The sequence below is a fragment of the Carassius gibelio genome, chromosome A25, assembly GCF_023724105.1.
Source record: "Carassius gibelio isolate Cgi1373 ecotype wild population from Czech Republic chromosome A25, carGib1.2-hapl.c, whole genome shotgun sequence".
Classification (NCBI taxonomy): Eukaryota; Metazoa; Chordata; class Actinopteri; order Cypriniformes; family Cyprinidae; genus Carassius; species Carassius gibelio.
The window spans coordinates 12646424-12697967 of record NC_068395.1 but is presented as its reverse complement, the minus strand read 5'-3'; the positions used below and the strand labels follow the sequence as shown (position 1 = coordinate 12697967).

General features: G+C 37.1%; 3 protein-coding genes and 1 pseudogene across 3 annotated transcripts; 3 read left to right on the top strand and 1 right to left on the bottom strand.

Annotated features, from left to right (window-relative positions):
* Positions 1-8751: 8751 nt before the first annotated feature.
* On the top strand, positions 8752-13494 carry LOC127947356 (photoreceptor-specific nuclear receptor-like). Its single transcript, XM_052544441.1, has 8 exons — positions 8752-9117; positions 9287-9437; positions 9819-9922; positions 10005-10277; positions 11453-11631; positions 11924-12164; positions 12269-12374; positions 12480-13494. Exons 1-8 carry the CDS (start codon positions 9027-9029, stop codon positions 12610-12612), a joined length of 1278 nt encoding a protein of 425 aa, XP_052400401.1. The 5' UTR covers positions 8752-9026; the 3' UTR covers positions 12613-13494.
* Positions 13495-13605: 111 nt separating this feature from the next.
* stoml1 (stomatin (EPB72)-like 1) lies at positions 13606-18502 on the top strand. The gene is made up of 7 exons (XM_052544442.1): positions 13606-13901; positions 14307-14413; positions 14486-14635; positions 14730-14933; positions 15175-15385; positions 15619-15807; positions 17430-18502. The coding sequence occupies exons 1-7, from the start codon at positions 13742-13744 to the stop codon at positions 17639-17641; spliced, it is 1233 nt and encodes a 410-aa protein (XP_052400402.1). The 5' UTR covers positions 13606-13741; the 3' UTR covers positions 17642-18502.
* Positions 18503-20153: 1651 nt separating this feature from the next.
* LOC127947488 (cholesterol side-chain cleavage enzyme, mitochondrial-like) lies at positions 20154-24434 on the top strand. Its single transcript, XM_052544648.1, has 9 exons — positions 20154-20454; positions 20978-21133; positions 21208-21407; positions 21601-21804; positions 21888-22048; positions 22394-22560; positions 23326-23404; positions 23488-23679; positions 23747-24434. Exons 1-9 carry the CDS (start codon positions 20201-20203, stop codon positions 23867-23869), a joined length of 1536 nt encoding a protein of 511 aa, XP_052400608.1. The 5' UTR covers positions 20154-20200; the 3' UTR covers positions 23870-24434.
* A 1029-nt stretch (positions 24435-25463) lies between these two features.
* LOC127946904 (uncharacterized) lies at positions 25464-49639 on the bottom strand (annotated as a pseudogene).
* Positions 49640-51544: the final 1905 nt, after the last annotated feature.

Here is a 51544-nt window from a genome sequence, read left to right as displayed (position 1 = left end):
GTGTGCGTGTGTGTTTTGTAAGACCTGGACATGATTTTATAAGGTTCACTCATTAATTACAGTTTTTTATATATTTCGCAAATATAGAAGTGATGATAAAATATCATCCTAACATACTGTCAGTAAGAGGCTATTATGCTGACATGTAAAGTGCACAGTCGAAGAGATTTCCCGCCAAATCGTCCTCTCTTGGCAAGCGACTTGCAGTTTCTCTGTCGGTTACTGAATATTCGGAAATCTAGTTTATTAATCTTGTTAGTTAATCAGTGGTAAAACGAGGCGTGTTGTTTTGTGCTCCGTAGCCCACTCATAACAGCTGAACGTGAGCGCGGGCAGCATATGGCGCTTCTGTCCATCAATGTGTTTAATCCCAAACACAAAGATTAATCTCGATGAGTCATAGGTTTATAAATCGCTGGCTTCCGTCCACCGTGACACACATTAGAGCCTCTTCTGAATATGGTAAATGGCCCTAATTAGATTTTGGAGCTTATTTGTTATTTATTTCATGATTAGAGCTTATTATTGGCAGCTGTATGCCATAAACTGTATTGTAAGAAGGACATATGCATTGCTTCACTCTCTAACTGTACCAAAACTTATAAGTATGATGCAAAAAAAGTGTGTTGGATTTATTTTTCTAAACTCAAATACAGTAAAAGACATTGCATTGCTGTAGGATCTGTAACTGTTCTCCCTTCACTGGTTGCACAGTTGGTTTTGTTGAAGACTCACATCCGTATCCTCCAGCGATAATCCCGTCTGTGTCTAATTTGCTTTGCTCGGTGATATGTGTGTAGTTTATCAAGGGAACGACTTCACCGGCGCTGAGCTCTGGTTTAAGACAGAAAGCTGTACTTTACTAAATTCATGTTTTCAGTAGAAAAGGTCATCGGAGGCAAAGCAGCTCCAGGTTCAACCAATAAGAAATGGGTTTTGATTGAAATTATATTTTAGTTTATTTTCCAGAAATTGTATTTAAGGAAATGGTTCCTATTTTTATAATGATTATGTTTTTGGTTTTTGTTTTTGCTTGCATTTCATAATTTTTTTTCAGTTATCTTAAGGGAGATTAAGCACATCCTTTGCCATTTTAATTACTGTAATGCTGTAAAGCTTTGCTATTAATATAATGTGACGTAATAATATAATACTGACATTTTTAATATTATAATATCAGTTTATTGCCTTTCATTTATTCTGCCTGTATTGCATTATAAATTACAGTAATTTTAATCATTGTAATACAGGAAAGAAAATACATGTACATATTAAAATCATCAGTGGGATTATTGATAATTACAAAAACAAACAAGCAAGTTATGCGAATTTTGGAGGAAATCAGCTTTGTTGGCATGAAAATAATATTGTAATGCAAATTAATAAATAAATACAAAAATAGGGTTTAATTTCTTTGTTAAATGTAGGTTTTGTTATTGCTGCTGTTTTTAAATGTGACCTTGTGTTTGTAAAGTACGCAGATCATCTGGAAACATGTTAAAAGTTAAAAAACAGTGCTTTGAATGTCAGTCGAGCACTGTGATCATAAACACTAAACTGTAGTGGAAGCATAATCAGACATTAATGATAGACTGAAATAAAACAGAGATGTTCGCTAAAGTGTCTCATGAAGTCTCTGCGGTGTATTTACTGAGGCACATGTTCATGCACACTGTAAAAGTTAGCCGCACTCTTTGACAAGAGCTGACATTCAGAGAGATTATAGGCAAAGCGCCTTATGTGATGCACGGAGATGTGAACTTCTGTCAATAAAGCTTCAAGGACATTGAGTTGAGCTGCAGAGAACACCAGGACTAGTTCTGCTGCACAGGTGCCGCTGACTCACCGCTGTATACCCTCCTTAAAATACAACAAATAACTAATCTATAAATAATCAACACTACAATGCCTAAAGAAAGGTTTTATTTATCCATTAATTGATTATATTGTTTATTATAATGAATAACTGTCAGCTGTCATGTGGTATATTAAAGGACTGTGGTATATGGTAGTGGATACTTTTACAGTTTTTATTTATCTTTATATGACACATCTTTATTGATTTTATGCTTCACCTTTGCAACTGTAACTATCAAAATACATTAATAGAATACATTAAAGAATAAAAAAATGCTAGCAATTTTTGTTTTTTTGAAAGGCAATATAATATTTATTATATTTTACAATAACAATTATTTTTAATATTTACACACACTCTCTCTCTCTCTCTCTCTCTCTCTCTCTCTATATATATATATATATACACATTAAAACGTGTATAAAGTTTTTTTATTTGCACAGTTATATTATGATTTTATATTTGTAATAATAACTTTTTTGGGGGGTTACAATATAAGTATTATTAAATTGCTTGAATACCATGTAAATAATATGGTCCATGAATATGGTTATCAATCAGTATGATCCTTTATTAAAGGACCGTATAGACAGTCTGCTATAGTAATAAGCTTTTCTTACTCAATTTCCCATGGTTCCAGCATAGGATTTATTTATTCATTCATTTTAAAGTCTTTATGACACGCCTTTAATGATTTTATGCTTCACAAACCAATAGTCAATTGTCATGTAGTTTTAGGTGTTTTCTACAATACTGGACAATATATATATATTTTTTACAATAATATTTAAATATATTTGCACATTAAAGCTATTATATTGCAAACTAATTTTTATTAATATATTTTTATTTAAATGTTAGTATTTTAAGTATTTTATTTGTTCTATATTGATACTATCTATCTATCTATCTATCTGAACTACGTCTTTATTGATTTTCTGCTTCGGCTCGTGTCGGGGTGAGTGACGCGTGCGTCTGTCGCGTCGCGTGGCATGGCGTCGCGTCGCAGCTCTGATGGCCGCAGCTCTTCCTCGGCCGGTAATCCGTCAGTGATCCGCCTCGCGCTGAGTTCCGCTGATGGCAGCAGCAGCTTCTGTTTACTGTCAGAGATCTAGGTCAGGAACACACTCTTCACTAAACACCGCTCCCTCCAGAACTCTCCAGAAGCTGCTGTTCTCATCCGAGAAACGCAGACAGAACGCCACGTCTAATGACGTGTACATCAGACATAGTCTACTGTAAACGTTTGTGTCATCGTTTTGTGAAACTTCTGAAAATACTTGGCAACTGCATTTACCAAACTTTCAAAATACATAAATAGAATACATTAAATCAAGAATTAAACAAACTTTATGATTTTTTATGCAGTTTTGAAAGGCAATATAATCTTATATTTGTCTAAATTAATTTTATAATATAAAATATATACAATTTGCATTATAATGCATAACATAAGAACGTTGGCTACGAATAATTTTATGATCATTCGTTATTGTTTCACGTGAGTTTCCCAATAATGCACGTAAAGCAATCGCACATAGGTGCGTTAAGTGCTACGTAGTAGTCGCTGTCCGTTTGTCAAGTGCTGAAATGTCACCTTATAGAATGGCTCGTAATTGTAGTAGCCTACACGATCGTTTATTGATGTTAACCTAATGCGGCGTTCATGACAGACAACCTGGATATAATAACTATAATTCAGTACAATATTATATTATATTATATTATATTATATTATAGTGTATATATATATATTCTACTTTACATAATAATATATAATCTACTTTATATACAGTATAGAGAGAGAGAGAGTTTGTGTGTGTGTGTGTGTGTGTGTGTGTGAGAGAGAGAGAGAGAGAGAGAGAGAGAGAGTCGTTATTTCCGGGTCCAATGCATAACTGGTTTTCGTCGACGTCAGCAAGCCATTGACAGTCACCCCGCATTTCCTACATTACTTATTTTATTTATTCATTTATTTATTTATTTTCAGTCATTTAGGATGTATATTAGATTTTTCTGCCCCTTTTTAATGGTTTAATTTATAAATTAATTAAAAAAAATAAATAAAGAAAACTAGTCATAAAGTGTACAATAAAGCACGATCAAATCCTTATATTATAATCACATTGCACTTGAATCAAGGTAAAGGTGTAATCTGCTGGTCGTCCTGCAGGTGAACGCATAAATCTGTCTTCTTACGATGCACTTCTGGCTTTACGATTACTCCAGAGCACTCGTAGATCTACGATGATTTTCAAGTGCTACTTAAGTTACGATGCTTTTGGGAAACAGAACGTAATATTAAGATCAGCCGTACGATCGTTTTTACAAACTTCTTAGGCTTAGGCAGCCCAGATATGTTATCATTTGCATAATATTTAAATTAAGTGATACGCAAATGTGCATATTTGATAAGATGATCACAACTTGCATTAGATTACAAACCTAATAAACATCAAAAAATCTACATAAAACACTCCACTGTACATAACTGATTAATATATATATATATATATATATATATATATATATATATATATATATATATATATATATATATATATATATGTATATATATATATATATATATATATATATGTATATATATATGTATATATATATATATGTATATATATATGTTGCTCTATAATGTGAAATGCATCATGCAAATATAATATAAGTTGATAATGAAATAACTATATTCTCAGTTTTCTACAACACTTTTTTTTCCCATAAAAGTAAGCATAATGTATTTTGAAATGCATCATAAATACAAAACCAAAACACTCACCTGTAGCCTAAATAACTGAAAAATAAATAAAAATCAGTTTTTACTATATTCTTCTATACAAATAAAACATGATGCCTTGTCAAGTATATATTTCAAATATCAGCCTTTTACAGCAAGATTACATGCATTTTTTACACTATATGGAAGGATAACTTATGTAGTTTACCATTTAAAAAAAAAATCTATATTCAAATATTTATATACTGTTTTAAAATGATTTGTTTCTAGAGTGTCTGTGTGCTCCAGCACATCAGCAGCTTTCGTGTGACGTGTGGGAGGCTAATCTGTGGCGTTCATGGTCTGGTCTCACAGCATACGGTTATGTAACAGCTGCTGAGTTACACTGTCAGCACTGCACAGATCAGACTCTAAACGCCTTAAATGTGCCCCATGACCGCTCCACTGTACTAAACCCCTGAAAATGAAACGCCATGTGATCGGTCTATGTCTTTGGTTACTTAAGGGATGTTAACAGCTAAATAAATAGACATTTATCTGAATATCAGTGTTTAAAGTCACCGAAAACAATTAGATGTCAGTAGTTGCGTATATTGCCTGATCTCATTTAAAGTTATAGCTTTAGTTATCCTTTTAAATAATTTCATTATTTTATTACTATTTTATAACTGAGTTATTTTTATTAGTAGTAATTATTGGTATATTTTGTTTATTTTATATTATTTATATATTTTTACTTTTAAAATAATTGTATATTTCTAAATTATGGCTAACTATACAACAAAAACAAATAAATAAATAAATGAACAAATAAATAAATAAATACAAATTAATTCATCATCATCATCATCATCATCATCATCATCATCTTGCCATAATATATTTAAAGTATATGCTGTCTTTTTAAATAATAATCAAATTAATTCAATTTAGTCAAAATAAGTTCACTTTAGTTATTTTACAATTTTATGTTTTTGTACTATTAGTAATAATTAGTATATTATTATTTATTTGTATTATTCATACTATTTTATTTTTTTTATTTTTTATAATGTTATATTTTGGGTTATGGCTAACTATAATGGTTTTCAATACAGAATAAATAAATAAACAAATAAACATAAAAATTACGCTAAACATATTTGAAAAAATCATCATCGTCATCATCTTTATCTGGACAAAATATATGCTGTCTATGCATTTTTTTATAATAATAATATATCTATTTTTAAATATATGTTCAAAATAGATAAAATAATATTATTTATTTATTTATTTTTAAATATAATCTCCATATGGGTTGTGTAGATACAGAACTGGAGCACTGAAGATGCTTAACTAGCATCCTAGTAAATAGCCTTGACCTGAAATGATCTGAAGTTGAACTTAAAGGGTTACTGATAAACCTTATCAGTCATAGTGTATAATATTCCTGCTATTTTTAGGCCAATCTAATCTCTTTGTTTTATGGTAATCTCTGCTCTGCTCATCTAAGCAAGTCTTGTCCTAAAAAGCCACTAGGAACATTATGCGTTATTGCCACCTGCTAGTTACATAAACGCAGCTTATGCCGGCTGTGAAGCGCACACTCGCTCAGGTGTGTCACTCACACATGACATCCGCAGGAATGTGTCATGAGCCCAGCTTTCCTTCTGGAAACTCGCTGTCACATGTGGTGACACTCCTGTTTTCAGCCCTCTTTCTCTCATGCAACACGCTGTCTGAAAACACACAATGGAGTGGATGCTTAGGTCAGGTAAACACCTAACTTATGCCAAATATGACAATATGCAAATCTCAAACTACATAGGCGTCCAAAAAAATCCTAGGATTCTTCCCACAGGTGTATGTTTCAAGGCCTTTGGTCGACAGAACTGAACTTAAGTCTCCAGTTCAGAGTTCAAACGGCTCCATCTGCTTCCCAAGAAGACCCCAACCTACTCAAGGGGCCGTAATCTTTTTACACACTCGTTTAGGTCAACAGAGAGGGCTCTGTCAGGGGGACTAAGTCACCAGTTTAATGCCAACCGAGTATTAAGGAGGATTCTTGGTTCACATAGATCATCTCCTCATCAGACGACATGCTGTCTGCTGGTCATTCATCGTTTCAGTTTAAACAAACCAATTAGAGAAGAGTTCGCATCAACCAACTCGAGGCTTGTTTTGTGTTCAGTCAAAACAAAGTTTTTGCAATCAAAAGGACACATGATTGTGGTTTATGAGCGATCGATGAAAGACCCTCCGCCGGTGGGGAGACCCGAGAAAGATGGGTTTAAGGTGGCATGTGTCGCTGTCTGGCATTTATGTGCGACCTTGCGCTGCTTAAGACTTTAATAAGATAGATACACAAATCAAAAGAAAAAAGCAAATCACTGACTTCAGCCCTCTAATTACCAGTAAATCACACAGGGGTCACTAATTAGGCAGAGCTGGATTCAGAGAGCAGCCACCATATGGCACCGGAGCCGAGTCATTGTCGGGCCCCGCACAGCTCCCACAGACTCACAAGCGGCTAATTGTTTTCTTTCCCTGCTCCCCCTCTTTTCATTCGAGGTCTTTGTTATCTTGAGAGGACACGTTTTATTGCAGGCTATAAGCCGCTTAGCTGATTTGAAATGGGTGCTGGTGGATGCTCGGGGGGTACAGCAGCGGACGGGACTCCTGGTGATGGGATGCATATTTGTTCTCTGAAAGTTACAGAGAGTTCACATTTGTAGACCAGGTGTTTGGTGTACACTGTAGTATGACTCCTCAAGAGTATCTATCTATCTATCTATCTATCTATAAGCTATAACGCTTTATAATATTACATTCATTTACTTAAAATATATTTATTGTTTAGGTAAATTATTCATGATTATATATCAGTTGAGTATATCATAAGTTTATTGAAATTAAAAGGAAAATAATGTTGTACATAAAAAGGTCAAGAGTGCACAAAAACTTTAAATAAATGTATGCATAATGAAATAACAAAAATATATTAACACAACAAACCTTAAAAAGTGAACAGGAAATAAGTTGACAAACATATATAATAATAATAATTGCATTGATATTAATATTAGGGGTAGTCGTGACCTAATGGTTAGAGAGTCCCGGGTTTGAGTCTCAGGTCCGGCAGGGATTGTAGTTGGGGGGAGTGAATGACCAGCGCTCTCTTCCACCCTCAGTACCACGACCGAGGTGCCCTTGAGCAAGGCACCAAACCCACAACTGCTCCCTGGGTGTGTGTTCACTACTGTGTGTGTGTGCACTTCGATGGGTTAAATGCAGAGCACAAATTCAGAGTATGGGACAACATACTTGGCTTCACATCATGTCACTTTTCACTATTATATTATTTTATCCTGCTTAATTATATATATATATATATATATATATATATTTATATATATATATATATATATATATATATATATATATATATATATACAATTGTTATTCACACCTTTTTTATCAACTTTTCCAAAGCTGTTAGCAGCAGATTTGGCTAACTGGAGCCAGTAGAGATTAGCATCGCCTCATTGTTAATAGTGGACAGTTGAGGATTAAACAATGATGAAATACCACAAAACTTTAGGGAAGGATCCCCTGGCAGATGTTCCCTACAGCCTATGTACTGTACAAAAGAAATATGATTCATTTTCATATGAAGAGACAAAGTTTAAGATACAGATATAGTAGATGTTAGCATTCCTTCATATTTTGTATAGTGTGTAGTGAAATGTCCTCATGGATCAATGATCATAATAAAGGTGTTGACCCATGAAATCAATATTGATTACTGACACTTAGAAGCCACTTGTAGCCAAGTCACTAAATAAAAATAAGTAAATAAAAAATCAATCAATAGTTAGCCACTGTAATTTTGGAAGTTGTGATGCTAGTCTTTCAATCATCAATTTGGAAAACTTCAAAAGAGAAAAGAGAGATAGATGGAAAGTTATGCCTTAACCCCAATCCTTTTGTTTGTTCGTTTCTCTCCACACTTGTTGTAGATAGAGCTAATACTGAGTGTGACTGATTGATCCACCCCTAGATGGACAGTAAAGATTAAGAGAGATGACAAACAGGCACTTGCTTACACAGCGCTTGCTGTTAATCCCTTTGTCTTCCTTTAGGGAGCCCACGGTACTCTCAGAGTCACTCACTGTCCGGCACCAGGAGGAGGTGACAGACCTCACTGCACTTTACAAAAGCAACGGACAAGAAGTTCTACAGGACAGAGATACCCAGAGTCAAGAGTGGACCATCAGGATAGGGACTGAGGGACTTTGAAGAACCATCTAACATTGGTACAGTTCTCAGGGCTGGGCCAATCTCTTTGAGGACTCTCTAGGATTCCAGTCAACCTACCTGGGACAGATATTTTGGCCTTAAAAAGCCTAATCCTTCTTCACTTTTACACTACATTAAATGGAGGATCCAATGTCAGAAATGTCCATGATGCCATTTGCATCACCAACAGAGTCTTCCAGGAGCAACTCTACTGATGACAGCCAAGAAGGTGAGTAAATGCTTCTTCAGTTTGGCTTGTGGTGGACGTGCAACAAAGAGTAAAGGCAGTTGGCATGCCAAGTAAATGCTGTCTTGTGATTATCAACTCCTAATGACTGGATTAGGAATAAGCAATTGTGACTCGGAATAACAAATAGTTGTTTCCTATGCTTTCCCAGGTAAAAGCCCTGCCCCTGGCAAGGTCCTGAACTCGGTACTTCTCTGTAAAGTGTGTTCTGACACCAGCAGCGGGAAACACTATGGGATATATGCTTGCAATGGTTGCAGTGGCTTTTTCAAGCGCAGTGTGAGGCGCAGACTCATCTACAGGTGAGAAAACACCTCGCATATTCACTATCAGAATAAAAGGTACAAAAGCTCAATAGGACAGTACCCATTTAAAAGGTACACTATTGTACCTTCTTAACCCCAGCAGGGATCCTCAAATCTGGCCCATGAGATCCACTTTCCTGCAGAGTTTAGCTCTAACCCTAATCAAACACACCTGAGCTAGCCAATCAGTGTCAGGTAGGTGAGTTTGATCAGGGTTGGTGCTAAAGACTGCAGCGCATTGGCCCTCCAGGGCAAGATTTGAGGAACCCTGCCCTAAAGGGTGCAATTTAGTACCTTAGCTTTTGCAATTTTTAAAAATTGGGAGAAGTGAAGCTTGAAGGTAGAACCTTCCATAACCTTCCTAAATGAAATTTGCAGATGTCAAGCGGGTACAGGCATGTGTCCAGTGGATAAAGCCCATCGGAATCAGTGCCAGGCCTGTCGTTTAAAGAAATGCCTTCAAGCTGGCATGAACAAGGATGGTGAGTCAACTTCTTAAAGGGATTCCTCCTTGTCTTACTCATAGTCTTCTCTTTCTAAACCTTTCTGTCCCTCTCCTCTCAGCTGTTCAGAATGAGCGTCAGCCCCGCAGCACTGCTCAAGTCAGGTTAGAAGCTCTGGATGTGGGCAAGGACAAGGAGCACCTCACCACAACCCTGGAGCCCACATCCTCGTCCACCTGCAGTGCGATCAACCGCCCACTGCTGGGCTCCAACATGAGCTCCAGCATCAGCTCCACAGATACTAGCCAGAGCTCCAACAGCCCCAAGAATGGACATCGATTCATGGCCAGCCTGATGACAGCCGAGACCTGCGCCAAGCTGGAACCAGAGGACGGTAAGGAATGAGACCACTTTGTTCAACCTAGAAAAGTTATGTTGGTGAACACCATCCCTATGTCTGAAACCAACGAGATCTGATGGCAACAAAGTACATCTAATGTTACCTACAGCTCCTTGTGAACTTTGAATTTGTTTTAGATCTTTTTATGATGTTATGGTGCCTTGGAAAGCAGCCTGAAACTACTTAAGACTTTCAGTAAAAAAAAATTAGCAAAAAATGGTACAACAACTTGATACTGTGATGGTACCTCTTCAAAAGGAACACATTTGTACATTATTTATCCATCAAGGGTGCATATTAGTACCTAAATGGTAAATTGTAGTACTTAAAAGCACCTTAGTAATGTCTTTAGTATCTTTTGAAAGCATACTGTCCCAGTAACAGCTTTTGTACCTGAAAGTGTACCCCTTAAAAGGGACAAATTTGTACCTTATTTGCCCCCAAAGGTGCATATTAGTACCTTAAAGATGGCTGTACACCGGACGAGAAGCGATGCGCCATATCGCATCACACCACGTCTTTAAAATTTGAACACAGTTTTCTATGAGTGGCGACGCCATTCGGCATCTGTCCGCAGCGCCCAGCTATGACTCAGGATGCTGTTCAAATTCATCATCTGCATAGTAAATAAGCGCGAAATTGAGCTTGTGCGTATAGAATGTGCGCATCCCGGTGTGCGACACCTCAAGATGTCCTAGACACAGCGCTTTTTGTCTGGTGTGCGACCGCCTTAAGGGTACATATCACTACTCTAAAGTACAATATTATGTACACTTTAGATACTAAAATGCACCCTTTAGAGGTAAAGAAAGTTCAAAGGTGTACCTATTGTAAGTTTTTTTTAGAGAGTGTACCTTTCAGGGGTATATAAGGTACAAAGATGTTCCTTTAAGTGTACTTGCCAAGTGAAAGTTGCTGTACTTCTAAATGTACAGTTATATTTTGACAGTGTATGAGGTGTTTATATAGACAAAATTCTACCTGTTAAGTCATTGACTGACTAGACTGTGAAGCAGTAGTGCTCTAGGGCTATGCTAGTCTGCCTACAAGACCAACACTAAAGTAGTATACACCAGAAGCAGGGAAGTTTGTGCTGGTCTACGCTGGCCTTTTTAACAGGCTAATACCTCTTAATCCATACTTTATCAGTTCGATATTGTTTGTAACAGTGGATGAGAACATTGATGTGACCAGTAATGAACCTGAAAGGAGTTCTCCGGAGTACGGTGGTCTCTACCCCTCACGTGGACCCGAGAGTGTATATGAGACCTCAGCCCGCCTACTCTTCATGTCTGTTAAATGGGCCAAGAACCTGCCGGTGTTTTCCCATCTACCATTCAGAGACCAGGTGAGAGTCTATTATATCTCACTCTACTACCACCAGATGAGTATTTTCTGTGGGGATAAAAAAATTACAGCAAATTTTGTTACATTAGCACTATAGCTGTTGATTGTTAATCCAGAAACAGAGAGATTTAAAGCCAAAGAAACCACAGTTATGTTGTTTTGCCCATAAACTGTACTATTTTCAGACATACTGTATAATCTGTAATCAGTGCTGCTCAGAATAGCAAATATTTTTGATTAATCTGCCTAACCTCAGCTGACATATCCATACATTTTACTCTGTGTGATTTTAGGTGATTCTACTTGAGGAAGCATGGAGTGAGCTGTTTCTTCTGTGTGCAATTCAGTGGTCGCTACCTCTGGACAACTGCCCCCTTCTGTCTCTGCCAGAGCTCTCATCCCCAGGACAGGGGAAGGGAAGCCCCTCTGCCTCAGACGTGAGGGTCTTGCAAGAAGTGTTTAGCCGCTTCAAGCCCCTGCAAGTGGATCCAACTGAGTTTGCATGCTTGAAAGCCATTGTTTTGTTTAAACCAGGTAGGTTTTTCTCTCTTCTTGCCACAAGGGGTCATAAATGTTTGTCCATAATATCACATAAACTGAATTGGTGTTCTGGGTGATTAATCTTTGCATTGTTACAGAAACACGGGGACTTAAAGACCCAGAACAGGTGGAGAACCTACAAGATCAGTCCCAAGTGCTGCTAGCGCAACATATTCACACTCTTTACCCAAGTCAGGTCGCCAGGTGAGCAAATATACAAGCATGCATTTGCATAAAGAAGTTAAAAAGACTTTTTGAGAGAGGACACAACTAATACAAATGATTCTGATGAATCTCTTTCTTTGGCAGGTTTGGCAGACTATTGCTTCTCCTTCCATCACTTCACTTCGTGAGCTCAGAAAGAATCGAGCAACTTTTCTTCCAGAGAACAATCGGGAACACACCCATGGAGAAACTCTTGTGTGACATGTTCAAAAACTGAGGAGCATTTTTCTGAAAGACTCCTGAAAAACTCTTTGCTTTGCTGCCATGCTAGTTATGATGCCAATGGATCTGAAGAATGCTAAAAAGTGCAAATGTATATAGGTCGCATTATTGTTTAGCATAGGTTGCTTATTTTGCCTCATTATGCCATACTTTGTCTCTCTTTTTTGTGTCACTGTAGTTTTTATACCCATAACCAAGGTTTAAATTGGGCCGGGGTCATCCGGGTCTGAGCCCCGGCACATAGACTCCAGGGCTCGACATTAACGCTTAATTTACGACAGACAGGTTACATGATTAAAACATCAGTAACCAAAAATAACAAGTATTAATCAGATTTAATTGCATTTAGAGTAATTGGCAAACAGTGGATATAGCTCCTGTATATATGCATCTATTGACAGTATAAGGTTGTGAGTGAGTCAAAGTTTCATTAGCACATGCAAAAACATCTGATTAATCTGCCATTTGAAGGAATGGTTTGAATGAATGAGTCACTCATTAAACACTCACTGCTGGCACCTACTGGCGTTTTAATTTCATTGAAAAGTATAATTTCCACCATCATTTCTTGTTTGTAGATTTAAAAATATTTAAAAGAATCTCATAGTATTATTCCATGCAGTTGTATTTTTAAGTGTAAATGATTTAATTTGATAACACATAGATAATCACATTATTATAACTCAATTTATAGATCAAATGAAAGCTTTTCAAATGAAAGTATTAATGAGATTAGTGGGAAAATGCCCTCTATAGGCCATTATAATTCTAGAGTAGATTATTTACAATATTTTTTTTAATTGTTAACAAATGCCCTTTTTGAAGGGGACACTTTTGTAAAAGTTGTTGGATGTATAAATAAAATATATTATTCATCTTTCTGAATTTTATTTTATTTATTTACCGAAACATAGGTTTGCATGTCACTTCCGTCACTCCAGAGGGCGCCGTTGCTAGGTTGCATTTGCCCTCAGCGCATGACGTCACGTGAAACCTCAAAACGCGGAAGTGTTTCTTGTTTTGACTCTCTCGCCATGGATTGAGCTCAAAATAGCCTTTCGCGCAATAATACACGGTCATATTCATCCCGGAGAGAGCGCGATCTCTTTCGACACGGCTCGACAATGCTGGGGAAGTCTTCAGGTTATGAGTATCAGTGTCTGTCGCAGAGAGATGGCACTCCTGGACTGTTTTCATCTCATTCTGTATTCACGCACAGTAATTATGATCAGAGAGGACTTTCCTTCGATTATGTGCCTAAAGTCTCTCAGAACGACTTCAGAGGTATTCACTCCACGGTGCACATATTAAATATAGAAGTGTGATTATAGCATAGAACAGTATTATATATTTTATATATATATATATATATATATATATATAGAATTTAAAGAATTGTTGCATATATGTGCACAGTCTTTTATAATATCTGTATGTCTATCTATATTTATTATATTCTATTCAGTAGTTTATATAGACAGATAGATAGATAGATTGATAGATATTTAATAGTTTTATATATATATATATATCTCGATGTGTATTATAGTATAATATTTAATTATATACATATAGTCATTTTTAATTTACTTGAAGTAATAATAGCAATTGTACTAATATGTAATTTTTTGTATATACATATTATTCATAATTCTTTGATAATGAATAATTATGCTCTTTTCATAACAGATAAATCTCAAGGATTGTTGTCCTGGATTTGCAACTTGATCGTAACATTCCTGGTTTTCCTATTTACCTTCATAACTTTTCCTGTATCTGGATGGTTTGTCCTAAAGGTCAGCTTATTTTTAGGAGAGTTTTAGCCTTTTTTCTTTAAGTGCTTATTAAATATACAGTATTATTTTCAGGTTGTACCAAACTATGAGAGGATTGTTGTTTTTCGTCTGGGCCGGATCCGTCCTCCTAAAGGTCCAGGAGTGGTTCTGGTTCTGCCCTTGATTGATCAGTGGCAAAAAGTTGACCTGCGGACCAGAGCCTTCAGCGTCCCACCATGCAAGGTACAGTGAAATACAGTGCTTGTCAGATGTTTAAAAACTCATCTTTCTGTATACCAAGTATTTTGAGATTCCACACAATCTTCCCTGGCAAAAGGTCACCACCAAAGACGGTGGTCTGGTGTCGGTTGGAGCGGATATCCAGTTCCGGATCTGGAGTCCGGTGATGTCCGTGGTGGCGGTGCAGGATCTGAACGCCTCCACCCGTCTCACCGCACAGAACGCCATGATGCAGACCCTGAGCAAAAAGACCCTGAGAGAGATACAGACCGAGAGAATCAAACTAGGGGAACATCTTGGGGTGAGAGACAAATAAGAAATGTTAAACGAAAAAATTGTTTTTTAGCTGGATTGCCTGGATTACAGTAAATACACAGATTTTTGTGCTTCAGAAGACCTCAATATATCATCAGGAGCCACTGGTCTTAATGCTTGTGTAGCTTTTTTGACTCTCGAAGAGCTGGTAGCCATTGACGTGAATTGTATGCATGATCTGTATTCCATTTCTGAGATCGAGTTTTTGAAGTGCTTGTGTGCCGCAGATGGACATGAATGAGATGACGAAGCCGTGGGGGCTGGAGGTGGACCGTGTGGAGCTGATCCTGGAGGGGGTGCTCCGGGAACCGGACGGGGGTCATGCGGGACCTGTCATTATGCCCCCCTCTGTCCCTGGGCTGGAAGGACTCGCCGGACCCATACAGCAGCTCGCAATGCACTTCCTGAGCCAGACGGCTGCGTCTCAATCCAGTCAAGGTGATGTTAGACGCCTCCACACTTTCACGAGCAGACAGGATGAAGGACGGTTCCTAAAAGACATGAAACAATTGTTGTCTTGATTTGATTATGAAAAGTTGCTAGGTGGCTGCTAAGGTGTTTCTAGGGTATTCTGAGTGGTTGCAACGATATTTGCATGGCTGCTGTTCTAACCTGTTGCTTTTTTATCAAGTCAGCATAATAAACAGAGTCTCATATTGTGGTTTGTGCAGATTCGGTGAGTTTCGCCGATGAGCTGCGTTCAGCTCCAGCTGTGAGTGTCAGTCGTGTTGACGGACTGATGGATGCGGTTCGATCGGTGCTGTCAGAGCAGCTGGTTCATCAGGTGCAAGCATCGTACTGCTTCCAGATCACCACTGACTCCGGACACACCAACAGCTACTATGTGGACCTGACACAAGGTAAGACTGAGAGAAACAAAGAACACTGTTTACCAATGAGATGTCACTGTCTGCAACAGCTCTGTTGCAGGGTTATTATACTGTAGTTATACTAAAGCTACAACCATAATGTTTACATTGGTTGATATAAAAAAAAAAACCATAACTGAAATAAAATGTAGTATACAAATTTTTCAGAGCAACATTTCTTACTTTTATTTAGTTTAATTTGATGTACTAAACTAACTAAAACTGAATAAAAAAATTAAATTGACCAAGTAAAAATGACATGAAAACATGAAACAAAAACACTACAACTTTAGCTAAAATTAAAATAAAAAACGGAAAATATAAAAAATTCAAAGTTTGAATAAGAAACTATAATAGTAATTACACTGAAATTGCTGTAGTATGCATTAATTCTGCACACTTTTTCAGTGGTGCTGGTTCCGGAAGTGTTTTTTCCTTAAATTTTTCCTGTAGAGATTTAAAGGGGACATAACACACAATTCGGTGAGTTGGGGGGGGGAGTCGTGGCCTAATGGTTAGAGGGTTGGACTCCCAATCGAAGGGTTGTGAGTTCTAGTCTCGGGCCGGATGGAATTGTGGGTGGGGGGAGTGCATGAACAGCTCTCTCTCCACCTTCAATACCACGACTTAGGTGCCCTTGAGCAAGGCATCGAACCCCCAACTGCTCCCCGGGCGCCGCAGCCCACTGCCCACTGCTCCGGGTGTGTGCTCACAGTGTGTGTGTGTGTGTTCACTGCTCTGTGTGTGTGCATTTCGGATGGGTTAAATGCAGAGCACAAATTCTGAGTATGGGTCACCATACTTGGCTGAATGTCACTTCACTTTCTTTCACTTTCTTTGAATGTTTCTTTAAATCTCATAACGACCAAGCAACCAGCGACTGATAGTGAGTTTACTATGTTTGATCATCTCAGACTGCTCAAATCAACACTTTTTTTTGCTTACAATAAATTTTCTCACTGCCGCTCTCTAATTGGTGGAATTTGCTGTGCAGCATCATGGGTAATGTAGTTTTTAACCAGTGATTCTGCTGTTAAAAACGATGATTTAAAACATAAGTTGAAATACTGTGAACTGATGACTTCAAATAAATTACTTATCATCAGTTAACAACATCTGAGCTCACAGTAGATGGGTCTTTAAAAAAGATTTATCAGTTATTGTTAAAAAGAAAATTTCCTGCAAAAATAATGTAATTTTTACTTCCGGAACCAACTGTTGCATGTTATTCTGAACCTACATAGGAACAATATCACATCGGCGTTGTGGTTTAGTGATTGGACTGATTTGGGTTTGAGTTAGGCTTGGAATATCTATGAAATCCTTTCTATTATAATTTTTATTTTTTTTTATTTACTATTAGTCATAAATAAGTCAAAGGCAGATAGATGTGTTACTAAATGAAAAAGAGGGTAAGATTAATGAACACAGTTCATGGTGCATAGAAAAGAAAAGAAATAATCTACAGTATAAAAAAATATATCTAAACCAATTTAATCCATAATCCCTATGATAACATGCCAAGAAAATGAATGGCCACATGTAAAGATTTGGGTTGATTGGATTGAAATCCCCTGACTGCTGTCTCAGTGCTGTGCTGTGTCTGTGTTGAGGTGCTGGAGCGTGTGGAGTGGGCGTCCCGCCACGGGAGCCGGATGTTTCTCTGTGCATGAGCGAGCAGGATCTCTTGGACATGTTTGAGGGCCGCCTGCGCCCGTTCGCCGCCTACAGCAGCAGCAGACTGAGAGTTCAGGGAGATCTGAACACTGCTATGAAGCTAGAGACACTCATCAAGCTCCTCAAAGCCACATCATGTCCTTTATAATGCTTTAGTTTGCAGTGGTTTCATTTCAATTTAATCAAAGGCCTTTTGTCAGATATTCAAGGTTTACACAATGAATGTTTAATATAGGATTTATTGTACGTTTACTTCATTTGATTGTGAATGCATAGAGTTTCATTTGCTGGTGTGTCGTTTATTTATAAAAGTTTGGAGTGTCATGTGACCCAAGCGTTTAAAATCATGCATGTACACAATAGATTGTTTATTCAAAATCTAATAATTACTGACCTGTCTTGACATTACAGAAATATATTTTCTAATAGATTTATATAAAGTGAGTCTTGAATTATTGCACACACACTTAGCAACATCCTTGAGGTTTGCGTTTGTAGGCCGATTCGTTCCCTTGCTCAAGGCTGACTGTCTCTTGACTTTTGACCTCCTTATATTTGCTGCCCTTGGACTTACTGCATGACTGTTTATACAGAAAACAACACAAGGTTATTCCACTTTCAGCATCCCAGTTGATTTTTTTTTTTTTTTTCACTTGAATGAGTAGTCAGTACTTTTGCTGCATATTTGTATGAAAAACAGTTAAAAAATATAAATATTGTAAAATATTATTTATCATTTTTAATATGCAATTCCTGTGATCAAAGCTGAATTTTGTGAATTTTCAAGTGAAACTGCAGTCTTCAGTGTCACATGATCCTTGTTAATATATTTATGGACTTATTGCTTAATATTTTTTGGGATTTTTTTTATGTAACTAGGTTACATTTTATTCAGGATTGTTTGATTAATAGAAAGTCCGGCATTTATTTGATATTACAATATTCTGTAACATGTCTACTGTTATTTTCAATAAATTTGCATCCTTGCTGAATAAAAATATTAATTTAATGTTCCTTTTATTTCTTCTTTTTTTTTCAAATCTTACCCCAAACTTTTAATATTTTTGATGATTTGAAATAGAAAAGGTATTTTACATGGTAACATTTCACACTATTACTGTTTTTATTGTATTTTGCAGCTTTGGTGAACAATAAGATACTTCTTTCAAAAACATTCAAATACATTCACCAGAGATGGGACCAAGTCACAAATGTTCAAGTCTCAAGTCTTAACCTTCAAGTCTCAAGTAAGTCCCAAGTATTTTTTTCTTGGGCAAGTCAAGTCAAGTCAAGTCACAAGCTATGTCAAGTCAAGTCCAAGTCAAGTCACCTTAATATTGTTATTTTCCCTGCAGAATCTGATATTAATAAAGTTAAAAGACAAGATATAAGTAACTGTCACTAAATTAAAATAATTTGGATTTGCATTGTAAATACTCATGTTCAGTAAAATACATCATGAAATTAAACAAAATTTTAACTTCCTAAAATTATTTATTTTTCACTTCTGCCAACAGTGTTTGAAATGTTTTACATTTTCAACATTGAGTCCATAAAACAAATAACAGCTAAACATCCAAAAGGCTGTTTATACATATATATATATATATATATATATATATATATATATATATATATATATATATATATATATACAGGTGCTGGTCATATAATTATAATATCATCAAAAAGTTGATTTATTTCACTAATTCCATTCAAAAAGTTAAACTTGTATATTATATTAATTCATTACACACAGACTGATATTTTTCAAATATTTATTTCTTTTAATTTTGATGATTATAACTGACAACTAAGGAAATCCCAAATTCAGTATCTCAGAAAATTAAAATATTGTGAAAAGGTTCAATACTGAAGACACCTGGTGCCACACTCTAATCAGCTAATTAACTCAAAACACCTGCAAAGCCTTTAAATGGTCTCTCAGTCTAGTTCTGTAGGTTACACAATCATGGGGAAGACTGCTGAATTGACAGTTGTCCAAAAGACGACCATTGACACTCTTGAACAACAGACAGCGTCAGAAGCATCTCACCTGGGCCAAAGACAAAAAGGCCTGGACTGCTACTGAGTGGTCCAAAGTTATGTTCTCTGATGAAAGTCAATTTTGCATTTCCTTTGGACATCAGGGTCCCAGAGTCCCCAGAGCTCCCAAGCTCCCTCCCCACACAGTGCCAAAGCTTCCAGTACCTGGTTTAGGGACCATGGTATCCCTGTTCTTAATTGGCCAGCAAACTCGCCTGACCTTAACCCCATAGAAAATCTATGGGGTATTGTGAAGAGGAAGATGCGATATGCCAGACCCAAGAATGCAGAAGAGCTGAAGGCCAATATCAGAGCAACCTGGGCTCTCATAACACCTGAGCAGTGCCACAGACTGATCGACTCCATGCCACACCGCATTGCTGCAGTAATTCAGACAAAAGGAGCCCCAACTAAGTATAGAGTGCTGTATACTTTTCATGTTCATACTTTTCAGTTGCCCAAGATATAAAAAAATTCTTTCTTTGTATTAGTTTTAAGTTTCAAGTTTGAGTAAGGAAGTCTAAATAAGTTTGGGGTGGTTTTTTTGCAATGTCCTCGGGACACTTGTGCATTGATGACGTCGAGTGAGAATCATATAAAAACACAAGGCTGCTGATCATGAGTCTGCTGGAGAGGAGCAGCAGAGCGGGACAGTGAGTGTATGAGAGAGGTGATGTCCCGCTGCAGTCTGAGGGCCCGTCTGGGTCAGAGTCTGTCCAGACAGGTCAGAACCACTCACACAGGACGGGTAGCTGCCGTCAGAAAGGACAGCTCTGCCGTACAGCCCTTCAGTGAGATTCCTGGACAATGGAAGAACAGCGTGGCCAATCTCTACAAGCTCTGGAGAATGGACGGCCTCAGGAATATCCACCGGATTATGGTGCACAATTTCAATATGTATGGTCCTATTTACAGGTAAAAAGACTTATGACAGTCTGTGCCACATGCACTATTATGCTGCTCACTTTTTCATAATACTTTTAGTTCAGCTCTCAAATTCAAACAAAACAAAATGCTTGCAGAAAGAAGCTATTTTTTTATTATACAAATACAATATTATTACAATACAATAATAATATATAATTATACAATAATATATAACGTAGTATTATATCATTATTTTAACATACACACACACACACACATTTGTGCGCATGGGATTTCCAGGCCTAAAAATTTATAGAAATTAATAAAATTAATAGAAATAAAAAAGATGTTTTTATCTAACATTTTATTTAAAACATTTTTGGAAAATGTTTATTTTGTAAAAATGGGTTTAATAACATGAAAAGTACTTTTTTACTAGACTAAGTTTATTTTTTATTTATATTTACATTTAATTTTCTGTTTATACTACTACTAATAATAATAATATCAAGAGTGTGAGGCCACTGATCCTTATACAGAAAAACACCTCTCTAATGGTTGTACTGTACAGGGAAAAGATTGGGTACTACGAGAGTGTGAACATCATCGAGCCTGAGGACGCTGCTGTCCTGTTCAAAGCTGAGGGTTGTTTTCCCAAGAGACTCCGGGTGGAAGCGTGGACCTCTTACAGGGACTACAGGAACCGCAAATATGGCGTCGTGCTCAAGTAGGCACCGTCTAACCATACCTGATAAAAGCACACTTACTGGAACAGTAAAACATGTTGATTTGTTCCTGCAGAGACGGAGAGGACTGGAAATTCAACAGAAACGTTCTGAACAAGGAAATTATTTCCCCAAAGGTGCAGGGGAACTTTGTGCCTCTGCTGGATGAGGTCATTCAGGACTTTGTGGCCCGTGTCTATAAGAAGATTGAGAGGACTGGACAGAATGAATGGACCACAGATCTGTCCCATGAGCTCTTCAAGTACACACTAGAATGTAAGCTTTCAGACTCCAAACTTTCTTTTTTGATTAGAATCTTCTGTACTCTAAAATGCGAAATGGGATGTCCCCACTTTTCTCACAAACAAACGTGTGTATGTGTGTTTATGTTGGCCTTTGAGCTTTTTATAAACATTGATCGTTTGACCCGTGTTGTGTGTTGAATGTCTGGTGTGTGTGTTTCTGTCAGCGGTGAGTCATGTGCTGTACGGCAAGCGTTTGGGTGTGCTGTCGGACTACATCGATCCAGACGCCCAGCACTTCATCGACTGCATCACCCTGATGTTTAAGACCACCTCGCCCATGCTGTACCTCCCGCCGGCCCTGCTCCGCCACACAGGGGCTCGAATCTGGAAAGACCACGTGGAGGCCTGGGACGGCATCTTTAATCATGGTAAGTAGCACCACACTCTTAATAAAACTCATGCGGGTCTTTTCGAGTCCCGAGTCTTCATGCTTCACTGTGGTTTTCCAAAGCTGACCGATGCATCCAGAGTATCTACAGACAGCTGAGGAAAACTCCAGACGCCGATGAGAAGTACCCTGGTGTGCTGGCCAGCCTCCTAATGCTGGACAAACTGTCCATCGAGGACATAAAGGCCAGCATCACGGAGCTGATGGCCGGCGGTGTGGACACGGTGCAAAAAATAATCAGCGCTAGAGAACCAAAGAAAAAATTCCATCATTTACACACATCATTCCAAACCTGTATGAGTTTCTTCTTAAAATATATATATATTTTTTTAAAGAATGTTGGGAATCAAACAGTTGGTGGCAGCCATTGACTTCTATAGGAAAAAATACTATGGAAGTCAATGGCTACCGTCAACTCTATGGTTCCCAACAATCTTCAAAACATCTTCTTTTGTGGTGAGCAGAAGAAACTCGTGCAGGTTTGGTATGACGTGCGGGTGAGTCAATGATGACAGAATTTGTATTTTTGTGTGAACTATCCCTTTAATTGAAATATTTTTGTGCGTCAGACCTCTATCACACTGTTGTGGACGCTCTATGAATTGGCGAGATATCCGGACCTGCAGGAGGAGATCCGGGCCGAAATCTCAGCCGCTCGTGACTCCTCTAAAGGAGACATGATGCAGATGCTCAAGATGGTTCCTCTGCTTAAAGGAGCCTTGAGGGAAACTCTGAGGTACACTTTCAGATGGACAATGATTATTATTATTATCAAAACACATGTAAACTTTGATCATTTTCTTCAAAGTTAAAGTAAAAACAGGATCAAAACAAAAACACAAACATCACTGGGAAAAATCTCCAACAGGGCGCTCGACAATAAATCAGATGAAAACAGAAAAAAAGTTGGCACACCTCAAATAGAAAGATTTAATAACAGACGTGCTCGAAACATCATCATCAGCATAATTTCTGATTAAAAGCTTTTCAAATGTCTTTTACACATAGATTTTATTGATTGACATTTGGCATAGACCTAGACTTTCCATCTTAAACTACAAAGATCCATCATAAAAAAATATTATGTTTTCAAAAAAGACTTTTAAAGTGACAACGAAAAACCATTTCAATATTTAATATTTTCAAATCATGTCAATTTTAAGACAAATTACAATGTTGTCAATTTCAATTTTGAAACTAATTAAACTTTCTAAAAAAGTTAGCTAGTTTACTAATGATACAAACGGTGTCAGACTGGTGAGCATGCTTTAGATTATTCAAAAAGTCTGATATGTTATTTAACGGCATGTATTTAGGATATATAAAACACTCATTTAAATGACAAACTAGTTTATTTAAACAGATTAAATAGTGTATAAAAATGATAATGCAAGAGAGTTCATAACAAGTTTACAAGGCTAAATGTACCCATAGAAATCAAATAAAAATGTGCCTGGCAGCTGGCTTTATCGTGTCTAAAATCATGAGCTTTCTTTTGAAGGTTACATCCGGTAGCAGTGAGTCTACAAAGATACATCACTGAGGACATCGTCCTTCAGAATTACCATATTCCAGCTGGGGTGAGGGTGTATTGAAGGAAATCACTGACAGAATGCAATTGTTTGTGGGTCTGTTCATGGGTTCATCTGTCTGTGTGCATCAGACCTTAGTTCAGCTTGGTCTCTATGCTATGGGTCGTGATCACCGGATCTTCCCGCACCCGGAGCAGTACCGTCCCTCTCGCTGGGTCCGGTCCCATAGCCACTACTTCAGGGGCTTGAGCTTCGGCTTCGGACCGCGCCAGTGTCTGGGCCGCAGGATCGCCGAGAACGAGATGCAGCTCTTCCTTATTCACGTGAGTGGATTTTCGAAATAATATCAGAGGATTTTCTTTATTATTTGTCGTTTTGTCATCTTTATAGATGCTGGAGAACTTCAGGTTTGAGAAGCAGAGGCAGGTGGAGGTCAGGAGCACGTTTGAGCTCATCTTGGTGCCCGAGAAGCCCATCATGCTCACCATCAAACCGCTGAACGCCAGCAGATAGCGGAGCTGCAAACAGGAAATGATGTCAAAGGCAGAACTGGATTGAACACTGAGCTTTGAAGAGTCCAAACTTTTGACAGGCATTTCATCTCAGTTTATGATTCTTGTGATCATTTACTCACCATTGTCTCATTTCAAACCTGTATGAGTTTCTTTCTTCTGTGGAATACAGAAGATATTTTAAAGAGTGCTGGGAACATGGAGTCATTTTTTAAAGCATCTTCTTTTGTGTTCCATAGAAGAAAGAAAAGGTTTGTAATGGCATAAAGGTGAGGAAATGATGGAAGAGCTAAAATATTTAGTGCATTTACAATCTATTTGTCTATGTGTTATTTCGATTATTTTAAAATATTAATAATAAAAAGTGAGTATAACAGGTGTGCCAAAAGTATTGACTGGTACTAAATGTTAGGCTTTTGTCTTATGTTATATTTAGTTCAGAAATGCAAATAATCATAAAAAATAATCCAAGTATTCTAAAGTATAAATATATTTTAATATTACATCATAAAATGACTTGAAACTATTCTGTAATGCTTTGAATGAATAAAAGAAATTAAATTGCATTACTATAAATGTTATACTTTTTCTCATGTAAATAAATACACAGATTCTTTTCCACCGTAACTGTTTAAATACTGACACTGATGAGATGTGGTCACTGATTGCCTGTGTCGAGCATGTCCCAGATCAGAATCAGTCAAACTTTTTTCTTAGGAAATAAAAAAGCATGATTTCTTCAGTAGATGATAACATTATAGTATAGTTCAATTATGACAACTCTTATTATAGTTAAGCATGTTAATTGATGTGACAATTTGAATTGATTTGGTCTTACCTGACTAGACATGCTACACATGCAAGTATGGACTTGCTACTGTTTATAGATAAACAGACATGCTGCTGTGAGCAAGTGAGAGATCCTGCTGTGAATAGGCATGAATAAATCCACTAGACAGGTGGTGCTGGTGGAGGTGGAGGGTTTCAGATAAACTCTGATACCGTTGCAGGACCAGCTTACAGCGAAAAACTGAATATTTAAATGTTAACAAAGCAAGGTCTTTGGCTGCAGAATTAGCCAATCAGACCAATCAGCTTGTGCCATGTATTAAAAAAATTGATTGCTAGCAGATTGCATGTAAAGAGCATATGTTGAGACAAATTTGGAATTACAATAAAAAAAATCACAAATCTACCGGATAAAATGTATTTAGCCCTGAGATCAAAAGAATTAAATGTATTGAGTTCATCAACTTTATGAGACGCTACTGGTAGAATAAAGATTCATTATAGACCATTGCATAAGAACATTGTTTGTCATCACTAGAAGTTTTAGCATTCATATGCTAATTAGCCATGTGCACTAAGCAAATTTTGATTCAATATTGTTATTGATCTGCTAAGTGAAAAATACTCCGCTCTGTAAACTGTGAGTATTGTAGCAATGTTGTTTGTAGTTTAAATGAGTTCAGATATCCTCAGATATATTTATTGATCTAAAAAACGGTGTGTGCTAACACATACAGGCCTAATGACATTTTTGCATGATTTGTGTTTTTCTGCAATGGTTAACTTATTAAGCTAAACCTCTGAATTTAGCACTGAATTTAAGCAAATGAATTAAGAATGAGTTATTCCACGTGCCTTTTAAAGTTTGGGCAGACATTGAGGCTGGAAATCCATGTATAACTAGAAAGCCTCAACCAGCTAGAGTTCCATAACTGAAGTAGATATACATTTCCTCGGTCAAACTAGGTTTAAATACATAGAGAAATCATACATACCACAGGGAGATCATGAAGAATCATGGTTGATGTGCGAGCAAATCCATGTTCATATTCACAGAGTATGGTCAACATCTCTTGTTTTTCTTTCCCCCACATTCTGGAGTCTTCTTTCAGCTGTGCACAAAAACATTATTTATTACAACTTCTGGTTAAGTGGAATGTTTTATTCCAATATTTGTGTGAACAAACATTCTGTGGCTGGATTCAACCCTCGGCTCTCGCCAGCTGTGTCAGTAACTCCAGCTTCTCGCAGTCTGAGAAAGGCTGATGAGATGAGATCAGAAGCATTAATAAAAGAGCGAGTGTTGTTCATGCAGTATGTTTAGGGTGTAACGAGCGGTGGTCTCTGGTTTTCCTGCACATGTTGTTGAATGATGACAGGTGGTGGTAGATTACGCTGTCTTGTCCAGCTCTTCTCTGAGTCGAGAGTTTTCTGCCGCCAACACAGACTCGATCTCTCTCCTCTTGAGCTCTTCTTCATCTATATACAAACACAACATGTTTACCTGTCAGTTGTTTTTTTTGTGGGCTTTTGGCACTCTGTATCAATAAAGATAGTAGAAAGAGGACATGAAATTCTGGAAAGAGAGTGCAAATGTCATTTTGGCATGACGCAGGTCTGAATAAAACCCAAATTTCCAAGATGAGCACTACAACGGCTAATGACTTTGCCTAATTAATTAAAACTGAAATTTATTTAATATGCTTTGTGTGTGTAGTTTCACACACCATTATGTTTCACTGCTGTTCTCTTATTTACTTATCTTATTTCCTTAGGGTTAGGGTTCACTGACCTGCTGAGTGAATTTAAACAAATACAACACATTATATATTAGATACTTGTTAGAAATGCAAAGAAATAGTTCAAACAACCATTTTTTTTAAAGCAACCAAGTAAAGGCAAGATTTTTTCATGAACCACATAAGTGAGCAAAGTAGAAGATAAATATATTTAATGAATAATAATTAAGTTTAATTAAATGCATTTTTTTTCACTCAAAGCTTTCATATAGCTTCAGAGGGCATGGATTCATTTAATGCAGTCTGTATGGGTTTTTTTAAGAGTTCGAAAGTTTAGGACCCCGTTGACTGTCGATCTATGAAGAAAAGCAGCTGAGACTTTCTTTAAAATATCTACTTTGTATTCTTTTGTCCCAGACTTGTGAAAGTGGTTGCCTTGTGTATTTTTTAGATTTGTATCAAATGTTACAAACAATATGCCATGCAGTCTGGAGACAAATTCAATGAGCTGATCCAATCAATGATCTTGGGAGGAAACCATTAATGCATTTGATACAGCATTTCCTTACTGCCAGCAAATATCAGAATGGTATGCCAGTCAATGGACCCCATGAGCTTCAAAGAGGAAACAGATGGTCTCAGAGCACTGCTGCTGCTTTTATTAAAAACTTGAACTGATCTGAGGGAAAGTGGTCTTGATTGACCCACCCTGATGAGCTCATTCTGAAGCTGTTGCATTCTGTCCTACTGGGCGGCTGCTTTGCTACTTTCACTGGACAACTTGAACTTCATAGAGGCTGAAAAAATAAAACTAAAAATGTATAAATAAATAAAACAGAGACAATTAATGAGTTCATATTGAACCAGAAAACACACACACACAGACACACATACATACACACAGATCAAAACTAAAAGCTAAAACTGAATAAATACAGGTCCTTCTCAAAAAATTAGAATATTGTGATAAAGTTCATTATTTTCCATAATGTAATGATAAAAATTAAACTTTCATTTATTTTAGATTCATTGCACACCAACTGAAATATTTCAGGTCTTTTATTGTTTTAATACTAATGATTTTGGCATACAGCTCATGAAAACCCAAAATTCCTATCTCAAAAAATTTGCATATCATGAAAAGGTTCTTTAAACGAGCTATTAACCTAATCTGAATCAACTAATTAACTCTAAACAGCTGCAAAAGATTCCTGAGGCTTTTAAAAACTCCCAGCCTGGTTCATTACTCACAACCTCAATCATGGGTAAGACTGCCGACCTGACTGCTGTCCAGAAGGCCATCATTGACACCCTCAAGTTAGAGGGTAAGACACAGAAAGACATTTCTGAACGAATAGGCTGTTCCCAGAGTGTTGTATCAAGGAAGTCTGTGGGATGGAAAAAGTGTGGCAAAAAACGCTGCACAACGAGAAGAGGTGACCGGACCCTGAGGAAGATTGTGGAGAAGGACCGATTCCAGACCTTGGGGGACCTGCAGAAGCAGTGGACTGAGTCTGGAGTAGAAACATCCAGAGCCACCGTGCACATACGTGTGCAGGAAATGGAGGCTCAGTGGTCCAAAGTACTTTTTTCGGATGAAAGCAAATTTTGCATGTCATTCGGAAATCAAGGTGCCAGAGTCTGGAGGAAGATTGGGGAGAAGGAAATGCCAAAATGCCTGAAGTCCAGTGTCAAGTACCCACAGTCAGTGATGGTCTGGGGTGCCATGTCAGCTGCTGGTGTTGGTCCACTGTGTTTTATCAAGGGCAGGGTCAATGCAGCTAGCTATCGGGAGATTTTGGAGCACTTCATGCTTCCATCTGCTGAAAAGCTTTATGGAGATGAAGATTTCGTTTTTCAGCACGACCTGGCACCTGCTCACAGTGCCAAAACCACTGGTAAATGGTTTACTGACCATGGTATTACTGTGCTCAATTGGCCTGCCAACTCTCCTGACCTGAACCCCATAGAGAATCTGTGGGATATTGTGAAGAGAAAGTTGAGACGCAAGACCTAACACTCTGTATGAGCTTAAGGCCGCTATCGAAGCATCATGGGCCTCCATAACACCTCAGCAGTGCCACAGGCTGATTGCCTCCATGCCACGCCGCATTGAAGCAGTCATTTCTGCAAAAGGATTCCCGACCAAGTATTGAGTGCATAACTGACTTTTTTGTATTAAAAACACTTTTCTTTTATTGGTCGGATGAAATATGCTACATTTTTGAGACAGGAATTTGGGGTTTTCATGAGCTGTATGCCAAAATCATTAGTATTAAAGAAATAAAAGATTTGAAATATTTCAGTTGGTGTGCAATTAATATAAAATATATGAAAGTTTAATTTTTATCATTACATTATGGAAAATAATGAACTTTATCACAATATGCAAATTTTTTGAGAAGGACCTGTACTACCTATACACATTTTATAAATAAATAGATTAAATAAAAATAACAAATGCATACAACAACATTTCAAAACTTAACATTTAAGTTAAAAACTAAAATTAAAGCTAAAAACTATTCAAAATATTAAAGAACAAAAGGTAAGAGTATGATAAAGATTCTAACATGCTCAAATATATATAACATATATATATATATAACATTACATTTCTGGTTTTCATTAGTTAAATATACAAAATACATATGTTATTAACATTTTTATTATATTATTTGTATTTTAAATAAATTTCACCCTTTTATATATTATATGTCTGATTTTCTTTAGTTAAATTAAGTTCTTTATTCTATATTTTATGGGATATTATATGTTCTTAATGTAAACCACTATATATTTAGTTTTCTTTAGTGGAGTATGTATAAAATACATTTTTATGTATATAAAGTATACTGACGTTATTACAGTTAGGGATAATGCACGGTTGTGCATCAAACAATTATAAAATTGTTTGATGCAAAACCGTGCATTATCCCTAATTTAAAATCGAACTATTGAAATATATCAATAAGTATAATAATAAAATATATTAATATATAAAGATGAATGATGGAAATCTTTTTTAAAAGGCTTTCCGAGGACTGCAAAAACGTCAACATATGGTTAGACCATGACACTGTGGAGATATTTTTGGAGAAAACATTCACCGACATAGAGAGGAAATTAAGGTCTGCAATTTGCTTTGAAGGCCTCAAAGGTATTTGACGTGTCCTTTAAGCGGAGCCTTGTGTTTGTGTGTGTATGAGTGTGTGAGGGACACATACTGTCCTTCAGCAGATAAGGCAGTAAGTGCTTATCAGATTCCCTTCGCTAAATGAGAAATGTTATCAGTCCTCAGCACGGCTGTGTGAGGACATGACACCTGTGCAAATCACTTCACGCTCTGAAATGTGAATTTCCAATAGTCACTTCCTAAAGTGAGCAAAACTTTTGTCTGATGGCCTTTAATTCTTCCTGCATGTACAAATCTACGCCATCTATCCATAATATCAATGAGAAACAGTAGTGTTAGCCAAGCAAGCTAACTGTTGCTAATATTTACCATTGAATAATGTTTAGAGTGTAATTTGTTTTGGTTATCCTAAGGCCATGATAGCTAAAATTAAGCATCAGTAAAAAACAATCTAAACATGTTAGTGCTGATTACAAAGTATGCTAGCTATTGCTAATGCTACAGTTGAGTACTGATCAGAGCCTACACCAACCCACTCACACCTTCAAGCTGAATTTGTGAGTACATTTTTGATAATACTTTTGCTAATTTATACATGAAGTTTGGATGTGAATGGTTCCTAAAATCGTGTGCTAAAAACCAGAACATGCTTGCAGAGTTTGCTAAGTAAGCTAACTATCGCTAATATTTACGGTTAAGTATTAATCTTCAGTGAGTAGTTTGTATGTTCATGCTACAGACATAAATACCTCAACTAACGCACTAAAACCCATTAACACCTTAGCTAAGTTGCTAAGTAAGCTAACTATTGTTAATATTCAACATTAGCAGTAAAATTAGCTGTAATTAGCAGTGTAACTTGTTTGTTTGTGCTCAGGGCTGGATTGGTAATCGGGCATACTAGGCATTTTCCTGGTGGGCTGAGATTGTTTTTTGCATCACGCAGGGACAGCGAGAAGCCAGTGGCCCATTGGTTTGTCTCCTGTATCGACAGTGTACACATCCAATCACAATGCGCTTTAGATAGAGCGATGAAGTATTTTGCTCCACCTATATAAAGATTGCATCACCCCAACTTCTTTCTTGTTGGCTTTTCCCACATTTTCACAGCAGCTTTATCAAGAACAGGCTTGGTCTGCGGTGATTGATGCAAGTTAAAGAGCCAGATAAGAGGAGAAGAAGAGAGTAGTTGAATCGGTAAAGTGCTTAATGGGACTTTAAAATTCAGCTTTGAAATCGCAGGCATAAATTACATTTTAAAATATATTCAAATGGAAAACAGTTATTTTAAATAGTACAAATATTTCACAATATTACTGATTTTGCTGTATTTTGGATCAAATTAATGCAGGCTTGGTGAACAGAAGAGACTTCTGTAAAAAACATATAAAATCTTACTGTTCAAAAACTTTTGACTGGTATTCTTATATATATAAAACCCACTAAAAACAACTTTTGCAAAGCAATAACTATTAATAATAATTACCTTTAGACCTATGTACTAACCTTCAGAGCATAATTAGTTTTGTTACAGCCATGAATAATATGTCATATTATTTGCTAAAAATAAGTTAAAACTTATTATTTTCTTCTTTTTTTGTCCCATTTACTACAATTGTGGCGTCAAGTTCACAAAATTAAAACTTGGATGATTATAGCAAATATTTTGACTGGTTACCAGCTAGTTAAGAGGCTGGGTAACAGTTTACTAAAAGGGCTGAAGAAATGGCAGTGTCATCAGTGTCACACGGTAGTTTTCCAGCTCCTGCAGGAGAAATAAAAATGGATTTGACCTGCAAATACCTGCAAATGACCTGCAAATACGGATTTCTATTATTTTTCATTAAGCAGATTCCAATAAATATATTACAACCTTAATTACAAGAACAGCACAAACATAGCCCTAGAAAATACGATGGTATCAGATGGAGATAACATGGTGTATTGGGTATATACCAGAGTTTTTTCTCAGTTTTGTATTCCAAGATGGCTCAAAGAATGCTTTTTTTTTTCATGTAATTTGCTGTTTATCCTAACATTGACTTTATTGAGATTAGAGCAATAGATTTTTTAAATCATCAATTATTAATTCATATTGACAATGTTTGAAAGCTTTAATACTTAAGATTCATTAATGAAAGGCCACAAGTCTCCAAAAAAAAAAAAAAAATACGTTGAAACAATAATGCAATCCTCTGAACGCCTTGTACTTCAGTCCCTCACAGCCTCGTTTTCATTCCTTTCAAATGAATAAATAAATAATTATTAAATATGGCACTACCATGCAGTTTGCCGCCACTAGGTGGAAACAAAGTCACATGATCAGTCAAGATGCTGAGGGCTTCACCAGCCAAAGCAGGATTAACATCAGTCTGTTTGTATGTGACGTTTGTCTGAACTCGACTATCTGCCTAATAACATTCATTTGAATACTTTGGTTAAACCATTTAATCATTTTAAAAGACAAGACAAATAGCCTAAACTGTCACTTTTAAAGAGTGGTTGTGTTAAAACAGCCACTGGCCTACTATCAGGCTTCACTATAGCACTGGTACAAAGTAATCAATCCTGGGTCTGTAGTTTCTGACAGATACCGAAACCCAAGTGGTACACAGAGAATATAGACGGGATTAGGATGAAATCCACTAAGTCAAAGGTATATTTTCCCCCAGAATCCCTTTTCTGAAACTGCTGGACATTGATCAAAATGTGCAGGCAGACACTATCACCTAAAATAAAGCCAGATAGAGCCAAAGAGTCTCAGTATCACAGAGTCTCAGTCATACACCCCTGTGAAAAATAAGTAACTGTATTGAATGTGTACTTGTAGTGTCCTTCAAATCTTAAAAGTATATTTTAAAAAGATCGTACTTGCGTATAATATAATACCAGTTCAATAAAAGGCAACTTAAGTGTACTTACAGAGACAATTTCAAGACACACTTAAGTATATTTCCTAACACACTTAAGTGAACTTTTAAAAAGTGCACCCCTGTAAATGTCTTTTAATTGTGGTTTACTTAATTTTATTGGTTTACTGGCATACTAAAGCACATTGATCAACATTTAAAATGTTAATGTTATAATAAATATATGACATACATGTTTAAACAAAGTGCATGAAAGTATATTTTAGTTTACTATAAATGTACATAAACAATATTTCTAAGACAATAAAGTAAAGATCCACTTAAGTATATCAAAAAAACACTGTTGAGTTCAACTATACATTTTTAACTCTAATACATGTTATGCAATTTCAATTAACATGCAATTATGTGCCTGAAAACATTTCACACTTTAAGTATTTTAATTCCATAATAAGTACTCGTTTTAAAAGTATGCTAAGTGTACTTCTTTTTCACAAGGGTACTCACACAATTAGGATGAATGGGTCATTTAGGCACCTCTAAATTTGTCGACATGTCTTTATTTTTTGAATAGTTCATTCTATAGCACTGAACAATGGCATTGAGACATTAGCATTGTCCTAAACAGACAGCCGACCAGGGGCATTGTGGGATGTGCCGCGCTCCCAGGCCTCCTTTTGTGCTATTGTGATAGTCGCATGTCGCACGTCAAATAACATGCTACGAGGTGTCTGCTTTTCACTCAGGGTCACTGTGTGGTCCATCGGAGAGACGCATGGGGGGTCGGGTGTACAGAAATGAGAGGGGTGGGAGATGGACCGATTAGGCGATTCCAATCTGGGCCAGCGTGCTTGTGGCTCTCTGGGGTCTTCTGAAAGAAACTGAGCACTTAATTGAAAGGGCACAGATGCAAGGTGAGAATGATGATCGGTGATGAGATGGGGCCCGCGGAGGGGACGAGACATAGGGAATCATCTCAACACAATGAAAGAGTGAATGGAGAGATCGGTCCCTGTAGACCCTCTGTAGTCTGTATCGTTGCTCAAAACAATTACATTATAAAAGCACATGTGGGCCGGCTGGCCTCTTTCTCTTTGTTTCTCTGCAGGATGCTTTGCGATTATTCAGTCATGATGCCCTGCGCTAATTAGTTAGTTAGTTAATGGCCTACTGTTTCGCAATAAAAAACAGCAACAAAAGAGGTAGTGGTTGTGTGAATCAGTTAAGAGATTATTGTTCGGCCCTAGAAAGACATTTTTATCACTCACAACTTCTGGAGCGAAGATGGAAAGCGAACCAGAATTTGTGCCAGTAGCTAAAAGTCTGGTTCTGAAGAATGAAAAACTTTTCGCGGAAACACAAGACTTCTGGGAAACGTCTAGCAGTAATAGACATAATAGAAATCTACAGTTTTGTTACTCACTTTAGTTTGATGTTCAGTGACTTCACCTGCACGAGGGTCATCTTCAAAATCAGGTATTGGTGGACTGAAAAGTAATCATTTACAAGGACAAATGAAAGTAGTTGTAGGTTCAAATCATATTGATAGGTGTAGTAAACTTCATGTGATACTCATTTACCTTTTGAAAGGTGAATGAACATCAAATGTTTGGTTGAGCTGAGACTTTTTCTGTGGGACAGATTCTGTCCTGGGCTGAGTTTTTGGTCTTTTTGAGGAGGGGAAGATACTCTGGCAGTGTCCTTGAGAGAGCATCATGGGACGGCAAGTCATGGGAATCCCTTTCCATCTGAGAGACAAACAAACAGTAAGTTTAATAACAAAAAGCAGTAGCGGTAGCTGAAAATCACGCCATATTTTCAACAGTATGGTCAGTATAAAGGACATTGGAGCTGCATTGTCCGCTGGCAGGTTATCTGTGCGCCCGCAGGTTCATTCGGTGGTTTATCTGAGTTCTGCATGAGGTTGGATTGTTCAGAGATCTTGACAAGAATATTAGATGAGTTTCCACAACACAAATCCTGCCTAGCAACTTAATAGCTGCTAAACAGAACGCACAATTATGATGTTCTCACAGACACATTGTGTTATAATGATAATGATAAATGTATGAATACAATTATTAATATCAAATAAAATTACAATTATTTCGTCAGTTGTAATTAGACATGATCTGTTTAAACTAGTATTAATGGGTTTTAATTTGAATAGATTCAAATGTAGTTTTTTCCTGTGAATTCTCAGCATTACTCCAGTCTTCAGTGTCACGACTTGCTGAAGTTCAAGCCGAGCATCAGAATGAGGAAGAAAGGGGATCTGAGTGACTTTGACTGTGGAAAGGTTGTTGGTGCCAGACGGGCTGGTCTTAAGTATTTCAAAAACTACTGATCTACTGGGATTTTCACACACAACCATCTCTAGGGTTTACAGAGAATGGTCCGAAAAAAAGAAAATATCCAGTGAGTGGCAGTTGTGTGGACGAAAATGCCTTGTTGATGTCCGAGGTCAGAAGAGAATGGGCAGACTGATTAGAGATGATAGAAAGGCAACAGTAACTCAAATAATCTCTCATTACAACCAAGATATGCAGAATACCATCTCTGAACAAACAACACATTGAACCCTGAATCAGATGAGCCACAGCAGCAGAAGACCACACCGGGTGCCACTCCTGTCAGATAAGAAAAGGACACAAAGGCTACAATTCACACAGGCTCAACAAAATTAACAAATGTTAAAAATGTTGTCTGGTCTAATAGGTCTCGATTTCTGCTGTGAGATTCAGATGGTGGGGTCAGAATTTGGTGTAAAGAACATGAAAGCATGGATCCTTCCCGCCTTGTCTCAAAAGTTTAGGCTGGAGGTGGTGGTTTAACGGTGTGAAGGTTATTTTCTTGGCACACTTTGGGCTCCTTTGTACCAATTAAGCATTGTTTAAACGCCACAGCCTGCCTGAGTATTGTTGCTGACCATGTCCTTCTCTTTATGACTACAGTGTACACATCTTCTGATGGCTACATGGATAATGCACCATGTCACAAAGCTCAAATCATCTCAGACTGGTTTCTTGAACATGAAAATGAGTTCACTTTACACAAATGGCCTCCACAGTCACCAGATCTCAATCCAATAGAGCAGCTTTGGGATTTGGAGGAACAGGAGATTCACATCATGGATGTGCAGACGACAAATCTGCAGAAACTGCATGATCTTATCATGTCAATATGGACCAAATTCTCTGACGAATGTTTCCAACACCTTGTTGAATCTATGCCATGAAGAATTAAGGCAAAAGAGGGTCCAACCCAGCACTAACAAGGTGTACCTAATAAAGTGGTCAGTGAGTGTATATATTCAATATATAAATATATATATATATATATATATATATATAAATAATATTGAATTAAGCTGTTGTCCTAAAGGGGCACCATCCTGTTTCCTGAAAAGCCATGTTTTAGATCAGTACTGCAGATACACAGGCTCTGGTTTGGTCTGGAGATTGATGAGCAGCGGGTGCTAATGACTTGTGTTCATGCTGAGAGGAGCTTGTTCCTCATCCTGCGAGAGGCTGTCAGCTCAGCATGACACCTGTACACCTCCAAATACAATGTGTTCCTCTCCCCACGCCAAAGGTTACTGCATATTAATATTCATTAAGCACCACCATGAATCATTAGACAATCATCTGACACCACTGAACTCTGAATATTAAAGGTTTGCTTAAAAGGACATAGTGGAAATAGAGATTTTCTGAAAGGCTGCTGGTTGAGATTTTCTGTGTAATGTCCTCATGATACATGTTTTAAAAGGTATTCAATTATTAAGTCAAAGAATATAATATGTTGTGAAAATAGGAAAAAGTGAACCAAAAAGGATGTGGGAAAGGACATGAAGCGAAGGAGACAGGCAGAGCGTGTCGGTGAAGGAGACTCTGGAGACGTCGCCCTGCTCTGAGGGTAATTGAGCTCTGTGTGGCGGCAGACTCAGTCCTGTCAGTCTTCTGAAGCCCCATTTGCTGTGTTTAGCAGGTTGTGTGCTGAATACTGATGCTGGGATGAAAAAGACAGCGCAGCGCGTACAGCACACCACAATCACCGGCCAATCTGGTGTCACAGCCCCCTTACCCCATCTGTCAGTCTCTCTCCCCTCACATCTTTATCCCGGTCCGCCCCGGACTGACGGAAACGGGTCAGATCTCAGCTGAGCTTGAGGTAGAGACAGTTCTGCTGCTCTGAATGTGAAATGAAGGTTTCTGAACTGCTGGATGCTATCGTCGTCTCTATCAGAGCATATAGCTGCAAGGACAGAGTGAATAATGCATTAGGAATTAAAGCAGTCGCTTTGGAGGAGTAATATTTACTTTATTAGATCAGACCTCAGAGGAATGCCTGAGGTCTAAAATACATCTAAAATACTTGCTCAGACATCAACAAATTGACTTATAATGATTTATGAATTAAAAACAAATAAGGTACACTGTGATATGAATAGCAGAAGGCTCATGTTTGGATTAGTTTAGATGCATATGGTCTGTTATTATTTTTCACCTGACTGGCAGCAGTTTTGACGCGGTCGAGTGTTTGTGTGGTTGAGGGATTCTCCACAGTGCTCTTGATGGGCTTTGGTCTGCGGTGTTGCCATAGCAATAAAAGTTAGAGGGACCAATCATTTTAATTCTTCTCTTTTTTTTTTTTTTTTTTTTTTTAATGGATGTGATTTAAAAATATGAAAAATATGAACAACAGCAATCATTGCTATTCTTCAAAACAAAGCTGTTTTGGTTCTAAACTAATTGCATGTTGTTATTGGACTCAGCATGGCTGGTTGCCGCAGTATTGCTTTTTGTCTCATGAGAGTATTGTGTCTCTAGCGCTGATAAACAGAGACACACACACTTACACACTCACACAGCCTTAACTTCTGATTGTAATTTTGTATTTATTGAGTTTATATGTTTCATATATAAACCTAAAATACATTTATAAAATACAAATACATAAGATTTTTGTATTTGGGAGAAAAACATTTTTCAGTAAGAATGCATTGACAGTTAACACATTTTAAATGTTACAAATATTTCTATTTCAAATAAATGCTATTCATTTAAACTTCGGTTTCCCCACAAAATATTGAGCAGCACAAAGGGTTTTCAATATTAACAACAAGTAATGTGGTAATAAGAGTCCACCAATTTATAATAGTTCTTATAAATTTTTCATTAATTTGATTAATCTTTAAAAAAAAATTGCATTGCATTGAATTATAATTTAAGAATGTATTATTTAATTAAAAATAATTAAGAATGTGTAATCAGCTGAATTCATAAAACATTAACAATAATAAAAAAAGAAGTTTATTCAGAAATTCTGTGTTGTCTGTTCTGAAACTTTAAATAATCTTGTAATCAAACAAAATTTGAACAAAAATATTAATATATTTGGGCAACAATAGTGCTGTGCAACGGAGGTTTACAGTTTATATTAAAACATGGGCAAATTTTTTTTTTATATTTTATGTTATTCCTAATAAACTATATTATTAAATCTAATAAGTTATATTATTACAACTGTCCAATATAATAGTATATACTTCTGTCATAATTTCTTCAAACTTAACCAGACTTTTATTTTGGTGGGTTGTTGTGAGGACCTTTAGTTTTTTTCTCAAATGAAATGGTGAAATGCTGGTGAAGTGGCCCTGCTATAGATTTATTCGTCCAAATTCCATGAAATTCCATTAAATTCTGTGTTGTAAATCAAATTTCCATTGTTAAAACTGGACTACGCAATTCTGTCTGCAATTTCCAAGGGCTGTAAAAAAACAAACTTAACAAATGCATCAGCTGAAAAAGGTTTCATTCATCCATTTATTCACTCTCATTCAGTCTGGACGACCTTTTCATTTTAAAACGGCAATCAATTTTTCTCTCTCACACTTTTCCTGCTGACTCTCACCCTCGGCTGGATGTGTTAATGGAGGTACGTGTAATGTTTAGTGTGTGTGTGTGCATATGACACAGAGACGAGTGTGTGTGAAGAGAAATGAAAGGACGGATTTATTCACCTGCTGTTTTTGGGTTTCTTAAAGGAAAAGTGTCAAAACAAATTCTGCAGTCACATGAGAGCTTTGCGTGAGGAACAGACAGAAATTTCATTGTTCCGCTTCACAAAACTTGATGCACATAAAAGGAACGATCATTACATCCAAGTCCACCAGGAGAAGGTGTTATCATGAAAAGAAATGACAAATATACTGTACACATTTGTTTGCCTGCATAAATAAAAGTCCCACTCAATGCTAGCACATGGAATTAAGAATCCACAAAAAGAAATCTGTATCAAAGTGTCTCATTCATATTAATGTTGTTAATATAAAGAATCACACCCCCTGCCAGGCGATTCAGATGAGGGTCTGAAACAGCTGAACACTAGCGTGCATTTGTCTTTTCTGTGTGTGTGTTTGTGTGTACAGTCTGAAAGCCCAATGAATTTTTAATGCATCGGTCAGATCCACATCCTCTTCCTTCAACAGGAAGCAGAGATCAACTTCTTTCATTTCTACTGCTTGTAAAGTTAATTCCTCTTAGAAAATATACAATGTGTGTATATATAATTTATATATTAAGGACTGAGATGATTTGGATATAATATATAAAATGTTTAATATGTAAAAATATACAATTATATTCTATTTTTATTAGACTGTATAAAATATAATAGATTTTTTTTAAATAACTTGCATGTTACAACAATATCACAAAATTCTCCAAATCAAAAGCCACTCCTCAAGAAAGGAGTGCCCCCACATCCTTCATAAGTGGAGGCAATGGTAATTTTGCAGGTCCATGAATCCAGAAGAGGCGGCAATCTATTGAGGTATGTTTAAAAATCTGCTTGTATTAGTTGTCTTCGATTATATTATATGTTCCACTAACGTTTGACAACCAGAATATAAATGCCACTTGGTTTGATATTTTATTATACAATTACTGTATGTACATATTAAAATACATTAATAAATATTGTATATACAGAATATAACATCATTTTAGCTGGGCAAAGACCTGTCCCCAATAATTCAACATCATAGTGCTGATAATCCCATTTGTCTGGTAAAATCAGGATTATTAGATGTGATCATGCACATGTGAGCTTCAATGACTGATCCTAACTCATATCTAATACTCTAAAATGTAATTTTCACCGCTAAAATCCATCTACATTCCATTGTTTGCCCTGGATATGGCATATGGCACTACATTAATTAAATCAATCGATTCCCAAGTGGGCTGGACTGACTGGGCATGATCTCAGTAATGCCTCGTCAGCAAAGAGAACATGTTTGAGGGAGGAGTGTGTGTGTGTGTGTGTGTGTGTGTGTGTGTCTGTGACACGTCAACTCCCGACTCAATCAGACAAGCTCAGAAAATACAAATATGAGATTTAGAGAGAGAAAATAAGGGAAAATACCAGAGGAAACCCAAAACTATTTCAGAACCCAAATTTGATTTTAATAATGACAGGTATGGGACTGTAATATACACATTTGTACACATCCAGAGCACAGACTGCCCAGAATCCAACCCAAATCCCTCGCAAGCAGCAGTTCACCATGTTTAAATGCAACTGTTGCAGTCTGCTTTTCCCACAAGGCTCCAGTGACCTTTTCACAGCGTAAAACATGCAGCACCTAATGGCATACACCAAATCTGACATTTACACAAGCCTGACTGCTGATAAAAAGCAAGCTAATGGTTTTCATGCCCAACAGGCAAAGGGTTTCGATTGGAGAATGGCTTTGAAATAGTTTTTGAATAGTCTTTTTGAATCGAGGACACTTTTTACAACCCCAAACTGTTTGTGAGCCCACTTACATAAAGAATTCAGATATTTTTTTGCACCTTTGAGCTGAAAAACTGAAGTCTAACATAACCGTGATCTGGACACCTGGGGTGAGGCCATGGAGGAGGCGCCGGGGAGTCTGGGAGATTGATGGGAAGGTGAAAGTATGATATGATTCATGTTTGATAGTTCGGCTGGTCTGTGGCCGGGTATCGGATTCAGATCTGAGCTCTCTCCAAGCCTGTGGCTGTAATGATACACGTCTTTATTAGAAAATGCATTAGCGGGCACCTCCATTAAAGCTGTAGATATCCCATCATTCACTACCAATGCTGTTTAGAGATAACTGATGCTGACTGGATGCACGGCCATGTCAGAGTCATGCAAAAATTTAATAAGATGTCATAATTTTAATTTACTATGCCTGCATAAGTCATGCATTAGTGCAAATGGTTTGTGAAATTTTATTTCCATTCCATTTGGATATAAATAGAAATGCATATAATATTGAATTTTACAATACTGAATTCATTATTATTTATTTTACAACAGTCGGTACTCTAATTTAATCTCAATCTCTGATTCATTTATTTGTTCATAAACAATCAATTCAGGACTGAAACAAGTGACTGTCTTTATGAGCAAGTCATAGAATCAGTCGTTCAATTCATTTACAAACATTGATTTACTCCATAAGAAAACAAGTGATTGTTATGAGTTAAGAATATCATCAAAAAGTTGATTTATTTCATTAATTCCATTCAAAAAGTGAAACTTGTATGTTATATTCATTTATTACACACAGACTGATATATATCAAATGTTTATTTCTTTTAATTTTAAAGATTATAACTAAGGAAAATCACAAATTCATTATCTCAGAAAATTAGAATATTACTTAAGACCAATACAAAGAAAGGATTTTTAGAAATCTTGACCAACTAAAAACTATAAAAATGAAAAGTATGATCATGTACAGCACTCATTTCTTAGTTGGGGCTCCTTTTGTCTGAATTACTGCAGCAATGCGGTGTGGCATGGAGTCGATCAGTCTTTGGCACTGCTCAGGTGTTATGAGAGCCCAGGTTGCTCTGATAGTGGTCTTCAGCTCTTCTGCATTGTTGGGTCTGGCATATCACATTTTCCTCTTCACAATACCCCATAGATTTTCTATGGAGTTAAGGTCAGCCGAGTTTTCTGGCCAATTAAGAACAGGGATACCATGGTCCTTCAACCAGGTACTGGAAGCTTTGGCACTGTGTGCAGGTGCCAAGTCCTGTTGGAAAATGAAATCTGCATCTCCATAAAGTTGGTCAGCAGCAGGAAGCATGAAGTGCTCTAATACTTCCTGGTATACGGCTGCGTTGACCTTGGACCTCAGAAAACACAGTGGACCAACACCAGCAGATGACATGGCACTGCAAACCATCACTGACTGTGGAAACTTTACACTAGACTTCAAGCAACGTGGATTGCCTCTCCTCTCTTCCTCCAGACTCTGGGACCCTGATATCAAAAGGAAATGCTAAATTTACTTTCATCAGAGCACATAACTTTGGACCACTCAGCAGCAGTCCAGTCCTTTTTGAAGCGAGACGCTTCTGACGCAGTCTGTTGTTCAAGAGTGGCTTGACACAAGGAATACGACAGCTGAAACCCATGTCTTTCATACGTCTGTGTGTAGTGGTTCTTGAAGCACTGACTCCAGCTGCAGTCCACTCTTTGTGAATCTCCCCCACATATTTGAATGGGTTTTGTTCACAATCCTCTCCAGGGTGTGGTTATCCCTATTGCTTGTATACTTTTTTTCTACCACATCTTTTCCTTCCCTTCGCCTCTCTATTAATGTGCTTGGACACAGAGCTCTGTGAACAGCCAGCCTCTTTTGCAATGACCTTTTGTGTCTTGCCCTCCTTGTGCAAGGTGTCAATTGTCGTCTTTTGGACAACTGTCAAGTCAGCAGTCTTCCCCATGATTGTGTATCCTACAGAACTAGACTGAGAGACCGTTTAAAGGCTTTTGCAGGTGTTTTGAGTTAATTAGCTGATTAGAGTGTGGCACCAGATGTCTTCAATATTGAACCTTTTCACAATATTCTAATTTTCTGAGATACTGAATTTGGGATTTTCCTTAGTTGTCAGTTATGATCATCAAAATTAAAAGAAATAAACATTTGAAATATATCAGTCTGTGTGTAATAAATTAATATAATATACAAGTTTCACTTTTTGAATGGAATTAATGAAATAAATCAACTTTTTGATGATATTCTAATTATGTGACCAGCACCTGTACACTAAACTAATTTCTCAAAAATATTGATTGATTCCGGATTGAAACAATAACTGTATATATCATAGATTCACTGAATCATTCACTTAACAGATGTGTTCAAAAACACTGATTGATTCAGGAATGGATCATGTGACACTCTTATTATGAATGAGTCATGATGTCATTAACTCAACCAATTTGTTCAAAAACAAGATTCACTGAATCATCGTATATCTCACATACACCTGTAATAATTGCAAATTTTTCACCAGAGGGTTTGTTTTCTTATTTATATTACATAAAATAGAATACTTGGAGTGTGACATTCTGTTTCAGAGACTGAAATTATTTAGCATATTAGTAGTCTAGTCTGTCCATCTTTTTAGTGGTTATGTGAGGTATAGGTGAAACCTACCACTTACTAGAACTGGTTAAATTGAATGACTGTGCATGAGTTCATTAAACTGATTGCTTCTTCTTTTTACTGACTCTATACCACGTGGTCCAACATGAATCAACGCTGCATTGTGCTCTAGTGCTTCCTCAGCCGTCTACATGCAGATATGCTGTCAGCAGCTCTATTTGAGACAGCAGACATGGAGTGCATGGACGTAAATTGAATTTTCGAGGATGGGAGTGACAAAACGGACTCCTAGTATCGTGAAATGGATGGAACAAAATGCAGATTAAAAGGGATCATTGGAGGAGGGAAGCAGGTGACCTTTGACCCCACTATTATTCATCCTGTGTTCTACTCCATGATTTATACCAGTGTATGGTCTTTTAGGTTGGGGGAGAGAGATAGGGCCATTAGTGAGCAGTGAGCTCATACAGAGGAAACAAAGTCAGAGAATGAAGAAACGGAGCCATCACAGAAGAATTAACAGGGATAGTTTACACAAACATTTATAATCTGTCATTTATTACTCACCCTCTTGTTGTTCCAAACCCATAAGTATGCAGACAAAAAAAAAATAAAAATAAAATAAAATAATGGAAGTCATACAGTTTTACAATGACACGATGGTGAGTAAATAATGACATCATTTTTATTTTTGGGTGAAATATCCATTTAAGCAACGTTTATGACAAGAAAGACTAACACAAAAAGTCAAAGAATGTCTCATGCAATAATGTTGCCTTATCGGACAGTATCCAGAAAAAAAAAAAGAAATCAAGACAAAAATTTAATATTTTCTTATCATTTTGAAGATCTTTGAAGGAATCACACAGGTTCAAAAAGGAACGAAACTCCTTTTTCACTCATTCCTTTCCGTGCTCCCTCTCGTGCACCGAGCTGCTGTAAACAGATACAGCTCTGTCTCCAGTGTTCAAAGGAGCCCGGCAGAACCAGTTCACACAAACACCTCCCTCCTTTCTGTCCTTCTATTCTCCTCAACCAGCCACTGGAGTCTCTTATCAGAGCTCAGCAGGAGCGTTGTTGAGTCAGTAGAGCTCAGAAGTGCAGTAAATAACCGCTGATAGCACAGGTGCTAATGAAGCTGTCTCGGTCTATGGCAATTAGGACCGTCACAGTTCAAATTGTGTATGCAGGTCCAAAAAAAGGCATGACGAGCCAAAAACATGACCTTGTGAGGGACATGAATCTCTTATAACGCTCTCAAAATCTTGAGAGACAGGAATTGTGTTGACTTTACATTAGTATTCCATTCAAATGCTAAGAATCAACAAAAACGTAGCCTTGAATGCTTGAAAGCGGTGGAAAACGCCTTGAGCGAATTAATTTGCAGAACATCTCTGTCTATCTGAAGTATCCACCCACACGCCGCCTACATAAATGGATACGCCATCCAATCCCGACAGCCTGACTCTGCCTTTGTCTGTCAAGGCCGGCTGAGCGGTGTATATGCATGCTGTGGAGGTCTACAGGTTGGAATAAACTGTTGAAATCTAGGGCTGGCGGATTGTGGAGGCTGTGGAGGCACCTTGACAGTGCAGTGAGGCAAGACAAAGAAAAAACCTTTATATGAAAGTGGGGGCAGAGAGAGAGTTGTCGCCTATAGATGGAGAGATAGTTGACGGCTGGCAGAAAGACAGTAAATTGTGTCATATACAGAAAAACATGCATTATCTGTTTTTTTGTCATTTATTTAATGAGAAAGTTAAAAGATTATGTGAAATGATGAGAAGAACGGGACTGAGATACAATGCAGGCCAGATTCAAACCTACATTTCCCATATGAGCACCATGGCTCAACATATTAAGAGTAATGCTGAATTTGAAAAGGTATATTTTGTGAAAAGAAAGCGCACTACTGTACTGTGGACAAGAATGACACCTCAAATCAGGCAGAAAGGTGTGGTTTGTAAAATATTAAAGTTACGATTTTTGACTGGGCGAATTATAAAATGGACAAGTGAGCATTGTGTGAACATTGTGTTAACTTGGGCCAGTAAACAACCACTTAGCTCCCAGTCAACCATATAATAACACCCTGGCAATAACCCGGAACACCCTAGCAACCATCTAGCAACACAATAAAAACCATTCAAAATTTCTGTCTGGAAAATAAAATGGGCAGAAAAATATATAATATACTTTGATCATTTTTGACTTAGATCAGTAAACAAAAACCATGAAAACCCTCCACCATATAGAAACACCCAATTCCCAAACAACCATCTAGCAACATTCTGACCACCTTAAACAATAAAGCGGGTGAAAATAAATAAATAAATAACTCAATCATAATGTGAGGATTTTTGACAGGGGCCAGTAAACAACCACCCAGAACACCCTATCAACCAAATAGAAACACCCTGGAAACAATTCAAAACAAAGTAGCGACCATATAGGAATTTCCTTATAACTATCCAGAACACCACAATAACCATGTAGCAACACCCTGAAAACCACCCCAAAATACCCTATAGTAACCATCTAGCAAGGCCCTGGCAACCACCCACAATACCCTAGCTAAAAATTTTCATGGGCAAACACTGCAAGGTCGAATTTGGCTTGCAACATTTACCAAAGCTCTTCCTCCCCTCTAGTTTTAAATTTTTCCTGTCCTCTCTATACTATATAAAAAATTAAAAAATAAACTATAAAATAAACTAAAACTACAAAGTACAAAAACAAAATGGCACAAAACAGCACTTAAACTAAAACAAAAATGCACAACATAAAACAACAAAAATAAATAAACTGAAACAAAAAAGAACAAAAGAAAAAGGCACTAAAAATTTAAATGGCCAAAACAAAAGTACACTAAAAAGGCAAACAACAACAACAAATGTACGACTAAAACTAAAGCAAAAGCACACAAAACAAAAAGGCACTAAAACCAAAACATAACAACATCGAGCCAAATGAAAAAGCATTGAGACTAACAAACTACTAAAAAAATAATGCAAACAAATGAAATTAAACTAAAACAAACAAACAATAAAATAAAAATAAATAATGAGATCAAAACAAAGTGCAAAACAAAAACACGTACTAAAATATAAAAGGACAAAAACTATACAAAAAGGCACACACACACACACACACACACACAAACATTTATACACTTCAAATAAAGACAAAATGGGACACCAAATAAAAAATTCACCCAACAAATACATTTACACACACATATTCTATCGCCCTTCACAAACCCTACACCTAACCCTAACCCTCACAGGAAACTTTGTGCATTTTTACTTTCTCAAAACAACGAATTCTGTATGATTTATAAGCGTTTTGAAAAATGGGGACATGGGTTATGTCCTCATAAGTCACCCTCTCCTTGTAATACCTGTTCCATACCCATGTATTTATACAGAGTTGTGTCCTGATATGTCACAAAAACAAGAGCACACAAACACACATACACAAAATGTGACTCCGTACTCCACTAGGTGTCACTGTGGGCTCATTCCGTGACCCGCTTGGGGCCCTAAAAAAGGAATACCGTTCCCTTTGGACAGCCATCCCGTATAATGGAGATGCTGAAACTTGCACAGAGCATCCTGTTATTCTGCCCAACAGCTCAGGTGCAGACATTCAGAGTCTGTCTCTGAAAACCCCCACCATCACAAAACACACACCAGAGCCCGGGGCACATCTGTGTGAGTGTGAGCAAATTACAGGACATTCCTGTGCTGGTGGATCAAGACTGCATACATTATTTTATAAGTGAACCTGGAGCATCTCCTGATGGGAATACAACCAGCCGATAAATAAAACACAGTGTTTTCATACAGGAAGGTGGAGTCATGAGCCTTAAGACTATAAGACTGGGGTAAACTGCTTATATTAAAAACAATGTGTCAGTTTTTATATTTTTATTTCTTTTGCAATTTATTTATTATGTTGTTATGATTTTATATTATATATACAATAAATACATATTATTATAATATTATTAATAATAATAAATACAACTGATTCTTGAGTTCATCGCTTTTGGCATGTAACTAAAAGCAAAGCAGAATTAAAATACCAAAATGTTTCATCCATGAGATTTGGCCTATTTCCCATCATGCTTTGTAAGAAAACACCCAGCAATTCACTTTATTCATGGTTAAAATGAATTTTATAGCAGCTGTGTATTTTATTGGCTTTAATAATGTAAAACTACATAGACTGAACAACACGATTTCTTTGCTAACAAGGCTAAAAGGGCTTCAAAAACCAGGTCAGAAGTTGAAATCGAGTTCACTACAAAAAAATGATATGTTTTTAACCATAAGTAGTCGGGGGATCACTGGGGAAATCTCATGCACTGATTTATCCTTTCTATCTACTTGCTGTATATTTATTGTCTTGAGGTGAGGTATTGCACAAAAACATTTCAAGGAATTCAACTGGAAAAGCATCAAGAGCTTTGAATATTTTGGTGACAAAATCTGTTATACAGTCATATTAATTGCACATAATATTGGATTGTTTTGTTAATAATATTACAGAAATTATAGGAATAGTCCCACTATATCTCCTGATTTACTGTATTTTTATCCAAAAAGATATCAGTGAATGACTCCTTTTCTTATGATAGTCCATCATTGTTTCAGACTGCTGGTAAAGGGTAATCAGATTCTCTTCAAGGCATCCAGAAAAAAAAATCAATACTATATAAGCAGACTTGATGAATTAGAAATTTGTACTCAGCGTGAATATTGATCAGCTTCAATCTGGCGGGTTTTGACAGCTCGTGTGCAAAAAATTATATAAAAAGTGATATAAAAAGAAAGGCAGAGGAAGGAAAAACAGGAAGTGCTTCAGACAGGTTCTGCTTCTGGGTGAAAGTATCCTCATTTAGACACCAGGGTTTCAGACAGGACATGTATGGAGTCTGGGTGATTTATTTGTATATGAATAATGTAAAATAACACTGCTTTTATCGTGTGCTACTTGCACATCTCCGAAGGCTTGTTCCTGTATGTTTTTCGTAATGTTTCATGATCTTTAAAGCAATCAAGAGCTGTAAACATATCTTCATTGCTACATAAATGCATGTCAGAGGAATTCTAATCCATGTTATTATTTGCATGACTGATTCAAAGCAAGAGTATGTGTGTGTGAGAGAGAGAGAGAGAGAGAGAGAAAAACAGCACTCAGAGAGGTCGACCCAGGATAACCTTGAAATAAAAGCCTTTTAGAGGCTTGGGTCATGGTGTTTTTAATTGACACATGAGGGCTGGAGGAAGAATTACTTCCTGGGAGAGGAGATGCTGTCCGGTCCAGCCAAAAAAAGGCCAATGGATTGTCTCCATCAGCCAGCACTCTCCACTCCTTCAGACTGTTTGAGAGCCGGCGCTAGCTGGAAATGGCTCACTCCAAACTAATGTCATTACCAGCGGATACACATCAGCAGGACTAATCCAGATGTTCTGCACAATTACATTACATTACATTTGGGCTGCTTTGTCTAATCTGACACAGGTCCAAGGCTTAGAGGGGTGGAACTACACACAAACATCACGAGCACTTCCTGTGTGTCAATTCATATTATATATATATATATATATATATATATATATATATATATATATATATATATATATATATATATAACATATAATGTACATCTTTTAGCTATTTAAAATGGTTTTGTGTATGGGGCTGAAATATTTGGTACTATTGTATTATTTTGAAGCAACACCAATGACAAATGATCAGAAAGTGTCCCACTTTACCTGTATTCACTGTGTTTTGTTTTGCTTTATTATTATTCATATTATTATTATTATATTGTGTTGTCTCGGTTTGCTTTGTGTTTAGGTTTTTTTTTTTTTTTTTTTTTTTGACAACACTAAACTAAACTAAACTAAAACATTGCTGTCTCGGAACTAACTGTAATAAAATAAGTTTTAGTGCTAAAATTGCTCAACCTAAAACGGAAATAAATAGAAGATAAATATAAATATTAAAAAAACATGAAATGATAACAGAATTACCAAAATGTAAACTAAAATGCTTTGCTTCATTTATTTTATTGTTTTGTTTTTTCTCGTTTCACTTTTCATTCACTTTTTACTGTTTATTGTTTTGTTTTTTTTGTTGTTGCTATGTCTCATTAGTCCTTAAAAATGAAATAAATAAAGAAATACAAATACAAATCAGGTGACAGACAGAACTATTATCCACCAGACTTGGTTTTATTGTTTTAGCTTTCTAAAATTCTTTCTTCATGTTATAGCGTACAATATAGAAATGTGATACACACCTATTTATATATTTTTTTTCTTTCATCTGCACCCATGGCCAGGAACACGATTCTCTGATCGCTGAAGTAATGAGCGAGGCGAGACAGAGCACGCTAAGCTATGCATAGTCACACACACACAGTCTCCCTTTACTTAAGATCTTCCTTCCTTCACCTGAGCTCTTCTCCCCAAACACACACAATTGACCGTCGGCACCGGCTGTCAAAGACAAACGCCTGCAGTGCAAAATCATTTATCACAGTCTGGTTGGTCAGGCACTCAGATATCCTTAACAACACTGAATGTGGGTGGCAATGACACGTAGTTATGCAGCTTCTCGCTTCATACTTCATTTTCCTCCTCCCACACACATATCTCCTGATATAACTCCCACAAATGCACACACACGTTTATCACTCGGCATAACCAACCGTATAATGACCAGAATCTGCCTCTTCGGTGAAGGCAGGCAACCAGTTGCAGTGTTTCAGGGAGCTAGCCATGGTCCTGAGACCCAACAAATGCATCAAATCTGAGCTGGACAGCCCTTGAAGGGTGTGGGGAGGAGGCACCATGTGTACTTGATTCAATTAGCGAGTTCTAGAGGCTTCCCATGGGACTGTGAGTGTAAAAGGGGGCGGGGAGGGGACTGGGGAGATGGCTGGTGGAGACCTGCTCTAACAAAGACAAGATCCAACCCCCTCCATGCCCTGACAGTGTCTACCTCGTTAGCCGAGCAAGTGAAAGTACATTAAACATATGCTGCACAGAGAAGCAAGAGTATATGCTTCTATTTAACCGTGAACTGAATGCATATATAAGAGTACAGTGTGTGCATACACAATAATACACATACACAAAGACGCCAAGGTATTATCCATGGCATTTTTGCTGACGCTCAACAGAAATTGCTTCTAAAACTAACTGTAAAGGCATTATACTGAATTCTACAGCAACCATTCGAAACATCACAGCAATGTCAGATTCACGGTGTCACACGCAAATACTGTTCTGTGTGTTTTGATCTAGTTTACCCTTGTGTTTCCCTATGACCATATTTGGTCTTCCTGTTCCCTGTTTGTGTTCTATTTGATTCCAGGTGTGTCTTGTTTTTCCCTGATTGAGTTGTGTATTTAAGGATTGTTCTGTTCAGAGTTTCGTCGTCCGCTGTTAAATGTCATTCCTTGTCTGGTCTTCTGAAGTTGTTCCTATTTTTGGATTATTGTTAAAAATTGTTGAAGTTTATTCTATGTCTCCTTGTTTCAGTGAAGTGTGACACACAGTTCTACAGAAGAAGCATATGAGGAAGAAAAACAAGCATTGAGGATTGTAGCTTTGAAAAATGGTTAATTTAGTTGTAAAAGAGACAGGTGAAGGTGAACATCACACAGAGGAACATCTGAGCCAGTACATTGTATCGCACAACCAGCACCTGTCCATAGTCCATATCACTCCCACCTCCATTATCTCAAACCCCTCAGACCAATCCCCCATCTGCATTTCTGTACCACTGTATATCTCTATTTCAAACTGAAATGATGAGTTTATATGCAGTGTACATCCTGACTGGTGCGTCACAGGAACATGTGGTGATATCTGCTGGCTGACTTCAAACACAGCAGATGTCTGTGTTTCTGCATTTGTTGGGCTGTTTGGAAAGGTTTGGAAATTGTGACTGAATTGCAGAAGGCATAGGGGCATCTGTTCAGCCACTGTGGCATGGCTTTATGAAGACATAATAATAATTCAGCATCTACTGAGCCAAAATATATTTTACTTTCAAATGAATAGAATTAAGTGGTTAGTTTAGATAAGACTACTTTCTTAATATCAGCATAGACTAAAGGATAAATTCACCAAAAAATGAAAATAGGCTGAAAAATTACTTAGCCTCAGGCCATACAAGATTTTGAGGAGTTTGTTTGTTCATTGAAACATTTTTAGCAAATTATTATTATTTTCTTTGGCAAGCAATAAAAAAAAAAGAATAATAATAATAAAAAAAAAGTTCATGAGGTGTAGCTGATCAAATACAGATGTGCATTTAAAACATCTTGATGGTCTTCCGCAGGGTGATGTACGATTATTAGTAAATGGTAAATGGAATGCATTTATATAGCGCTTTCAACAGACCACATGGCCATCCAAAGCGCTTTACAATTTGCCTCACATTCACCCATTCACACACACATTCACACACCGACTGCGGTGTCTGCCATTCAAGGCGCCATCCAGCTCGTCGGGAGCAGCTAGGGTTAGGTGTCTTGCTCAAGGACACCTAGACACATGGTCAGGTGGAGCCGGGGATCGAACCACCAACCTTCAGGTTTGTAGACAACCTACATGAACTGCCGCCCTTAGTCTTAAAAGAGTCCTAGTCTTAAAAGAGGACGCACGGTACAATAACT

Coding starts and splice junctions, on each gene's coding strand:
- LOC127947488 (XM_052544648.1), top strand. CDS start 20,201: ATGAGAGAGGTGATGTCCCGCTGCAGTCTGAGGGCCCGTCTGGGTCAG. Junction 21,134..21,207: donor AAATATGGCGTCGTGCTCAA/GTAGGCACCGTC, acceptor TTGTTCCTGCAG/AGACGGAGAGGACTGGAAAT. Junction 21,805..21,887: donor GGACGGCATCTTTAATCATG/GTAAGTAGCACC, acceptor GGTTTTCCAAAG/CTGACCGATGCATCCAGAGT.
- stoml1 (XM_052544442.1), top strand. CDS start 13,742: ATGCTGGGGAAGTCTTCAGGTTATGAGTATCAGTGTCTGTCGCAGAGA. Junction 14,934..15,174: donor AACTAGGGGAACATCTTGGG/GTGAGAGACAAA, acceptor TGTGTGCCGCAG/ATGGACATGAATGAGATGAC. Junction 15,808..17,429: donor CTATGTGGACCTGACACAAG/GTAAGACTGAGA, acceptor GTCTGTGTTGAG/GTGCTGGAGCGTGTGGAGTG.
- LOC127947356 (XM_052544441.1), top strand. CDS start 9,027: ATGGAGGATCCAATGTCAGAAATGTCCATGATGCCATTTGCATCACCA. Junction 10,278..11,452: donor CAAGCTGGAACCAGAGGACG/GTAAGGAATGAG, acceptor TGTTTGTAACAG/TGGATGAGAACATTGATGTG. Junction 11,632..11,923: donor ATCTACCATTCAGAGACCAG/GTGAGAGTCTAT, acceptor GTGTGATTTTAG/GTGATTCTACTTGAGGAAGC.